The sequence below is a fragment of the Malaya genurostris genome, chromosome 2, assembly GCF_030247185.1.
Source record: "Malaya genurostris strain Urasoe2022 chromosome 2, Malgen_1.1, whole genome shotgun sequence".
NCBI classification, from domain to species: domain Eukaryota; kingdom Metazoa; phylum Arthropoda; class Insecta; order Diptera; family Culicidae; genus Malaya; species Malaya genurostris.
This window is the reverse complement of record NC_080571.1, coordinates 89,913,183-89,985,271: the sequence shown is the minus strand read 5'-3', so window position 1 is coordinate 89,985,271 and position 72,089 is coordinate 89,913,183. Positions and strand designations below refer to the sequence as shown.

At 36.9% G+C, this 72,089-nt stretch overlaps 5 protein-coding genes across 6 annotated transcripts; 2 read left to right on the top strand and 3 right to left on the bottom strand.

Moving 5' to 3' along the window:
- Positions 1 to 19,632: 19,632 nt before the first annotated feature.
- On the bottom strand, positions 19,633 to 20,734 carry LOC131431722 (protein FAM177A1). Its single transcript, XM_058597585.1, has 2 exons — positions 20,386 to 20,734; positions 19,633 to 20,110 (listed from the first exon to the last, which is right to left on the bottom strand). The coding sequence occupies exons 1-2, from the start codon at positions 20,578 to 20,580 to the stop codon at positions 19,790 to 19,792; spliced, it is 516 nt and encodes a 171-aa protein (XP_058453568.1). The 5' UTR covers positions 20,581 to 20,734; the 3' UTR covers positions 19,633 to 19,789.
- A 7,433-nt stretch (positions 20,735 to 28,167) lies between these two features.
- Positions 28,168 to 29,586, top strand: LOC131428178 (ribokinase-like). Its single transcript, XM_058591896.1, has 4 exons — positions 28,168 to 28,486; positions 28,546 to 29,091; positions 29,153 to 29,306; positions 29,378 to 29,586. Exons 1-4 carry the CDS (start codon positions 28,431 to 28,433, stop codon positions 29,582 to 29,584), a joined length of 963 nt encoding a protein of 320 aa, XP_058447879.1. The 5' UTR covers positions 28,168 to 28,430; the 3' UTR covers positions 29,585 to 29,586.
- On the bottom strand, positions 29,580 to 44,241 carry LOC131428177 (serine-rich adhesin for platelets). 2 transcript variants are annotated; one of them, XR_009229349.1, is made up of 5 exons: positions 43,916 to 44,241; positions 42,911 to 43,484; positions 40,890 to 42,840; positions 40,165 to 40,818; positions 29,580 to 29,967 (listed from the first exon to the last, which is right to left on the bottom strand). XR_009229349.1 is itself a non-coding variant. In XM_058591895.1 (4 exons), exons 2-4 carry the CDS (start codon positions 43,428 to 43,430, stop codon positions 40,356 to 40,358), a joined length of 2,934 nt encoding a protein of 977 aa, XP_058447878.1. In that variant the 5' UTR covers positions 43,431 to 43,484; positions 43,916 to 44,241; the 3' UTR covers positions 39,977 to 40,355. The 2 variants fall into 2 exon arrangements, 1 of the variants encoding a protein (XP_058447878.1); XM_058591895.1 differs by lacking the exon at positions 29,580 to 29,967 and having other exon boundaries at positions 39,977 to 40,818.
- A 19,610-nt stretch (positions 44,242 to 63,851) lies between these two features.
- LOC131429717 (26S proteasome non-ATPase regulatory subunit 8) lies at positions 63,852 to 65,041 on the top strand. Its single transcript, XM_058594031.1, has 3 exons — positions 63,852 to 64,121; positions 64,183 to 64,355; positions 64,416 to 65,041. The coding sequence occupies exons 1-3, from the start codon at positions 64,023 to 64,025 to the stop codon at positions 64,927 to 64,929; spliced, it is 786 nt and encodes a 261-aa protein (XP_058450014.1). The 5' UTR covers positions 63,852 to 64,022; the 3' UTR covers positions 64,930 to 65,041.
- On the bottom strand, positions 64,975 to 68,016 carry LOC131429716 (DNA repair protein XRCC1). The gene is made up of 5 exons (XM_058594029.1): positions 67,583 to 68,016; positions 66,133 to 67,527; positions 65,976 to 66,064; positions 65,311 to 65,859; positions 64,975 to 65,245 (listed from the first exon to the last, which is right to left on the bottom strand). Exons 1-5 carry the CDS (start codon positions 67,631 to 67,633, stop codon positions 65,089 to 65,091), a joined length of 2,241 nt encoding a protein of 746 aa, XP_058450012.1. The 5' UTR covers positions 67,634 to 68,016; the 3' UTR covers positions 64,975 to 65,088.
- Positions 68,017 to 72,089: the final 4,073 nt, after the last annotated feature.

The window sequence follows — 72,089 nt, the reverse complement described above, 5'->3', positions numbered from 1 at the left end:
CCAGGTAAAAATAGTGATTTTCAGAAAGTTTTTGTTCATCGGCGAGTTTATTCATCATGTGGTTTGAGATATAACGACTGTAAAAACTTATTTCACAAAAATCTTCTTCTAGAGAATCATATCAGAAATATTCGATGTTCGAATTTTTTCTCAAATATCATCGAGGAGAATGTTCGCTAGTGAACTTTTCACAACTGATTTTTTGCCATGTGAGATCAGTTTCAGTGAGGATCGCATTTGAAAAGAATCAGTAGTGAACTTTTTTTCAGTGAGTTTTCTGATCGATGATTTTACTTTCTGAAATTCACTTGCGAAAAATTTCAGTCGAGATTTTCGAAATTTGTTTTTTTCCCAACACTGGTCTCGAATATACATTATATATGAAGTCAGATTGAAAATCTAGAATGCTAATAGGCATGCAAAATGTTTTCCTCGTGATTCCTCATAATACGATTAATTCCTTAACATGTTGGTTATTCCTGGTCAATTTTTAATTGAACTCAGATATCAATCCGAAGAATATTGAAAGGAGCAAGCATTAGTAATATTTCCTAAAGCTTCAAAAGTATCACATGTAAAGGGTTCGATAGAGCGAATATAATTATTAATTGATTTCGAAAATGGTTCCATTACATGACAAAAAGTTTATTACGCTACTAGGTCTGCTAAGGTGGAGTTTACATCTTAGAGTGACGCAATATTGTTTATGTTAAAAGGTTGATGGAAAAGTTTTCCTAAAAAAATCGTTAATAAATCAATCAAACCACATTGGAATCTATCAACCTTAACTCGCAGATTACGCCGTGCCAACCGTCAGAGGGAAAATAAAAAAAGAACGTAGCACACTTTTCAAGATCATTTCTGAGCCATCGAGTGGCATACATAATTTTTCTCGTGCCACCACCAAACACCGACACATGCAACAGACTACGCTGACATCATTTTCACGCTTCCTATCCCATTCAGATCTTAGAATATGTATGGGAATAAAAACTGTTGCAGCAGGAAAATATTCCCGCGACAACCATATCAACTCGAGACGCGCCGTTTTCGCTACCACGGTTTATGTACTACCCCGGAGAAGCCGGTAACGTAACTTGAATGAATAAAAAACAGGATACTTAATGCAAGAGCCAGCTGGCGGGATCGAGCGCAAAAAAGCACACTCAACACGTCAGCTGATTTTCCTTTTTCAGAGAACAAATTTTTACCTTTATTTTAAGCTATGCTGGAGGTTTTACTTTTATCCGTGCCGTAGTCCCAACGAACCTGCACCGATTCTCGAGGCAAATCGTTTATTGCGAAATGATAAAACGAATAGTCTGCGCTAAACTGTTTTCGACATATCAAACGACGTAGTTATCTATAGTTGTCAAAAAATGTTACTGATTATTTTATAAAATATTGTAACTATTATTTTTTGGTTATCACATTCTCAAAATACTTTGATATTTGGTATTCATGCAAAAACAGCTGTGGAGACAAACTCCACACTTCAGAAATCAATCATTCAATATTATTTTTCAACAGGCAGAAAAGCATATAAATACGAAATAAAATGATTTTAGAATATTTTAATTTGATGAAAATGACGTGTCAAATGGGCCTAAATAAAAAGCAAACGATAGATTCTCTTTTTTGCCTCTCTTTCGATTATAGCTAGTGCGGTAACCTGAACCGAGAATCATTGGATCACAAAGCAAGCCACATAAGCACACATTTGCCTTGTTGACAAATGATACATATAAATTCATGCAGTCAAACATATCCAGAATTTTACGCAAGCACGTAAAATTACATGATTCGTTAAATTTCATGATTAAAAAATATATCAGAATACCTGAATCATATGGTTCAATCAATTGTACAAAAGTCGTATTTTTGACACTCAAATATTTTGGAGTCTGAAACCGTGAGTTATTTCTAAATGTGTATGATAGAGTGAGCTTGAGCCAATGTGTAATCAAATTAAGTGAGATATATAGAAAAAACCATACTCTTCTCTTAGTTTGAAAAAGTCGCACGAAATTTATGAAAAAAAATGTCTGAAAACAATAACTCTGAAACAACCACCTAGGGTAACAGACGCATTTTGGCCCACTTTAGGATTTATTTTATTTTGACCCACTTTGTAAAAATATCTACCAAATGTTGTAATATCTTTGAAAAACCCTTCCGCAATAGGAAATTTTATGTGATTAGCTTCAAATGGATGCAACATGATTCATCGATTAAATCCATAAAGTTTGTTTGGTGGGCCAAAATACCTCTGTTACCGTACATCTTCAAAAGTCTTTTGGCAATTATTTCTCGAACCTTAGGATCTGGGATCTGGAATTTTCGAAGAGATTTCAATCGGGTTTCAGTCTACCAGTTCTGCCAACTGACGAAAAACATTTACCGATTTATTAAGGGTTCTCACCAGAAAAAATGACTCGAGATTCTTCAGATCTGAAAAGATGGGAATAAATTTGTTGATATGATACATGAAAATGCAATAAAAACGTTTCATTTTGACACTTTGAACCTATCCAAATGATTTCGGGATAGATTCCGGAATTCGTTCAGGAACTCTAATGTAAATCTGAATGCATATCGTTGACACACATTGATTCGTAAAATATGTATTGTAGAAAATTATATTCCACCTTATAATTTTGTCCCAAAATATATAAAGATGGCGTTAAGTTTTTATCAGTATCCAGCGAAGAAACACATTAGAGTAAAATACTGACAAAACACCACACAGACGGGACAACTTTCCGGATGCTTATTTTCATTTCAATATCATGTATTTACGTCACATTCGTCGTCGATTTAACACAGCTAAGAACCTGTATTGATTTATATACCCATGATTTTTCCGATTAGGATTCTTAAAATTATTTTATCGGCTTTCCATCTATTTTTCATTCATTTCATGTGGCACTCATTTTACTTATATAACTTCGGAAATCCACATTTAATGCCAAGTATTATCTTTATGTAGAACATTCGACCTTACTCTATCTATAAAGGGCTGGGGTCCACTAGGAGATTGATAGGACCTATTAGCTCTCTCCGGACTGTACCAGCCTAGATGCCGTGTGGAATCCGGCGGAAAAAAATGAACCAAGAATAGATCCACTGGGTTCCTGCTTCCATGTTGTAAAAGGCGACAATTGCAGGAGTTTCTTTTTCCTTTCAGTTATCAGATATTTTCAATGTTTTACTTCTGATTACTCTATTTTACTAAATCATCTCTTTATTCAACCTATCAATTTCCGTCTAGCTTCGGAGAAAAGTTTTATTAGGAATGATTTCTTCTTCCATGTTATTGATTGTCTTTCAGGATTATAAAATGAATGATAAAAATCAACCATTGCGCAAATCCGTTTATATTACAAAGTTAATAACAGAGATAACATATATCGGTATATTGAAAACATAGTAAAAAACACTTGATATTAATATTTCAAACAGTAAATTAATATTTTTCTCGGTAGCCGGCTGCCCAGATCAACTAATATAACCAATTAATAATTTTAATAAACAATTGAAATAATAAAGCGGAAATAATGAAGAATCAAGACGCGTGTGAAATCTGTTGACCTTTGTTTGGTGATTTAAAATGATTTTATAATAACTGTTTAGAATATTTCAATGCAATGAATCAACTTTTTTGTCTAAATCCTATTCGCTCGTTTATTTTATATCACGTAGTTTCATTTATAAAAACATGCTTAATCCACCTAGCAGTGAGATGATACCTTTTTTTATCAATCCGCATGTGTTTTTTTTGCATGACTAAAAAAAACGCGAAAGGTAGATGCATAAACGAGTGACTGCATACTCGACAGCCGGCTGTCCGGAGTTTTGTCAATTTCGGAGATTGACTGTTTCGTGCATTATATTGCCAGCACAAAGTAACACATAAAACGATAATACTTTAAAACATTCTCGGTAGCCGGCTACCCAGAGCAATAAACACATGATAACATTATTAAAACATTTACTAACAAAGTATCCTCTCCTGTGATGCATGTGGGAATGCAGAGGATTCCTCGGTTCTTAGTAGCAACATGCATCGAATTAACAATCCTTTCCCTCCCAAGTAGATCTGCATTCGGACGTGGCCGGCGTCGGTATTGATCAGCATGCATGGTTCAATACAGTTTGCACAGTGTGAAACAATGTGTTATTCCCAAACATGTTACTTCAAAAAATCATTTTGCAATCTCAATTAGTCCAGATCAATAACGGAGTAGCAACACACTGGCGGTCTCTAATGCTAATGCTAATGCTAATGCTAATGCTAATGCTAACATTCGACCTTACTCTATCTATATAAATTTCATCTCAACGGCGTGAAGGGTCTGGTGAACTACTGTCAAAGATACCGAAATTACTTGAATGTTTTCTTGTCTGCAATCGTTCTTTTGAAGGAGAATCCATGCTTGCTACTAAACACAGGCCTGTTAGCATGTTAGTCAATACATTATACATATAACCTCATGTTAGTCAATCATAATTACTGATAAATCATAGTTCTAGTGTAATGGTCATCACTAACAATAACGATTGATTGATATATGATTAGGATATATTCAAAGTGTGAAGGATTCAAAAAGTCTTTCTCACAAGCCATCAAAACGAGTGGTAAGCCCACTGCACTCAATCACTGAAAATATTCCTGGTTTCTATGTGTCGGTTTTTCTTGTTATGCTTTGTGCGACGATTAGGTCAACTCAAGCGGTTAAAATTTTGCGCACCTTTTTTGACACTACATTTCACCTTAATCCATTATAACCCGGGGGGTTTGAAATTTGAATCAAATGAGCTGATATCATCAGTTCCATCATATTATGTTTTGAAGATTATGGGAAACGCGAAACCACTGTTAAAAATCTTTTCTAAACGAAATTATGCCACCGTATGATATATCATACACACCAATGTTAGCATCAAATTTTATATTATTTTGCACATTATTTGGGATTTTTTATAGATATTACCTTTTTAGAGCCTCTGCTAATGTTTTATCACAAGATAAAAGTATTAGCGCATAATTTGACCAAAAAATACAAAGCAATATATAACTTACTTTTGCACTAGCATTTCTAGTCGTTAGTAGGTCAAAGGTCAAGAATCAAAATACAATTAAATTTTGAAAAACAAACAGCAGATTTAACACCCAAAGAAGTTGCGTAGTGTAGTTCATCTGTTTTTGTTAAAAGATTTCAGAGTATACAGTGCTTCTGTCAAGCATATACATATGTATCTTTAGTAAAGTTCTAGCCGCTACTGCTTCATTTATTTCGTAGTAAAGACTTCTAAGCTGATGAAAACTACTTCATCAATTATTTTCAATTTTGCCCACACTTTCTACATATAAAATATCCAACTCCAACGTTTTCCTTTTCTTTTTTTGCTACTTCGGGGTCTAGAAAAATACCTACTGTAACTTTACTTTACTGTAACTGTAACGTTAGTTGGATGTGTTGACTTCTGAAAATTTTGCGCTGAGATACAACGGAAGCCGCAAATCATGATTTCTAAAACGGGTAAACGCTGGAGTAATATCAACATTTCAATATGTAAAATTATCCCGAAAAACATCTCACGAAATCGTGAAGTCATATGGTTTGAAAGCAATCAAGGAAAATCACTTTCCGTATAGGTTTCTGAATTTCAAAAGACTATAATTATGGTATATTAGGAAACATCGAAATAGTTCGGATTACTTAAAAAGAACTCATGAAACAAACGAGTTTTGAATGTCCAATTAAATATCCGAATACAACGCGAGCTGCTGGAAAAGCTGCAAAGTTGTCAAATTATAACACTGCAATCATCGGAAAGATGCTATGATATTCTCAGGAGATCTAGTTTTGAGAAGGTCGTTATATCACAGACTAACAGACAGGACACTCAAATTGGATTCTTCGATCATTTAAACGGTCATTTCGAATATTCCTTCAATTGGGACAGTACTCGCATATGTCATGATGGTGCCACGTTACCCTATCATAAACATCCACTCTGTCATCTGGACTGTGTTTATTTTTTCATTTATGAACAGAGTTGCCATTCATATAGATGTCTGTAATGTACTGATTTGTATACGTCCATGCGGATTTCATGCAGGATACAGATTTAATAAATATTGTCAAAACTAAATACAGAATTGTGCTTACTTCTCATCCTCTAACGCAATACAAAATCGAAACCATGTTTTGTTACGATATTTACTTGCTTCTGTCCTGCTACCACATAATTTCGGATGAAAATTACTAATACAATTAATAATAGCCTAAATGACTACAAGTTCATTTTACGTCGGGCCCGATAACGAACTTTTTAAACAGTTCGTACGAAAAACTAACTAAAAAGTCATTTAGGGGTTATCCTAAGTTTGTGCTTTGGGCACATTACCGTTTTTACTTTTCTTTACGTTTCGTCTTACACTCGTCAGTGCAGAGCAGAGTGCAGAGCAGATCAGTGTTGACAAACGGGGGGGAACCAATTAGTAAAAAAACGTTCACATAACACAAGGGGTGTATCGATAGTAAAAAGTTCGCGCAATTCAATATAGGTGGAGTTAGTGTCCCACGAAAATTTATATTTATAAGAATTTACTCATAGTGTTATGTTTGTTAGTCTGTGGTTATATTGTGATTTTCAGTGGTGGTTAACAAAGATAGCAATGCGACAAGAGAGCGATACAATGCCGCAAAGATAGCGAAGTTGTCATTCGCATCGATTCAACCCCTTCGAGACCACAAACCAGACAAAAAATTTCTTTTAAACTGACCGTTAAATAACAATTTTTTTCTGGTTTTAATAACCAGAATAATTATACAATGATATTTTGTATTATTCGACGTCTTTGTCTTCAAAACCTCGCGATTCACTGAATAAAAACTAGTCATGTGCACTTTAGCACAAAACAGTACACATGAGGTACCAAACCCCTAGATGACTATAAAAATAAACTGCTATAAAAATATTGTAAATCCTTTTCGACAGATACATATTTGTTGATGCTTTTATTGAACAAACAATAATTCTTGTTGCTAGAGAATGTTACCCTCTGACCCTTTCACGACCATAAGATGTCCAGGACGAGATATGTCAGTACAACGCAATATTTTAGATATTGTGGGTGTAAAGTAATAGAGTATCACCAGCAAAAACATAGCAGGATGCATAAGTTTCCTATAATTTGATGGGAAATATTTTTTCTTATGATCCTTAGAAATAAATAAACGAAGAGTTGGGTTTATTATATCGTAATTTAATGTATTGCTTTAATTGCTTCAATTATCAGAATAGTAAAATAAATAGTTAGTTATGCTATTCTAGGAAACGATTGCGTGTACTTGTTTAGCACAAGTGGACGTTGCACATGACACATTTAAAATGTGTTCTATTTTCTATACGTCATTTGGCACAAATTTTTTAATCGTTCAGAAACACATTTGTCGCCTTGGAAATAAGTTTTTTTTTTAAATTCACTAAAAAACACATCGATTTAATAATAATTGAAGAATCGATAGCTCCACCAGACGATTCATTTCCCTATTCTTGTTAAAACAACTGTCCAACTCCTGGGCAGAGATGCCAGGTAAAATTTTCACGTCTGCATACTAGAAATCCTCCAAGCAAACGTTAAATTTTATAAATATGACGAGCAAAACCAAACAAGAAGCCCGACGCAATTTTGAAGGTCTGTAAATTGGGGGACTGTATATAAAAGTTTTAAAACCTGTCTGCAAAATTGCAGAGTCTGCTTACAAAAAAATCGGCAAATTTACATGCAAATCTGCAACCTGGCACCTGTGATTCTGACGCTCATTATTGCACTATTCTGCGGCGATTCCGTCGCATTCTATGCCACGCTGAAAACCACAATATATCGTTCATTATAATGTATGTAGTCTATTATACCAAACAATTCGAATAAGCTACTTTTACACTCGGTCGGTTTCCGGTTTCGAAAATTTCAGAAATTGCAAAGATTTTGAGTCATTCTCTGACATAGCTATTGACAATTTCTGAAAATTGATAAATTCCTAATTTATACTACTTTGTGAGAATCACTCAGAAATCGATTAAAAATCGGAAATCAGACCGCTGGAGTTTTGAAATAAGTTTATTGATGATAACTGAAACTCAAAATGTAAACAATAGGAAGTGATGAATATGAAATCTATTAGAAAATAGGATATAAAGGAGTCTTGTGTTTGCTTATACTGTGCCCAAACGTCGAATTATAATCTACTTTGAAAGTATATTGACAAAGATTTGTAACTAAAGTATTGGATAAATAGTATCGGTAGAGTTTCTTCAATAATCAACGATTTTTTTTAGTCTTGTTGTAGTCTGAACTAACGAAAAAAAAATATTAGGTTGCTGAAGAATTTTCGAGATATAGTAAAAGAGAAAGATTATCTACTGTGAAATGACAATGAATGAACAGAACCAGGAGGTGTTCTGAAAGTTTTGCTTCATATTATGCGCCTTCTATTTATTCTACTGATCTCTGGTATTCTAACGTTACGAATTTCTTCAACTACCTTTAGGCCTTTTCAAGTATCTGAATAAAAATGTTTTATAGTTGTAAATAATTTTGAAATGTGACAATAATCAAGATACTTTTATTAATTAAATAAAAGTGATTTACTTGTTCGATTCTTCAGCATAACGGCTTTCGTAAAAGTTCGCTAAATCTGACCTGAAATCAGTGTGATTGTTGGCAAAACTGTCTTCTTCTAATACTCAATCCGATAACTATTGTCGAAAACAAGCTATCATTAAAATCGATCACCTACCCCTTCACTAGTGGTTAAAATTTATTTCTGTTTTATGAGAAATTAGTACCAAGAATATAACCTAATAAAGAGTTAAAATATATTATTCAAATGAGCTAAACGAACCTTTCACTACGATTCGATTGCAAGAAACCAACCAAAACATAAACCAACGGCCCCGTAGTAAAAATGTTCTGCTCAAACACTCGAGAGATCATGACCTAGCCTTTAGCGACGCGTCACGATGACCTACTTTTCGTCCTATTTCTTTTTTTTTATTTTTACTCAAGACATAAAAGCATTATTTTCCCAACTCCGCAAGCCTCTCGCTGCAGAATTAATGAAAGCGCAATTCTCAAATTAAAAAAAGCTCGGAAACTTTCCATCGGCGAATCATCTAAATGAGACGCTCCTCCAATGTTGAGTAATAATAATAATAATAAAAAAATGAGGAGCAAAAGTGCCCTTCTTTCAAGGCAGCAAAGTGGCAAGTGAAAAAAAAGTCTCAAGGTTACAAGTTTTCACTCGCACTCTCATTTTTCCCCAATCATTTGCCTGTTGGTAGAGCAGCGACCGCGTGATGGCAAGGACCGTGTTTTTTAAATACCTTTGAGAAATTAGAAGAAAAAAAGCTCGCCTTGGTAAATTTTTCTCTCCGGCGAAAGCAAGAATTAAAACAGAAAAGTAAAAATGCGCGTCGATGAAAACCGCTAAAAAAACGCATCCTTCTGTCATTATCACATTATATGTGACATCAAACCTCTTGCCCGTGACAACCTCTTGCAACATCACGCGTTGCAGGAAAATGAGTACCGCTCATCGTATATGTCGTTGACGTTTTGTGTATTGGCACCGAAAATATAAGGGCGTGTCCTTTGTGTTGGACAACGTCGGGGTACTCACCAATACCATGGCAACGGTAACGTATGTACCAGAAAGCAGCGAAAGGGAATCGGTTCGATTCTTATCCCGATCACGTACGGCACAAGTCCACGCCGGTCGTCCCGTCACATACCGCCGAGGGATAACCACAGCTCATGCACACGTATGGATGGAAAATTTATATGTTTTCGCACCCCCTCACATCAGCGCAAACCGTTCCGGTGGGTGGAAACGGAAAGTGATGGAAGGTAGCGAGCGACTCGTTCGGGCATGAATGGTATTTACACCCGAGCAGGACTGATGGCGGTGGACGCTGCGATAGTAGACACAGTGATGTTACGAGTAGTACGAGTTGCGGAAAGTTAGCATTATCCAATATTTGAATGGTATCTGTGAAATATTTCGTATTGTTGACTATAGGATAGATCAATAATCAATAATGGATTTTGTATGGGAGAGTGTTCAGGAATACAAATTTAAACAATTAAGGGGAAAATAATGCTTCAAACAGAACAAACTAATATATCAGGACTCAGCATTGTCCTGAACTATTTAATGATTTTAACTTTCTTGTGAGCTTTTTCATTTTTTATCTATGAAAGGAAGTAAAAATTATGGAAATTGCATTCAAAATTGCATTGAGAAAATATAACTAAATCCTATGTTAGATAACATTAACAATTTAGTATTCTTTGGCACAAGTATATATGAAAAAAGTCCCGGTTGGCGGTTCAATGCGTAAAGTACTGGCCTTGCCAGTCGGCTGTCGTATGTTCGAGCCCCAACCAGGAAATATTTTTAGTTTCAGTAGAACTGTTGCAATGATTCTGTACGCTAAGAATCGATAGTAAAATCTGTTGAAACCGAAAGTTAAACTCCACAGAATTAATGTAATATCAAGTTATTACTTTTATACATGAAAATAACTGAAGTTGATCACCTGCATAGAATGCTTCTAGCCCATGAAAAGCATATAGTTTTGAAAAAGCTTTTAGTTCAGTAAGTTCAGTTTAATCTGTTCTTGAACATTTGTGCTTTCGCGAATACAATTGAAGACCTTTTCCTTTATGTTCCAAGCAAGCCCAGAAACGCATTGAATAATTGATAGCTTTTCAATAACTTCTTAGTTTTTTTAATCATTTTTGTCACTCGTTTATGGAAAATTAACTAACTGCACAGAAACCTTCCATTGGGTTGAAAGTGTTTCATACTAGGGCAGCATTCGAAGCTCTTGTTTTTAATTTTTTATATCCGCATGTAATCGGAAACAATTTCCGATTATTTAATTCACAAGATCAGTTCTTTCACTCCAATGTAGAGAAAATTTAAAACAAAACGCAATTGTTTAACACCTAATAATAGTAATAATCAATAATAAAAGAAATTCACGAGATTTGACAAGTTCTGCTAATTTTTCATCAGTGTGTATTTTAAATTATATAGCCAGAGATGCCAGGTCTGCAGATTTGTCTGCAAATGTACAGATCGCCGAGATTTGCTCAGCCGCCCACTTGTGAGGAATTCTGGCAACCGGCAGAAGGCTGGCTGCATTTAGGCTGCTGTCAAAATTGTCCAGGCGAAATTGCGTCATTATCTCGCCCTACTTGTCTTCTTTATTTCCCTCATCTTTTTATTTTCTTTTTTTTTTATTCGACTTCATTTGATATTCGTCAATCCCGCATGTACGTACAAAAAACGAATCTTGAGACGAGGTAAATGAGATTGAAATATGGGTATGTTTGGTAGTGAGAAAGCAATGTTATTGGCAATAACATTTTCCATGATTAGTATATATGAAGCGCAATATCTTACTGCCTTTCATATGTATCTTTTATTGAAAAAATAAAACTAAGACGCTTAAAATGTAGAACCGCTTCAAAACGGTTCTGCCAATCTTGTATGGCAAGAATCCGACAGAAAAGAACCGTTAATAACCGCTAGGCGAAATTCTCTGCTGGAAACGGTTGTTGCATTGTTGCCAGACATTTGCCGGAACTCTGGCAGAATTCCGGCAAAAATTGCTGGCAGACATAGCCAGCCGTCTGGGGGAAAATCTGCCCGCCGCGTACAAGTGGGCGCGTGCTCTGTAATCGTATCGGCAAAAATTTATAATTATTGAGAATCCAAAATTTGTTAACTGCCGATTATTGCCGAAATTGTCAGCAGAAATTTTGCTGTCAGCTCGGCTTAGGTTATCAGGTTGGAATCATGAATTTCCGAGTCATCAGTAATCGAAAAAAGGAAAGATTTTTCTTTATTATTGTATAAAATTAATATCACAAAAGCATATGTTGGTGAAAGGGGTGATTTATTGATGCTCATTTCAATTCAGCAAACAAGAAAAGCGCAAACACCAAAAAGAAAACATCACGGTTTCTAGTACTCCTTAACGCCTCTACCTGCAAATAAGCGGATATTTATAGATATATACATGCAAAGTAGATAATTTTTAATTTCACTTATTTTTTCACAAAGTATACAAATCTTTTTCTTGCATCCAATTTACATGTTTTCCAGTTTCACAAGTAATGGCGACGTGATGCAAAATCAAAAAGAGACATTAGATGATAAGTGTCTCGCCGAGTCTTAGTAAAAGCTAACTCACTGTTCGAGATCTCGGCACACAGTTTTGCTGATCTCTGTATATTTGTTGTTTACTGACAAGTTCAGTATAATATGGTTTTGTACCGAACTTTGGATTTGCGTTCAAAATAACCTCAACCAAAAAACATAAAATAAATGCTCTTACATTTTAAAACCAACAGTTCTTAAGACATGTACTAAAATTCAACAAAATAATTGAAATTATATGAGTTCTCCGTAGCAGCCTGTGTAAAATTCAATCGTCGTCCCAAGAAAGGTTCGAATAATGAAACTTAGATGGCGCATCAGGTAAAATTAGCTTTGAGTTAGATTGCCAATAAAGTGCAGCAGACATTTTTTGTTGCAAATTTTTGAAAATCAAATTTTTCGCAAATTTTTATCAAAATTCACCGACTTTTCAATTAGCCGCACTTTGTTTTACTCGCCAAAGCAGTTCTGTATTGGAAATTTTTAATTGGCATCTTTTACAGCTTTCCATAGAATTCCCAGAACAGATCGATGAACGGTATTTTGAGATAACAAATTCAGAGCAAGTTTAATCACGCCTATAAAAAAAATCAAAATATTAACTAAGGAAAACATCAAAAGAAGTACTTATCCATAAATAACATACGGTTAGAGTGACCATTCGTTTCTAACCTACATTCAAGAAATAAAATGATTCTCATCTGATATGAAAAATCATAAAATCTCATGACCTTTAGGAGTCCGGTGTCACATTCGCTAGAACTATCAGTGTGATATCGCATATAAAACCGATATCGCAAAACGAAAGTGTTTTTAATGCAATGAGGGACCATTCTAAAATGCTCATTTCTGAACATTGCCCGTCAAGTTCCGAAACAACCGACGTGAATGTGGCCACTTTCATACGCGGCAGAACACGCACCATACGAGTTCCACGTTTGTGTGCTAGAGCAGGACAACCGGTTCGCCGACGTTCACGGACGTACTAAATAACTGGAACTCACCCCACCCTACATGTATTGAATACACATAAATATAAAAGGATCAAAATATCCTTTCAGTTTCGGCTTATGTACTGGTTCGTGGCTCAGGGTGCCACCACACATATTTTATTATGTGTCAAACATTCGTTAGTAGCGGGTGCCAGAGCGGGACAGAGCTAGATGTGTGTGGCTTATATGGGAACCGAAGCTCTAGTTGCCAGTCGGTCATGAAAATATTTGGGGTTTGCCAAAGGGCTACGATGTGTTTTGTTTCCTTGGCCACCCACTTCTGGCGAACCATGGTTGCATTGTTCCTTCGTCAGTGCCGTTTTCATGTTATATATGAGCGATTCTGCCGAACAGGGTCAGTTTTTATTTATAATTGCCTGACGTAAACATTTTTCAATAAAAATAACAAACAATTCTTACGAAAATATATACGTTTTAAATTATTTATCCAGTACTTCTCAATCTATTGAAACAAATTCGAAGTTTTGTTTATTAATTACCATTGCGACTTTTAAAAATGTTAGATCAACGGTTTTTATTTTCCTTTGCTATAAAATATCAGAAAATAGTTCTTGGAATTGATATTCTCGAAGAATGCATAGCTCTTTTCTCAAATGGACCGAGAGATTCTAAGTGCAGTGCGTACAAAATTGTAAAATTTAATAACGGTTGTGCGTGCCTAGGAAAGGGCCAGACAACTAGCTTCTTTTTTCAAGTAAAATGCTTCCTCCTGTTTTCGTGTTTCCCTGTTATTAATTTAAAGAAAAAACTAATGAACTCGAATCAAACTCGACGATCGAGTTTGAACCGAGAGCCATATTTCAAAATATGGTCGATTCGATGCATTACAAAACCCTGGCTTGATTCAATAGATGATTTTTCCTACGCAAACACCTTTATTATGGAAACTATCGATCTATTTTAAGGCTGTGAACCATTTCGCGGTTAATTTTAACACTTGGTTAAAATCTGGCACTCGAGTGATTAATTTTTGATGTTGTCAGAAATAACCCTGCTCGAGAGCATTGTTATTTTTGACAGATCGATAGTTATTTTCCGACACTGAAAAAAATCTTGCAATGAAAATTCTAATATTAATTCTTTAGTTGAAATTATTTCCAGTGGAAAATAAACCCAAATAACTTTCCGTCCGTCAAATTTTGAAATGGGCCACAGTTTTAGTCAAATTTAACTACTCGACACCAAATAACCACTCAAGTGTCAGATTTTAACCAAAAGTTAAAATTACCCGCGAAATGGTTCACAGCCCAAAATACTGCGTTACTGATTTAAATCTACGATATCTTGATTTGAAATAACCACATTGCGGATTGAAACTATTGAACATTAGTTTGAACAACTATTCTTTTGTATGATTGGCAACTAATCATTTTTGTTGCATTGAACAAACGAAAATTTTGTTTGGAGTTCTGGCAGCCGACAAAAACCTGGCTGAATTCCGACAGCTGTCAAAACAGTGCAGACTGAATTGTATCATTCTCTTGTTGCACATGTACAGCAAATTCAACATTCCTTCATTTCTTCGGTTTTCATGGATGGATGTTTTATTACCGGTTCATGTGTGAACATAAATAGACACAAAAGAACATAAATAGAGACAACTAATACTCTATTTTAAGTTTTAATATCCTATCAACAACTTCTAAAATATAAGTTGTAGAGCGAATTTATTGTAATATTTTTGTAATATCCAAGATCCAAATGTGAGTATTTTGATTTTAAGAGATGAACATATTTATTTTCTGCTTGGTTGTGAAAAAGCAGTACTCTAATTATCCTCTTCAAAATGACTTCTAATGAAAAACAACAAAGAACTGCAGGTGAATGCCGTGGCGACCAAATACAGAGAAGCATACTTCGGTACTAACATGTGATTAGGGCATATCGTGCGGTATGCCCTCTTGAAAGTTACGAAAAATAATGCTCATTACTCAAGTTTTAAACATGAAATTCAAGCAAATTGCGCACAATTTCGTAGATTGGGCTTCTATCTACGAGATTATATCCATTATTGTGTTAATGAAGGTTGTAGAGCCGAGCAATGAGGGTTATATTTTGTAACATTCGCAAGGGCTATCGTGCGATATGCCCTAATTACATGTTACTTCCGACTTGGTTTCCTCTAAACAATTGAGCTATCTCTTCACGTGTTTTAATATGCAGGGTACTTTAATTTGTAAAATAATTTCCCGGATAGGAGTTAACTTTGGGTTCGAGTCCCGTCTCTGCGGTAGCAAGACGTTTTTCCCGTTAGACAATCTGTTTTTCCCGTTAGACACTAAACCAAGTTCATGATGGCTCTACGTCTTAACAAAAATTAAAACACAAATCGTTGAACAAAACCCGGTTTTGCGGGGTTGTTCGAACTGATAATGTGTAACAAATCAATTAAAGTTTCAAATAGTTTATGATTGACTTTCTCTAGCTAAATAGTAATAGTCTGTAGTGTAAAATATTCAGTTACACATGGACTGAAAAGTCCCGGACCTAACAAAGAGAACACGATTTTTTTGGTTCAAAATTAACTTTATTCATCAACGTAATCCCCATCAAGAGCAACGCAATCATTTCTGCGCCGCTCTAACATTTCAATACCACTTTTGTATAACGATTTATCTAGGCCTAGTTTAAGCGATAACCTCTTCATTCGTGCGAAATTTCTTACCGGCGAGCATTTGTTTCAGGTCTGCGAACAGCCAGTAATCGTTGGGAGCCAAATCTGCCAAATACGGTGGATGTGAGAGCAATTCGAAGTTAAACAAACACTGCTCAGAATCATCAACACGTTCTCGTTTTTGGTTAACAGTGAACAAACGTGCAGTGGCGTATTTAGGGGGCGGAGGTCGCCACAAAACCGACCCGCCAGTGGTGAAATGGTTTTTTTTATTCCGATTTTTTCATGATTCCGAAGATGGAGTTAAGCAGTTTTTGCTCACTTATCCAACGATGAGGGCGGCAAATCTTATTTTGCCCCGAGCGCCAAATTTCCTCGGTACGCCACTGATCTCCCTGTTCGATAGGGACGGCAAATCATGTTTTGCCCCGGGCGCTGATTATCCTAGGTATGCCAGAAGAACACGATAGATTTTAAAACACCTCCAAACGGTTCTGTCAGTATAGCAAGAATCTGGCTGAAAAGTGCCGTTCAGTTTTTTCTCAGGCATCTGACACCGGTATGTTAGCACCAGCCATTTAGGCTGTGAACCATTTCGCGGTTGATTTTAACTTTTGGTTAAAATCTGACACTCGAGCGGTTAATTTGATGTTGTCAAAAATAACCCTGCTCGAGAGCGTGGTTATTTTTGACAGATCGATGCTTATTTTCCGGCACTGAAAAAATCTTGCAATGAAAATTCTAATATTAATTCCTTAGCTGAAATTATTTCCAGTGGAAAATAAACCCAAATAACTTTCCGTCCGTCAAATTTTTAAAAGGGCCGCAGTTTTAGTGAAATTTAACTACTCGACACAAAATAACCGCTCAAGTGTCAGATATAAAAAAAAATAACCGCGAAATGGTTCACAGCCTTAAAAGTGCAATATTTTGATACTCATCACGACCTTCAAATTTTGAAAATTACTTTTTTTTTGAAATTCCAACACAATATCTGCTGTATTTTTAGGTAAACCGGAAAATTATTGTGAGAGAATTGAGCCAAAAATCTCAAATTTTCGTGAAATAAACATGGTAAAACCGGTAAAACTGTTGCATTACTAATTATTTGTTTACGTTGCAATCAGCTGATTTAGAAGTTCCGATTTTACTCTCATCACGATGGTGTCGTGACAGGGCGACGTTAGATACCCGTACAAATTCACGTACGTCGTTGAAAAAACATTTTTGTGGTCATCTTTCTTTATCCATTTTTTATAATGGCGACGTTGAGATTATGGCTAAAGAAAGGTAAAAATTTCTCAAATATTTTCAGGTAGGGTTGAAAAAGTTAAAAGTTTATTACAGACTTAATCTTCTTTTCACTTGAACAACAGTCTGCGGATTCAAGTTCTCTATTAAGCACGAAATTGATTGACCGATCAAAAATATAGAATACGGTGATTTTCAAAGATTTCAATTTGTGTAAGAAATTTAACGGTTGTTTGAAAAAGCAATCACCAAGTAACAATTCTCCTTTGAGCTTTGAGCAACCCAGGAATCCCTTATGGGCACTTGCGTTCGAACTTTCATACAATTGTTATTCATGCGTGCAAAGTCGTGCGCAACGGTGATTGTAAACGAATTTTTACTTGTATGCTTTATACAACTTTTTTGAAAAAGTTTGTACTAGTTTGGATGTCTATTCCTGGTGCTGGTGGTTAACAAAGATTGTGATGCGACAAGATAGCGACAAAATGCCGCAAAGATAGCGAAACTGTCATTCGCATCGATTCAACCTCTTCGAAACCACAAACCAGGAAAATATATTTTTAAATCGCCCGTCAATGACAATCGTTTTTATAATCCGAATAATTATACAATGATACTTTGTATTCATCGACGTTTTTGTCTTCAAGACCACGTGCTTCACTCGAAACATTAACAATATTAACTATACTATACTCGTCTACTCTAAAAATTCAGTCGTCTGACAGATACATACTCGTTGATGCTTTTATTGAACAAACAAATAATTCTTATTTCTATAGAATATTGCCTTTCAAATCTGCAATTGTCTTTAATCCACCAGACGATTTATTTCTCTATTCGCTCTAATTCTTGATATAAAAAATCTGCAAACTTCAGTACAACAGGCAGCGAAGGGGTTAAAACTAGAGATGGGCAATTCGCTCCTGAGCCGTTCCAGTGAATCGAATCTTTAAAGTGAGCTGACAGCTCACAGCTCTTTTTAAAAGATCCGCAGCTCACCAGTTCACCGCACTGGTAAGGTGGAAACAAGCTATGAGCTGAACGGATCTTCGGCTCTTGAATAGCGAGTTCTAAATGAGAAGAAATGTGTGCTTTCATTTGTTCTACCAAATGTGCATTTATCCTTCTTTAACAGATTGAATGTGCCATTGTCAATAAGAAATCTTACCTCTCACTCAGTAGGCTAAGGTACATTTAGTGATGCCAACAAATGTGACATAATAATGATTCGCACACAAATTAGTTCGCATAGCATTGTTCTTTGTGCATTAATGATTTCGATCATGCATATGAAAGAAAAACGGAGTAAGAGAAACGGCACAAGAAAAACGGTGCGCTCAAAACGAACCTTCAGTTCAATCTAAATGAGCTGATGAGCTGATGCATTGAATCGATTCACTTTAGTGAGCTGATCGGATCGGAGCTGCTCACCGGTATGAGCTGTTTCGCAAATCTCTAGTTAAAACAACTGCCCAACTTTTGGGCAGAGATGCCAGGTAAACTTTTCAAGTTTACACTTCAATGCAAGCGTTAAATTTCATAAGTATGGTGAGAAAAACCAAACAAGAAGCCTGATGCAATTTTAAAAGTCTGTAAATTTGACGACTATATACAAAAGTTTCAAAAACCTGTAAAAAGTCTGCAAAATTGCAGAGTCTGCTTACAAAAGAAATCACAAATCTGCAACCTGGCACCTGTGATTCAGACGCTCATTATTTCGCTATTCTGTGGAGATTCCGTCGCATTATATGCCACGCTGAAAATCATAATATATGAGCTTACACTGAAAATCATTTCTACATTTTTTTTTAGGCGAAATCACTCATTGTCAAGCTTTCTATAAACAACCCAAAATTAGATCGTTATTCTCTCAAACTTTGAGTTGATGGGTAGCGTGCTTTGTTATGGCATAACATTTGTACTAAACTTACAGTTAACTAAATATTGAGGTCAATTTTGATTTTCGGTAGGTTTTGACTCAAAATTGCTGTGTATAGTGCTGCTTACATATTTTGTGCAGACTTTCGCACTTTTGTAAGTCGAGTTTCTCGCCAAAATTTACAGACTTTTGAAATTGCCGCGACCGGTTTCAATATCAAGGGAAACGTGCAATTTGAGCCAATTTGTTCTGATCATACCTTATAGAGCAATTGCTGCCACCAAGACATACTTGCTGACTGCAGATTTTTTTCGGATTTACTGACTTTTACAACACACAGATATTTGAAATTTTTACCTGGCATCTCTGCTTGTCAGTTTTTTTCGTATTCGCCTCATGCAGTTATGTCTCTGACATTACTCACCCGCTTTTTTGTCATACTATTTAACGAAAAATTGTGCGTCATTGCTTTGTGGAGAAATTTTATATTCTGAACACTAAATTCTTAACGGAACAGATAATAAGTTTAGAAAATTGTGTAACTGGGAAATTGAAAATCGGAAAGCTTTTCGTTTTAGACGTTGTAACATCAATTAATTATTTAATTATTATATATTATCAATCAAATTTATAATATATATCATATCTTTGGAAATTGCACTGTCATTTCATTATTTTTCAATAAATATATAACTATACATTAAACTTAGCTTAGTATCTAAAAAATTTACAGATTAATGAATTCGAGTTTGAATGTTTTCAATATGCTGTGAAACGAACGCTTCGATTAATATTTATCAATGTCACTCGTCGCCGCTTCATGCAACATGGTCGTCGCTGATTGTGCTGAAGCCAGCTTCGAAACTTCCGCTGATTCATGGTTACTGCTAGTTGGACGGTTCTGTTCTACAAAATTTTGAATAGCACGATCTTCTTCTTGCTGTTCTGCTTGCATCCGTTTGAACTCTTCAATTTCCAAACTATATTTTGGTGTAGTGATGCCAAGCATTGAAGCAAGCCCTTCGCCAACGTAGTCACAGCCGGCCAAAACAGAGCTCCCTAGTCGACAGGTCTTGTGCAGCATCCAGTTACCCCAATTCATTTTGGACTGTGGAAAAAATTCAACATGTTACATTAATATCTTACGTTAATAACATATTTTTAAATTAGAGCGAACTCTAACAGAAAGAAAAATTAGATCCAATCAGCATTTGAAGCTCCATCTACAGTCGAGCATCTTTTTTAGAACGCTCTGGCGGAAAAGATTTAAAGCTTTTTTCACACACTCGACGTAAACGTAATAAACAACCTTCGTTGCCATGAATCATTGAAAAAATTATTCTATGTAGCAGCACATAAAAAAAATCCTAATTTTTATTTTACCTCATCCAAATTTGTTTCGGTCCGCGGCACAGAATCGACTTGATCTTCATCGTCACTGAATTCCTCCATCGTTCCATCACTAAAGTGCAATACCCTTTTTGGAGCTCGCACCTGAACCTCGACGTCGTTCTCATGCTGTATAAAGTTTGCCGTCGTTTCTATCTTATTTTTCATTGGGATGTCCATCTTTGTCATATTTCGTAACAACTTTCGTTGACAAATCACTTCAAATTGAATTGAATTATATGCAACTATAGATATGATAGATAAAAACACTAATGACTAGATATCCAAGCAGCTCGATTAATGAAGCTGTTGTTTTTGTTTGGAAACTATGGTGCAATCTGACTCACCTAGGTTAACTGTCAAACTCAGTCTGTTCCCGTACTACAGTTATTATTAATTTACTGCATCGCCCATCGATATTTTCATATTCCATTTTGCATCAAAAATAATTATTGCCACATTTTGAGGGTCAATGAAAGAATATCATAACTTTTTAAAATACTAGATTTATTCAGCTAGATTATATACATTTCAGTAAATCGTTTCTACTTCGAGGAAGGCTGTGGCAACCGGAATTTTTCCATTTCGACCTCAGCCTCGAAATAACTACCTTTGTCATAACAGAAGTATTCTGGGACCTTGTATTCGCCATCTCGGGATGCTCCCGGTCCAATCGGACCAGACTTACTGTGAACGCATTTACCGCTTAGTCCAGGAACATCTCCACTAGCAGATTTAGGAGGAACGGGTTGAGCACTAGCCGCTGATTTGGGTTTACCAGTTGCAGAGCTACACAAAGCCCGTGCGAGCACCAGCCGAGCAGAAACATCGGTTTTTACCAAAGCTTGGCGTAACATCGTATTTCCCTTTACAACCGCGAAGTAAATTCAGAATCAAATTCACAGCTGAGAAATAAAACCGATTATCCAATCGTATACCGCAATATGTCAAACACTGTCAAAGACTGAATGATTTTTCACCAGAGATGCCAGCATGGTTTCCACATTAAAAATTGTATTTTTTTTTTTTTTTTGGGAAAAAAAACCTTTAAATCTGTATAAATGGATAAAAATCTGTATATCAAGATGATAAGAACGTAAGAAAACGGCGATCGAACCCGAATTTAAAGAAACCAGAACATTTCTTCGTCTGACTTTTAGAATACGCTGGAAGCAGACCCTGTCAGCTTGGAGCGAAATCAATCTTCAGTTCAGCAACGCCATCGCACGGCATCACATTCAATATATCATGTCAATTGTATGGGTGCGCAGTGCTGCTATTTTGGCGCGCACGAATTTGACATTTCTCTCCCCTGCTTCTATGTACGAGATTCGATGCGGACTCGCCTGAGGGCACCATGTTCGCAAAAAAGGATGTTGCCAATGATTTGTTCGGGAAATGTGAGAGCTGGCTATCTTGTTAATATGGTGTCTTTGCTGGAAGTGAATTTGGAATTGGAGCGTTTTGCAATAATGTTTTGATATAAAATATTGTAAATCCAACCTGAAAGTGACAACTTCTTGTAGAATATTTTCACTTTGGTATATTAATACGTAATTGTCAATCTTTCCAATTAAACTACCTCACATAATGACGAAGGCCTACACTACTACATAATATTTGCAAGAAAGAGTAAACAGAAAAACCGTTATTAACAGATGGGATTAGTAGTTGTGTCTACCGTCCTAAGTGTGAATATTTTACTATCCACCAAAAGGGAATCTACAAGAGTGATACCAAAACATTTCTTCCCTGTATTGATGCCCGTATCTTCTAATAATTCGTAATGCTTCTGTACCCACACAGTAGGTAATTCTCTTTTATTGGATTTTTTTTCTCTTTTCAGTACTAGAATAACAATTTTGCTACGTCTTAGAACTGGACTATTATTGAATTTATTTTAACTCAATCGTTTTCTATAATCTTCATATACAAAATTTAGTTTGCAAATTCGCCTGAAAATCTGTAAAATAGAGATAAATCTATATATGAGGCCACCCTGGATGCCAGTAAAAAATTTCAACTAGACACTCTGTTATAATCAGAGACGCGCGGAGAGGAAGCCAATAGGATTTAAACGAATCGTTAAACGTTCAACCAAACGAGCAAAGTAAATAAACATTGATTGTTGCTGAAAAATTTAAAAGAAGTATTGTTATACAAGCTAAAAAAAAATTGCCAAGAAATTTAATTAATAGCTGCCCTTACACGAGGCAATAAGTGGCCCTTACACGTGACAATATTATTGTCAATCCAAAGTATTGTCAATACCGTCAATCCAATTGACTTGGTAACTTGAGTCCGCATTTTTCGAAATAATCAAGCGTTTGAAGCTTCAAATATTGCAACTGAACATTGAAACATTGAGAGAAGAGTTCATTGTACATATTTGACAGTTTCCTCTCTGGAGAAAAAGTATTGTCGGATTAATGAGCAGTTTTGATTTTTTGACAATATTTTCATCAATCCAATGAAGTTACCATTACACGATCAAAAGTATTGTCAATACTCCTTGTATTGACAATAATATTGTCTCGTGTAAGGGCTGCTAAAACTGCTAATCAATCCTACAATACTTTCTCTTCAGAGAGGAAACAGTTAAATATGTACAATGACCTTTTCTCTCAATGTTTCGATATTCAGTTGCAATATTTAAAACTCCAAACGCTTGATTTTTTCGAAAAACGCGGACTCAAGTTACCAAACCAATTGGATTGACGGTATTGACAATACTTTGGATTGACAATAATATTGTCACGTGTAAGGGCCGCTAATGAAATGTAAAAGAAATGATATTGTTGGAATGAAGGGGAAAATCAATTGAATTTTTTTGTTTTAACAATCGAATAACATTGATGAAGATACGTAGATACTGAACTAAAAACGTGATTAAAATTATTCCTATAGTGGTAAGCTTAAACTAGGATTGATTTTTAATACTGGCCTTAGCTGGAGAGTTTAACAAACGTTTATTTAAGTTTGCTTTGAAACCCGATGTGAAATCAGCTTGAAACGGGTATGGAGTCATATCTGCATTACTAGTGAACAAAATGCGATCTTCACATCTTCATCGTATAAACAGACCTATCGAGATTGTTTTCTATAACGCTTAAATCCGGAACAGATTTGTAAACACGAACCAACATTGCTTTTCCTCCTTCGGAAACATAATTCACGTTCACAATTGAATGTGCAATGTTGCACATATTCTTCGTGTAACTAATTCATTCATCCATCTTCAGTGCGCACTTTATATATTAGGTACACCTGTCTCGAATAACGTTGACCTATTCACCACACAACATAGAGAAGGGTGAAAATGAATAAGCAATAATCGTAGAGAACCCTAATGTTTAGTCAGGACTGGTGAGCAAAAACAAAAGGTCGCTCCACCCGATTTTACCCTATGGAACCAAAAACAAAAACTGAGAATCGAAAATTGAATATCGGTATTTTAAAAGAGCATATCTGTATTTATTGATCGAGTACAAAAATTGGTATAAATACCGATAAATCGGTATAGTTGACAGCGCTGATCGACTTGGCAAGTGAAATAAAGCAACGGAGATTTTGAAAGTCCAAAAATTTTAAAATTTTGCGAAAACGCCATATCACCAATATTTCAAACATTGACATTACCCACCCACCTTTTATCGATAATGACGCAATAAAAAGTTTCCATACATTGTCAAACGAAGAAGGTTTTTCTCAAAGTTCATCTTACATACTCTGTATTGCAATTATTATACCACTTGATATCATTTTATTTTAGCTACAAAATTAACAACAAATAATTTTCCATACGTGAAACTCTGATATGGCCCGTTAAATTTCACCTAAAAATTTAAATATCGGCCAGTGTAAGCCGAAAACAATGTTTTCGTTCGGCACGTTAGTAAAGACGTGTTACATCGGTGTTAAAATAAAAAGTATTTTGCAAATAGCATTACCTTCACGTCTGCTTGGCGGATCAACTTGAACTGTTTAAGTTTGCATTAAGCAGTTCAGTCTAAGACGAAACGTAAAGAAAAGTGAAAACGGTTATGTGCCCTAAACACAAACACAGAATAACCCCTAAATGATTAAATATATTATCAACGTAATCCCATAATTTGTTGCGATGATTCGTTTTCAAATATTATACAAAGCCTGATGAAAGCAGGCATCCCTGCAAACAGCTGATATATCTCGGTTAATTTTTCAAAAGGGCGTATAAGCAAGTGACAGTTTCTCTTTGTTTACTTTCTCTTCTATTAATTACCTAGTGGTTTCCACGTTTATCACTCAACCGACGACTCAACTCTTTGCATGAAATGATACCCGAAACGTTCGACTTTCAAACAGAATAGTGATATCAAAGAAAATTTTGTAATCACATCACAATAATCTAAAGAGAGAGTGATTAAAGAGAAACTGTCACTTGCTTATACGCCCTAATGAAAAATCAACCGAGATATGATGGAAAACGGAGAGGGAAACCAACTAGTAAGAAAAAACTTTTACATAACACAAGGGGTGCATCGGTAGTAAATAGTTCGAGCATTTCAATATAGGTGGAACTAATGGGGCATTATTTTTAAAAAAATTTGCTCATAGTGTCATGTCTGTTACGATGTGACTATAACTCCGAAAATTGAACTTCGAAATCGATCTATAATATAAGTCTCGAGCGAGCCTAAATTTATCAAACGGTTCATTTACATCCGAGAAATTGAGCGGTAATGAGTTTGGTCGTTTACTCTTCAAACTTGATCAATGGCTTAATAGTAGCTCTCAAACGAGCCAAAGCTTGTTTTAATGCCGTTTCCGAGAAACTTGAGCGGTAAAAAATTCATTGAAATGAGCACACACAGGCATTTCCCGATCTCATCTCATCTCCGAAGATTCGATCAAAAGACGGTTTTCCACGCCCCCTGTCACGACGCCATCTTGATGAGATCTAAATCGGAATTTTAAAACCAGCTGATTGAAATGTAAATAATGTGTAATCAGCAATGCAATCATTTTATGATTTACCTTGTTTATTGCACGAAAATTTGAGATTTTTGGATCGATTCGACTGAATCAAATATACTGAATCTTAACTTCAAATTCATGGGTGTTGATTAAAATTTTTCGTCCTTGAATCAAATGCCAGAGATTATTGATTCTAAAACATTTTCATTGAATCAAACATAGGTACTAGCTGGTTTTGTAATATTTAACACAACTTTTGCAAAGATTTCATTTTGTTACATCATTTAAATGGAAAATGTACGGAAGTAATAACTTTCCAAGCAGTTGACGAATTTAAACTATCTGCACTATTTAAATCGTTCGAATTGTGCGATACCATTGTGAGTGATTTCATAGGATAGGTAGGTCATGAATTATGTATGTAAAGCGAAATTAGATTTGTATTCTTTCCAGAGAACGGTTTCACAGTAGAGCTTTTGTAAATTAATGAACGAAAGGAAGAAGAGGAGTCAATACCACAACCGTACTCAGCTGAGCGAACAAAATACATTTAATAATAAATAAAAAAATAGTCAAAAATTCTTTTCAAACAACAATTAATTGAATTTAAAAAAAATCCATCATTGAATTAGAAATAAAACTAATTTGCTTTGAATCAAATAAAAATTGCGTTTGATTCCAAGTGAAATGAAATTCAGATGGAAATGAAATATTTTTGAATTCAAAGCACAATATATTTGAATTAAAAGTTTCTTTTATTTATTTCTAATAATAATTTGCTTTGATGTAAATATCAAATGTATTTGCAAAGATAAACTCAAAATGGAATAGTCAATGATTTTTCATATACCATTCATATAGGAAGTGAAGTCGATTCACCATCAGTCGCAGTTTAATGATTAGTTGAACCGAAACAATAAACGTCCAGTTGCTTTATGCGCCGTAACTATGATAATGTTTGTTTTCATATTAGTATCGAATCGTATTCAAATATGCATGATGATTGTTCGATATCATGCATATTTGAATACGATTTGATACTAATATGAAAACAAACATTATCATAGTTACGGCGCATAGAGCAACTGGACGTTTATTGTTTCGCAGCATTTTCCGCGGTTCTTTGCATTCGAATGTAGAAACAATTTAATATATTCAACTAGCCTAATATTTAATTAGAAACAATATCAAAAAATCTTTTACACAAAAATCGCAAAATCAAATTTATTTTCTTTCGATGTTGTACCGTAACTATGGTATTTCTGCGACACTTTTTTGTTTATCGACGCTTTTAACAAGGGGCTAATAAAAGTATACTATTACAGGATTCTCGTTTTCATGATTTCTGAACAAGGTTTTTTCTTTCAATTATATGGGAGTGCGTAATCTTGAGTTTATCCTTGGTACTTGAATCAAAGGAAAATGAAAATAAGAACTTATTCAAAATAAATTATCTTTGAATTCAAAGGGTAATGTATTAAAATTTGAAAATAAATTTTTCTGCGTGTTGGAGGTAATTTTCACAATTTGAGAATCGCGATGAGTATCAAAACATCGCTGTATTTGGGGCCCGAAACGCGAGGGGTAATCAATGTACTTTCAAATGGCTGATGCTAACATACCGGTGTCAGATAGCTAGTTTTCCAGCAATTCTTTTGCCTTTCTATAAAGAAATGCAAAATCTGTGCTGCATAAAAATACAACATAGGGTAGCTGAGGTATCTTGGTCTCTTTAATATACTACCTTGGTCAAGAAGTTCCCGGAATTTATTCAGAAAATTACAAATACAATTATTCATCAATTTTTTTAGATAATTTTTTGTCAAATGTTAACGGAATACGATGGCATTAACATATGTGACGGTGCGTTATCGTGGTGCAATATTCACGAGTTGTTTGCCTACAAATCTGGTCTTTTTCGGTGAATTGCTTCCTGCAAAAGTCTCATAACGCCCAAATAATACTCCTTGTTGTCGTTCTTGTCCTGTGGAAGGAATTCATGATACACAACACTCTTGTAATCAATGAAAACTGTGAGCAATTGAAAACGACGACACTTCTGAAAGGTCCGTGCCACTGATAAACGACTGTTTTCTTCATAGTATCGTTGCCGAAAACTTTTTGATCGAGGTAGTATTTTGACCGGACGCTCATATTTTTGTTTGTAATTAAAACGCAGTTCATATGCGTATCTAATAAGTTAAAGAATGGAGTAATCTTCAACACTTTGGGATACGAAGTACTTCATGTTGATTATATCCATAAATATGTACGTCGGAACGAAATATTTCAGAGTGCCAAAAATACCTCCGTTATCCTAGTAGTCAGGCTTTTGCAAGTTATTTTTAATAGATGTTTCCGTATTGACAAAGTGCGCCCATAAATAAAAAGGGCCTAATCCTACGTCAAATCAACAAATTCAAAAGTCAACAATTACAATTACAGGCAAAATCCATTTATCTGTCTAATATACCAAAATCACCACCCTCGTCGTTTCGGAACGACATGATTCACTTTCCATTTTGTCGTATGGCATTTCAAATTTCAATGTCGAACGATTGGAGTTAATTTTCGTCACGGTCTGTAATGAAAACTCTGAACTTTTTCTGTAAGCATTCGTAATACAGCTCTACTTTTTTTGTGTGTAACTTTCGTTGTCGAAAACAATTTGTAATAAAAAATATGACAAGCATAGTTCTTCAATGCTATCTTCTCATAAAAAGAAAAGTGAAAATAAATATGATTCGTTAATTATTTAGATCGATTATGAACGGTGTGCTTCTTAATGTATTGGTTGTTTGACTTTAATGCCCCGAAACCAGAACGAAATATACTGATTCTTTTCTAAATATCTATAAACCAGCTTATATGTACTAAAAACAAATTTATTTGTAAGACGAACACGTAAATGTGTGTGGCACGGAACGTCTGCTCCAGTCTTATCGCTGTTTATTTGAGCTATTTATAACGAAATCATGCCATCAGTATCACTCTAAACATTACAAATTTATCAACAACTTTTGTGTTAGTGATATATTTTAAGCATTCGAAATCACGAATTGCGATTGCATGTTTTAGAAACGATGTCTGAAAAGTTTGATGTAGTGATATTTGGTTCGTGTATTGTAGATTTTATTAGGTAAAGTTCGATCAGCTACCTAAAATTGATTTCCTTATTTACCTTTGCCATATCGATAGCTATGTGCCGCGGCTTCCGAAAGTCGGTGAAACTTTACATGGCACCAAGTTCGTAACCGGTTTCGGTGGAAAAGGTGCAAACCAATGCATTGCAGCAGCACGCTTGGGAAGCCGGACAGCGATTATTGGGAAACTAGGGAATGATCCGTGGGGTAAAAGTTATCGAGATGCTCTCCGTCAGGAAGGCGTTAACGTTGATCGTGTTGACCTGATTGAAGGGGAAAGTACTGGAATAGCTCAAATCAATGTGGCCAACAATGGCGACAATCAGATCGTGATTGTGGTCGGTGCGAATAATTGCCTAAAACCTGTTGATGTACAGGCAAGTTCTCAGTTGCTAGGAACTGCAAAAGTTTTGATTTGTCAGCTAGAAACTCCTTTGGAAGCAACTATTGAAGCATTGAAAAGCTTTTCTGGTATATCCATCATGAACGCCGCCCCGGCTCTGGAGAATATTCCACAAGATCTCCTAAAGTATGCTACGATATTTTGCGTGAACGAAACGGAAGCGGCTCTTATCACCGATTTACAGGTTGAAACAATAATGTAAAAAATCCTATCCTTTCGTTATTTTGTTTGCACTCTATTTCACCGTTGAATTTATTAGGCAAGCTAAAGCGGCTCTTCTGAAACTACAAAATATGGGTTGTGGAACTGTCATAATCACACTAGGGGAGAAGGGTGCGATTTTCGCAACGAAATCCGAAGCAAAAATAATTCACGTGAAACCTTGTCAAGTAGAGCGTGTTGTGGATACAACGGTAATTATATTGAGATACATGGGAGTTTTCAGGCGTACGCATTCTGAAACATCGAAAAACTTTTTTTGCAGGGTGCCGGAGATGCATTCATTGGAGCTCTGGCACATTTTATTGCTGGTAATCCGTCTGCTGAATTGCTACAGTGTATTGCAGCGGCAAACAAAGTGGCGGCGATGTCAGTACAGAAACCTGGGACCCAGACCAGTTTTCCCCGATTCCAAGAAACGGGTCTTCCTAGGGATGTGTCATTATACCAAAGTGAATGGGAATATATTTGAACGCAATAGCGATATTTATTTCACACCACATGTTTGCATTTTGAAATGAATAAATTTTTATTTGACGTTACAATTTTATCTGTAGTAATTTGCTGCATATAACCTTTGAAGCTTACAATCTACTACTCTAGATTTTAGTATGCAAAAACATTAACAGCTTTGTGTAGTGCTAATCAAATGTGAAGAAAAAGTTGTCAGGGCTTAAACACACCGTATTTACAAAATAAGTTTTAGCGGCTGTTATCATTTTTGAAACTTCAAAATTTACATAACATTGGTTACAAAAAAAAGTATAAGCATAGGTTTACATTTATTTTCAAAATGTAACAGTTTTGAAATGGTCCGTGCGATTGAAAATTCTCGTGCTCAGTGAATGCAGTATCCTGTAAAAAGAAAGAAAATATGTTACAAATTGATAAACAACAACAAAAAATCATCTCTTTTCGAAATGATTGACTAGTCGTATTTCGGAAACTTCGTAATCGATTCATTCCGAAACACCCTCTTGCATTGAACCCAAGGATTCGAACTGAAATGCCGACAAGTAATTATACCGCCTCACGCGAGTTTCTGCACCATTTATTCAGGGTAGGTAGGTAGTTTATACCCTCCAAGTAGGTTGTCTCGACCAAACGAGGGGATACCTTTATAATGTGCGAGTAGCGAGGGGTACGGAAAAATTCATCTAACATATCAAAAGTGTCGGTCATGATGGGATCCGACAACGTAAATTCAATCATTCCAAACAAACAAACCACCCACATAACCAAATATGAAGCTTAGGAAATACAAGTAAATTCTATCGACGTCCAATCGATTAATATTTCAAAATAATAAAAAAAACATTCATTTGCCATAGTATATTGGGAGTATTTTTACTGCATTATGCTTGCTACCAAGAGAGATTTTTTTTAGAAACACAAGCATTTATTCGCCTAGTGCCCTGGTTTGATATATTGTTAACATGTTTTATACATATTTTAATAAAAATGAGTTTCGAATTCAGTAATATTCATGAATGATACACCCCTCGTCAGTCTTAAACTTACACACTCAGAAGAAAATACTACATTCACAGATGTAAATATGACCCAAAAAGTCCTAATTCCGTATTCGGTGAAATTTCGAACCGAAATGAATAAAATTGAAAACAAATTTATCAACACTTAGACAAAACAAATCAACTTATTTAAAGAAACCTACCGAGAAGAAAACACAAAAATCATGACAGGCTTTATATAAAAACTTTCAGCTGATATTATATTCCTCAGAAAGTGAGAAACCTTAGTGATCCGCACTTACGTTGCATGAAGTGACGCTGAAAAATTAAAGAAAATAAACGTTTCCCAAGTATTCAAGTCAAGCACTTTATTTTAATGGCGCCACTGCTGATGATGAAACCACGAAATTTTAATTGTCATCTTGTGAACGTAGTACTCGAATAAAATAAGGAAGTTACGTGGGTGACCAAAAATAATTTTTAAAAAATTTCTTTTAATCGGATAATCAACTGAATTTCACGAAGTGGTGCGATGAATGCGATAGTAATTATTAATTTGGCTTAAACTGAATCCAATCAGCCTCGTGTGTAAAAGTTTTGTTTATTGATGAATTTGCCAAGTACTGTTACATTGAGCATACGTAGAATAAAGCGTATGTTCGCCTCATTTATGTCCCATTACCAAGTATAAAATTAGTTGGTGAGAACCAACAGAAAAATTCTCTTGTACGACCTATACAGAGACTAACATACACCCAAAATACAAGGTGTTGTGATAAAATGGCCACATTCCAGATTGTGCTTGAGTAACTGAAACACTGAACCGAGTTAGGAAGTAAGTACATCAATTTATTATTTCGGATAATTACGAATCTCTTTCGATGACGATGACGACGACTGCTTAAGAACGAGGTATCTGAAAGCAAATTGCCTTTTTAGCACCATTTTTCCAACTGTAGTAGCACGTTTAGTTGAGTGTACGAAATCTAATCCCAAACTATCAAATTAGGATTAGAGTGTGTGATATTTTATGGCAAGCAGAGATGCCAAATATTTTCATCGAAAATCTGAATTGGGCTATAAAAAAATTGAAATGATATTGAAAGATGTTATTCCAACATATTATCACAGGGAACAGACATCCAAGCTAGTATTTTTTTTTTCAAAAAAGCTGTGTAAAGCATACAAGTAAAGATCCGTTAAAAATCACCGTTGCGCACGACTTTGCATGCATGAATTATCATTATATGAAAACTCCAACGCAAGAGCTCATAAGGGATTCCTGGGTTGCTCGAAGTGCCTCTACAGGAGAATTGCTACTTGGTGATTGCTTTTTAAAGCAAACGTTAAATTTCTTAAACAAATTTAAATCTCTACTTGGATGTCTTTCTCTGTGATATTATGATTACAGAATTAGAGTTTCAATTAGCATTCATTCTTCATATCTTCGTTTTCCACTACCGCGCTCACACAGCTTCTAAATTTCAGAGAATTTTTTTATCAACAAATGCATTTCAATTCTATATCTATCTAGTATGAAAATGTTGTCTTCATAAATTGACATGGAATTCCAATGCCTTATAAATAACCTCACGTCAGATCATACAACTCTCAGTCTGACAAAAAAAAGTTCCGCGACGCTATGACTTCCTGAAATATCAGTTCGAATTGGTTTTAAATTATAATATAAATGTATTTCAGTGTTGATAATCAAATATCTGTCCAAAAGATATAAATGATCAGAACAACCCAGTGGTAAAGAAACAATACCACGTCGCAAATGGATCCCGATGCCTGGCCGCAAAATTTCGTCGTGATAGTGACAAAACAAAATTCTAATTTCTGCTTTTGCAATTATTGAGTGGAAAAATATATTGAGAAAGTAAATGAATCAAAACTTACAGAAAAGATAATTTTTTGGAAAAAGATACACCCAGAGACAGGACTCGAACCTGAGTTCTTCGTACAACCGCATTTAACATATCTTTGAGCTAGACACAGTTCTACAACGGAACCGAGTTGGTACAGCGAACCTTGAACGAGTTCTGAACCTAGCCGTCTCACGGCCGGCATCTTCTATCCGAGCATCTCATCTGTTTATCACACACACCAGTCTTATCGATCTATCCCTACATTCCACTCACGCACTGGGTAGGAGAATCGTCTGTTGACTTGTCTCATTTGATTAAACCTATGTTTTAAAACAACCAACATATGTTTGAAGCAAACAAACTGTATTTCAAAAAAATAAAACACTTGTTCGAATGCATATTTGGTTTCAAACAATCACATTGCGGTTTGAAACATACATGTTTGGTTTGGAAAAGTAAAACCTAAGACAAGACAAGACAGCTCGCGTTATGGTTTTTGGTTTTGTACTGTTTTCGTTACCACAGGGTTATTTTCATCGAATTTCGCAGTGTTTGCAGCAAGATTAGTGAAAATGTCTAAAGGAAATTTAAACTCAAAATAAACTAAATTCAACAATGCAATAATTGTTTTCGTATTCTGAAATATTCAATACAGCATGCAAATCAGCCTCAACAGTCAACATACTACAAGAAACCAATAAGTTATAGATGCTTTTATTGCTCTCGGTTATAAAGTTTTTTTTTGCGATTGTTGTAGGTACTCTAAACAAATATTTATAAAATCCTCAAATGTTGGATAGCATATTCTGTACGTCGATCGATTCGAAATATTCCGTTCGAATTTGCAATTTCCTTTCTGCATTCCGTTCGAGTTGGGTACGAACTCGAATATCATTCGTTCAAGTTGTAAAATTTTCGAACATTACTCGATCGACTTGCGTACGTATCACTTCTGTTCGGTTTAGAATCGTTCTAATTTGTTTATACAAGTGTGACAGTTTCGTTTACTAAGAAAGGAATAATATAAATAATATAGAACGTGTAAGTAGTGTTGACAGCTTCGATGGTTAGTGTTCGAAATTTCAAGTGTTCTCGAACGAGAGTCGATTGAATCATACAAGTCGAACGAAATAAAGAATGCAAAATTCGAACTCGAACGAAAGTGTAGATTCGTTCGTATCACAAATCCGTCGGATTGCAGAATCGGGGTGATTATTTGAATAATTGAATGTAACTAACATGCATGCAGAAATTGGCTGCACTGCCAATGTCGCCAGTCACATACAGTCAACTATCAATAATAATTCAGCAGGGCCCATGGAAAGCAAACAAAATAAGAGTAAGAAGCCAGCTGTCTCGTCTTGTCTTAGAGTAAAACATAAGCAAACCAAATATACACGCTCGAAAATAATTACGCAGAGAATGAGTACGACATTACTCAATTTACTCTTTCTCTGGATGAGTAGAATCCTACTCAATTGTGATTAATTCCTTGTTAGCATGTGTGTTATTTTTTCACCTGCGGACTTTTTACCGATTTCCGAGTATTTTTGCAGATAGTATTTCAAACAGCTAAAAAAAATGGCAAATTTGTAAAACAGAAGCTGTCAAATCAGTAGGAAAATTCTCGGTTGATTTTTCATTAGGGCGTATAAGCAAGTGACAGTTTCTCTTTAATCACTCTCTCTTTCGATTATTGTGATGTGATTGAAAAGATTTTCTTTGATATCACTATTCTGTTTGAAAGTCGAAAGTTTCGGTTATCATTTCATGCAGAGTTGAGTGATAAACGTGGAAACCGCTTGGTAATTAATAGAAGAGAAAGTAAACAAAGAGAAACCGTCACTTGCTTATACGCCCTTTTGAAAAATTAACCCAGAATTTTGAGTGAGTTTATTGGTACAATGATGCTAAAATGAAATATAGAGGCGCTGCTTGTTTAGAGATAATACTTTTAGCAAGAGCTGTTAAATCGGTAGGAAAATCAACTTTTAAACGATTTCTGATAAAAACGGGCACTTCCGGTGAAACTCTCAACGAGTGAACACGTTGTATCGTGTTAGTGCGGAGAAAATTTGAGTATTTCGCGAGAAAGAAATGATTTTCATCTGTACTTTGGCAACTCTACGTTGTCACGCAGCGAGTTTCTTACTTGTAGTCCAGTGAAAAGAGCTTGAGCTTGAGCGACCACCCCTGGTTGCTACTCCGTTACTGATCGGGATTAGCTGAAATTGTACAGGGAATTTCTAGATGATCTGACCTGGGACTGGTAAATCATCCTTCAATGTACATCTTCTGGTAATCCCAGAATTCATCAATCAGTACCGGCGCCGGCAAGTCCCGAACGTAGATCGTCTAAGGAATGGAGAGGGATGTTAGTCCAACACTTGTTGTTACTAGAGGCTGTATATACTACTGCGCACTCCACAAGTGTCACGGGAGAAGGATATTTGTTAGTAAAAATATCAGTATTGGCATTATTTGCGCGCGACTCAGTATGTTCCGGTTTCAAGATGCTCGGATGCACCACTAAACTCACTGACCTCCCAAGTTAACGTTTCAACAACATCCTATATTGAAGTCCCGGCAAGTCTTGATTCACAGCTCGTTTTCGAAATTTCACAGCTCTTTACAAATGAAATTACGTGATACAAAATAAACGAGTGAATAGGATTTAGATAAAATAGTTGATTCATTGCATTGACATATTCTAAACAGTTGTTCCACTTCATTATTATTTATTAAAATTATTAATTGGTTATATTGGTTGATCTGGGCAGCCGGCTACCGAGAAAAATATTGATATCATGTGTTTTTATTATGTATCCAATATACCGATATATGTTATCTATGTTATTAACTTTGTAATGTCAACGGAGTTGGCAAAAGTTGATTTTTATCATTCAATTTATAATCCTGAAAGACAATCAATAACATGGAAGAAGAAAACATTCCAAATAAAATTTTTCTTCGAAGCTAGACGGAAATTGATAGGTTGAATGAAGAGATAATTTAGTAAAATAGAGTAATCAGAAGTGAAACATTGAAAATATCTGATAACTGAAAGGAAAAAGAAACTCCTGCAATTGTCGCCTTTTACGACATGGAAGCAGGAACCCAGTGGATCTATTCTTGGTTCATTTTTTTCCGCCGGATTCCACACGGCATCTAGGCTGGTACTGTCCGGAGAGAGCTAATTGGTATAATCAATCGCACCGTTTATCTCGTAGTTAGTGCGGCGTAAAGGAAGTCGAAGAAAAGCGTTGCTGCGGAGAGCTCGAGGACGAACATTAATGTTGACTTCACGGAGCAAAGTGGGGCAGTCGTTCAAAACATCGGCTATCGTTAAAACACGCGATAGCTCCCGTCTTACTTGCAGTGTGTCTAGACCGATTAGCTATGAACGCGACTTTCATAGCTCGGTAATTGATGAGGATTGGTCCAACGTAAACGGCGAAGAGCGATTCAAACGAATCTACGTTGAATCGACTCGATTCTATTATTCCAGAGTAGAGCGAACGAAAGAACAGAATAGGAATTTCAAGCAGTAAACATCCGTAAAATACTTAGCCGTTCGCATTCATGAATCAAAGGCAACGAGAAGCTTTAACCACAATGTAGTTGGTGTGTTGCTTGAATGTTAACTGCTCGTCAAGCAAAACGCCGAGGTCCTTTATGCACGTCGATCTACCAATCATGAATCGCTCAATAAAGTATTCGAATGTCAAGTGCCTTTTTTTCTTGTTTTGCCTTTTTTGGTCATGTGATTCAATTTGCCTTAATCCGAAAAGATTGTCATTTGTCGTTGAAGAAACGTTCTCTGAGTTGCAAATAACACGGTAGATCTTGAGGTCATCTGCAAAAGATATGCGCGGTCCTTCCAGAGAAAAATTACCGTCGTTAAAGTAAAGCAAGAAGATCAAAGGGCCGAGATGGCTCCCCTGCGGAATTCCAGGTGTTGCAAAAAAAATCGTCCGAAACACAATCGTCAATTTTAACCACAAGATGACGATTCCTGAGATATGATTGTATTCATCGAACGACGTTTGTACCAAAACCAAGTCGATCCAATTTTGCTATTGTGATGTCATGGTTAATTTTATCGAAGGCGAGGGAAAGATCGGTATAGATTACGTCCGTCTGAAAACATTATACTTGGTTCAATACCATTCTTCAAATTCCCTATTTTCGGGAATACCAATAAAGTATCCAAAATAAATGGTACTCGATTTCTAAACACTCTTGTCGAGAAACCAACATTACACTGGTTTCTGTTTAAAAAAAATATTGGCTAAAAAGTAGTAGTAATCACTTTGAAATCGATTTTCTTCTACTCCGTGTTTACTTTTATTGCTATTATTTATTTGTAACCCTCCTTTTATTGATTGCATTTTTCATTGGCAGGTGTCGCTACCGATAATTCAGTTTGGCAGCCCATCGCAGCCTTCCGTACGATGGGGGTGCTCCTAACATCTGTTGCAATTTGTGGTTCATACGCCGTCTCCACGTTCCGTCTTCCAACTGTACTACGCCATTGATGATCCGCAGCATTGATCCTCTACCAACATAGTCCAGGTCGTTTAGAATGTTTTGTAGATAATTTACGTACGTACGCACGATTGCCTGCTAAAATACGCCTCCGTATATTTCTGCTAATATCATTGTGGACAGTCACCAGAGAACCCAAGTACACGAATTCGTCAATCACATCGATATCGTCAGCGTCTTTAATATTCGTGTAGTAGTTTGCTAAAGCCTCTTCCTCCCATGTGAAAATGACATTTCGTATGAGACTTGCGAAAATTATAAAAGGAATAATGCTTATTACTCGGGTTTTAAGCATTCAAATTCAAGTATATTGTGCTTAATTTCGTAGATTGGGATTCCATCTACGAGATCGCATCGACTATTGTGAACATGAATGCATTATATTTTACAACATTCGCATTAAAACAGTTTTTCCAACGCTATAATACTTGCATATCATTTTCGACAAAGAGTGGCAAAAATTCGTTGTGATAAAGCAACAGGATACTGGAATGGGCACACACGGAGACAGCTGGCAATATCGGGCTTTTGATAAGAAAAAAAGGCGGGTGGGTAATGTCAGAGACATAACTGGATGTCGTAATACGAAAACAACTGACATGTTCCTTAACACTTCCGAATATCAATTGTATGAATTATGTACGCATTCCCCTTTTTCACATTTTTCGCAAAAACAAAGAACGCTTCACTTGATCTCGATTACTGTGAATTTCACACAGCGAAAAGTGCACAAATCTAAGCAAACTGTTCTTGATTTGCCGTAAACTGAGGATATTTCCCTACGATTTTCGAACAACAAATCCTAATAGTTCTTTAGAAAACTTTTAGAGCCATTAGAACGGCTGATATTGTACAATGCTCTCCACCGTTGTTTTTTTCCCAATGCTAATGACTGACAGCTGTGACGTAATCGCTCTTGTCGAAAGCGAAACTAGCTGTGCAGACGACACAAAACACATCTGCTCGCAGTGGCGATTGAATCCAAACTGATTGAATTTTTGTTAAGAGATTTCCTTTTATGTGATTTCGTTTGTAGCTTTTTCACTAATGGGCGGTCCTAACGGCTATAAAAATAGCCGCATACAGAATTTTATTGTCGATTATTTCATTTCGGATTTGCATAATTTATTGAAAGAAACTATCAATATGCTGTAGGCATTCGTTTCTAGCATTCACAAGGACCAAATTGAGGAACTCACTGTGATATTCACCACTTTTCGGAACATTTTTCCCGGACGATTTGTTGTACAGCAGCAGATATTTTGTTCTCTTCCTTAGAACGCGTTCTGATTGGCTGGTGTTGACATGGAGCAAATGAGACAGGTTTTTCAATAGTGTACTATTGAAATACTTCATTGCTTTTGCTATACACGTTTAAATTGAAAAATTTCGATTCTATTGGTAGTTAGATTATATAAATCCTTTCACAGATCACTGAGCTATGAGCTTTAAAAATACGAGAAAGGCAAACGCGCCTTATGAATTATCCTCTTTGATACTCGTTTATACCAAACATTTCAGAAAAGTTTAATTTTGAATTATTTGAGACTATGTCTCAAAACTGAAAATTTTATCATAAAATTGTGATCATATTTCCATGTCGGCATGTCGCAAGTATTATGTTGATTCATTAGATACAACGATAGATATTCACGATCAGAAACTTATCACTCTCTCAGAGGGTAAATTTTGAAAAGGCACCCCATAGTAAAGTAAGTCGTATTCACGACAAAAATGGGTTGTATAGAGGTACAGTAAAGTAAATTCCGCATAATTCTTTAGGAGTATTATTATGGTTTTAAGAAGAACCGAATAGAAGTCTGGAATAGAGAACTGGACCCTGAGTTCAAGACCTAAATTTAGATCCAATAACAGACTCAGAATCCAGTTTCAGTCGCTGCTGGTTCTCGCCTTGATGGCGAGCAAGCGAATGAGAGATGCGACCTGAGCGTTTGAGGTTTTTAACCACGCAGAAGGTGCATTCTCTCTCGCTGCTGGTTAATAGTTTAACTCCCGCTGCTGCTGCTGGCTGGTCCTCTCGCCTCGATGGCCAGCAAGCGAATGAGAGATGCGACCTGAGCGTTTGAGGTTTTTATTAACCACGCAGAAGGTGCATTCTCTCTCGCTGCTGGTGGAAAGTTTAACTCCCGCTGCTGCTGCTGGCTGGTCCTCTCGCCTCGATGGCCAGCAAGCGAATGAGAGATGCGACCTGAGCGTTTGAGGTTTTTATTAACCACGCAGAAGGTGCATTCTCTCTCGCTGCTGGTGGAAAGTTTAACTCCCGCTGCTGCTGCTGGCTGGTCCTCGCGCCTCGATGGCCAGCAAGCGAATGAGAGATGCGACCTGAGCGTTTGAGGTTTTTATTAACCACGCAGAAGGTGCATTCTCTCTCGCTGCTGGTGGAAAGTTGAACTCCCGCTGCTGCTGCTGGCTGGTCCTCGCGCCTCGATGGCCAGCAAGCGAATGAGAGATGCGACCTGAGCGTTTGAGGTTTTTATTAACCACGCAGAAGGTGCATTCTCTCTCGCTGCTGGTTGATGATTCCACTCCCACGACGTCTGCTTCCATCGAACGCACAAGAAGAAATGATCGATTTTCGACCACGGTTCCCCTTTTATACGCATTCAGTTGAAGATATGTGCCTGACTATCTCAAAATCGTCGTCCTTGCGCGAAAAACCCAAGCGAAAGTAAAAAGTTTTCCGCGTTGTTTTCAAATTTTAAGAAAACTTAATTTTTGAGTTGTTTGTGGTTATCGCACACTGTTCAAAATATTATCCTGAATTCCTGATCATATTTTTGATGAAATGGTGAAAGAATTATGTTGCTACCATTAATACAAGTCGAGATATTCGCGATTAAGTTCTGCCCATTCTTCCATATGGCTAATTTTGAAAAGGCGCCCCATAGTAAAGTAAGTCGTATTCACGACAAAAAGCGAATCGTTGTTTATGAAGAACAACAATGCACCAGATATTATACCTAAACTTTATTCTCGGATAAAAGGTCAGTTTGATAAACGATATCACTTAGTAATAGTAATGTATGCTAATAAATAACGAGCACAGTGCCAGTGTTTTACCATTGCTCCAACCGAGCAAAAACCGAATGGAAAGTTAAGGTCCCAAAACAAAACAACTAAAATACTCGAACAATATTTACCTCTCAATAGATACTCTTTCGAGCACAAACCATAACTAGTCACGATAAATCAGTTCGGTTTATCCGCTGTCTACGTACGGCTCTGTACTGTCGATGAGGGGTTATTCTGCTTGCTGGGAAAAGCTATTTACAGGAGAGACGGAGGCCGTTGATGACCAGGAGCGTGCACGTCGTCAGCATCACCGTTCGACTTAAGCCGTCGAGAGCTCTACGCAAGTGTTCTTCAGATTGACAAAATCCACCAGCGAAAGCAACGTTTCGATGTCGTCGGTACCGTTCAGCTTTGAAGGTGCCCCAACGAGCTGGCAGTTTTTGCCGTCCACGTTGATGAAGAAGGTATCGTTCTTGAAGATGACCGCCCTGTCGTACTGCAGATTGAACTTGCCCGGGATGGCCGTTTTTCGTCGGAACATGATATTGCAGGGTTCGTAGTTTCGCTTTTCATCTTCGCTGATGGCGCGGTCTTCGACATCGCCGTTGAATACTTCGTCGCCCTCCACTGGGGTTACTTTCCGCTTAGTCAGAATGATCTTGTGGGACCACTCGGACGAAGGTAGGTGGACCTGGGCAGCCACATTACCCAGCCCAATCATCGACATGGCAAATGACGGTCGTTCCGGTTTGTTCTCGTTGTTCGGGATGTTGATGACGTACCTGTTATGGGATAGAACCGAATCGAAAGAGAATTAATATATTTTTGTTTGCAGGGTATGTTTGAAACATACCAAGTTTCGTAGCAGGTGATCTTCTTCATCTTGGGACTACTGCCGGCGGAACTTGTCAGCGAGGAGATCGACCGTTGCACGGCACCTCCGACTGGTTTGTTCAGCGCGTTGGAGGCGTTACGCAGTCCAGTCGAGGCTACGATCGGTCGGGGAACTATCTTATTCGGTGAACGCCTGGCCGGTGAATGCGGCGGCGAATCGTGGGATGCAATCAGTTTCACGTTGTTATCGGGATCGGTCAAATCGATCGAATAGTGCTTGTTGCCACTGTTCGAAACCAGCTTAGCGAACGGTCGAGCGTCACCCAGTTTCATCGTGGAGTTGAGAATTCGCGGTGGATTCTTTTGCGGGCTTATCGAGCCCGATCGGTTGAGCGAACTCTGAGAACCGAACCGACCGTTGTTGTTTGCTTTGTACACGTTGTTATTATTGTTGGAAGCGCTCACAGATTTCCTCGATGGCACCGTTCGAGATGCGGTTGTTTTGGCAGAATTTTCATCATCTACCGATGATTGCGATTGCCTCCGACGATTGGTAGTAACATTAGGAGTAGCTCCTTTCTGAACGGTATTAGCCGTGACAATGTTGGTCTGCAGCATATCTTCGAAATCAATCTCATCATCATCCGTTAGATTGACGTACGGTTTACGAATGACCTTGGGAGTAGATTTATTCAACAGTGCTTGCTTTGCACTGCCGGGAGGTCGTCCACGTTTGATAATTTTGTTCGCTCGCAAATGATCCAAGTTCATTGGCCGCTTGCGTTCCAGAATTGACGCCACCAGCTGGTCGTTGGTCTTTGGCTTATCTGACGAGTTTTCCTCGGAATCAACGGAGTCTTCGCTGTCATCCGAATAGTCATTAAATGAAGCATTCTTTTCGTCGATGTCACCTTTGTGAATGTCCGTGCTGCTGGCAGATTTCTTCTTCATTATATCCCCGATATCAACGATCCTGATGGTGGCACTTTTCACTTTGTTCCGATCAGCGTCCTTCAGTCCCTTTCCGCCCGACCGAATCGGATCAACGAGATTCATTTCTGATTTGCTCTTTTTCTCCGCCAGAGTTCCACTGAATGTGAGCTTTGGAGTAGACTGAGCAGCCGGTTTCGAAAGGTTGATCGTCCTAGCAGCGATCGCCTGTCCTAATTTCGAAGCGATAGCTTTGTTCCGGTCTAATGCTGGCATACTCAAAGTTCGGCTCAAATTCGTTTTGATTCCTTCGATACTCCGGTTCACTTTTCCACCAGCTGATGCCGGTGATTCCTTAGCTCTCAAAGAGCCTGCCGATGTATTCTGAGGCGTTGAACTTGTCGAACCCTTTTCCGAGGGTAAACTGGATCGCATGGATCTTCGAATAGGTTCGTCCGTAGTATCCTCCTCATCGTTATCGTCATCCGAATCAAGAGTGATGGATAGTTTGGCTGCCTTCAAGGGTCGCTTCTTCTGAACGATTTTGACAGATTTGTCATTCTGCTTTTCCTCGTCAGTTTCATTCAGTTTTCTTTTCTGTGGTATTCCACTTCCACCGGATGAAGGTGGAGTTGCTTTACTCGGGACGCTCGGTCGGCCGGATTTCAAACCAGCCGGGAAAATTGGTTTGGTTACAAGAGGACTCTTTCTAATTGATTTTCTACCCAGGAAAGGTGCCGTTTCGCGACCAATTCCTACAATCTGAACTTCGTCATCACTCTCGTCGCTAGAATGTTCTGGCTCCTGTCGACGTCCACGATTGTCCAGAATCAATTTTTCAACCTGTCGTTTTTTCAAAGCGACCGGATTTATTACTTTGCTTGGTGGTTCCGAGGATTTTGGCTGTAAAACAGGACTGTTATCTTGTTTCTTTCGGGCAGCACCACGACCATCCAATTTCAATTTTTCCCTTTCATCGCTTGGCTTGGTGACGGAAGCCCTCTCTTTCTCCAATTCTTTTGCTTTGTTTTGCTGTTTACCTACCGAAACACAAATATGGCGGGTTATTATCACATTATGAAACAAAACATTCTAACAATTCGAACTTACCCTTTTCCAGCGACTGATCTAAATCCAACTTTCGTTTAATTTCCTGCTTGTTCATCGGAGTCAGTACCACCCGTGCCTTGCTCATGTTCAGCGTTGTCAAGTCCATTTTCTTCAAAACTTCTTTTCGCAAATTTTTGATCGGTTCCGTTTTCGATGAACTTTTCACCACTCCATGCTTCGGTGGTCTTCCGCGGGGTCTACCCTTGCTTGTCGGTGTACCGCTGCTTGGACCAGTAACGGAGCTGGCTGATTTTTTCCCCATAACCAATGACTTTCGTCCGGCGGCCGATTTTGGCATGGTCTCTTCCAACTCCTCCCGTTGCTGTTGGTACTCATCCTCACTGTTATCACTATCCGGACTGCTCGAACGGGATGAATTTTTGGAAGCGGTCGCCAACACAACACTGTCGTTAAGATATTTACGATTGGGTTTTATTGTACGCCTGGAACGGCCAGCCGTCAGTGTTTGCACTGATTCGGCTGACGGCGAAGGTTCACCCTTTTTCTTCAGCCGGGGCATGATTTCGATTCAGTTTTTAGGATGCAGTATTTCAACAAAACTCCCGGGAATTAGCTAAAAGTGAAACAATATATTTATTCACTATTTCTCAACACATAAATCTCATTGACATCAAGCTTGACAAACGAAAATAAAACGTCACTTGGAGAAAGCAAATGCTCACAGCATTGTAAAAATGTTCACCGTAACACTTTCTGCACTTTTCAGTAACACTCGGAAAACCAAGCCAAACTCCAGCACAACAGACGACGAAACGCAAATTCTAGATTATTGTTTTTATTTAGTTTGTTACAGAGTTCAATTGTTTGCTAATGTTATTGTTTCGTAAAGCAGGCATATATTCCCGCGCTCGAAACCATTACCACTGCTACCACCGTTGTCGCATCAATCGCATCACTTGCCAAGCGCTTGGTAAACGTTTCTGGGTTTTCGTTCGGAAATTAAGAAATCACTATTTCTACCACTGATAGATCATTCAAATTTACCTTTCTTCACTTTTTACACACTCCAACTGTACTTTAGCGACGCTTCCACTTTAACGATTATCCGACAAATTGCATCAGTATCAGAAATTATAAAATTCACACAAGCTAACGCGTCCCAAGTTGACACTGCAGCACAACACACAGCCGTATACTCAAGCTGATGCCGAGTCTGATTAGTCCCTTTTCTGAACGATTAGACCGAAGCGAGCAGCAGGTAAAGTCAACGGGAAGCATCGAATCGGTACTGTACTGGCTTCACTCTGACGTCACGAATAAATTTTCCAAAGGAAACTGTAACCCATACGTCATATAACTCACAAACACTTTGGCACACGGTTCCAGTGTCGATGCCTGCTAACGAAACTGTTCACGTCTTAAAACGATTTAAAATTTTAAGATGGCGGCCTCAGTCGAGGCGGCAACTAATGCCACTGGCGCTCCCGTACGGTGATGGAGAGAAAAATGTCTAGACGACTGTCAAAGCACTGGAAAACCAGCGGTACTGCATTGGTACCGCTGTATCAAAATTCAACTTTTCAGAATTTTGCAGAGACCTAAGCCGGCGTTGACAATTCGCTTTAATGTCAACAAATTTAGTTTTTCATATTTTTCGAAATCATATGTTATTTTTATTAAATCTGATAGTTTTCGTGCAACAGTTTAGTGCAATGGCGTTTAAAAAAATGCGACTCTTCAAATTCGACTTCACCAGGTATTTTTTTTAAACGTACTGAGTTGTCCCAAAAAAGGTTTTCTATTCTTGGTACGCGTTCTTTGATAACACACATAGCCTCACCGGTAGCGTTAACATATTTGGTAATTTTTCATCTTAATATGAGCAATAGTTTGACTGTTATTGAGGAAGATGACAAGGTTTTTTTAACGTTTTTAAAAATATAAAAAAGGATAGAATTCGCTCTCATATACGAATCGATTCAGCTCGACAAACTGAACTAATGTTCACATGTGTGTGTATGTGGGGTTATACTCCATTTCGCTGACGGTCATGTGACATACGATCAATAGACAGAAACGTCATTCGGCATAAATTCGTTTGGCAGAATAGCCGTATGGCATCAGGTTTTATGGCATAAGACAGTAAGTACAAAGGCACCTTATTCTCGCTGTGTTATGCTCAATTACCTGTATCATGCCGTTGTCTTCGCTGTGTATAGCTTCGCCGCTAATATTTGCTATATGTATATAGTACAACAAATTGATAAAAAATACAAAAATAATTCAGAGTTCCCCACCCACATATCACTTCACATGATTTTACCTATTCCCAGTATCACGCAAATTTAAGTGATCACTGTAGTGAAAAAATATCATTTTTCCAACGAAATGTTAGTGACGCGATTTTCATAATAACATTAAGGTCATCCAAGTAATTGATTATTTCTCTCAAGTGTACCGGTAATAAGGGCCATATTTTGTCGTGAATACGATTTACTTTACTATCGGGTGCCTTTTCAAAATTTACCCTCTGAGAGAGTGAAAAGTTTTTGATCGTGAATATCTATTGTTGTATCTAACGAATCAACATAATTTGTGCTACAGGCCGGAAATATGATCACAATCTTATTATTTATTTATTATTATTAGGACAATGCTCATCTGACAACAAGTCTTAATGAACTAGACTATAAACTAATAAAACTAATTAAAAATGGTAATAATTAAACTTATACTATAGCAACCGATGATGAAACTGTAAAGAGGTCATATTGAAGTCAAACACATAGCTGAATTCGTTGAAACGGCGAGTCATTGCCAAAATCGGGCTGTTGTTAGCATAGTTGGTATTCCGCAGATCAGTGTGCAGTAATGATCGAGGCCGAAGAACACGTGCTGGAGCATACAGATTAATCTGTGATAGAAGATCCGGAACATCATATTCAGCCAGTAATAGCTTAGATACAAAAGTGGCTTGTGAAGCACGTCGACGATCAGCTAAAGCTTTAATCCCCAATAGTTGACAACGATCTTCATACGGTGGAAGGCTCAACGGGTTACTCCATGGTAGTTCCCGTAAAGCATAACGCACGAATTTACGTTGCACAGCTCCTATCCTTTGAATCCATAAAGCGTGGTATGGACACCAAACAACATTCGCAAATTCCAGCTGTGAACGAACCAATGAGCAATATAGCGATTTTAAACAAAGTGGGTCACGAAATTCACTCGAGATTTTAAATATGAATCCAAGTAAACGGTTTGCTTTGTCAATCGTTGCTGAAAGATGGCGGGTGTACGTTAGTTTTTCATCCAGAATAACACCTAGATCTTTGACGTGATCAACGCATTGCAGTTGAGTGCCAGCGACGGTGTAATTAAAATTAAACATGCTTCTCGTACGATGATAGCTTATGACGGAACATTTAGAAACACAGAGATCCATTTTGTTTCTTACACACCATTCGTAAAACATATTAACCAGATGTTGCAACTCACGGCAATCAGCTTCTTTGCGAATAACGAGAAATATTTTCAAATCGTCAGCAAAAATTAATTTGCCACCATGTCTTAAGACAAATACAGCATCGTTCACAAACAACGAAAAAAGAAGTGATCCTAGAGTACTTCCCTGAGGAACTCCTGAGATACTTGCAAATGGTTCAGACACAGTATTTCCAATTTGTACGACAACTTTACGGTTAACGAGATATGTTCGGAGCCATTGACAAAATCTGGTCGTAAATCCTAGTGTGCCCAGCTTGGTTAACAAAATTTCGTGATTCACAGAGTCAAAAGCAGCTTTAAGGTCAGTGTAGACCGTGTCTATCTGGAATTTGTTGGACATTTGCTCGGTGCAAAACGATGTGAAACAAACGAGATTTGTCTCAACCGACCGACCAGGGAAGAATCCATGTTGGCAACTGCTAATATAATGGCGACAAGCTGATAATAGAGTAGTATTGATGATTGATTCGAAGATCTTAGATTCAACACCCAGCGACGTGATTCCTCGGTAATTAACGACGTTACACTTGTCACCTTTTTTATAAACCGGGAACATTATAGACCGTTTCCAATCAGTTGGAAATGATTGCTGCTGGAGCGACATGATTGCGCTAGTGGCACTGCTAAAATGTCCGAACATTTTTTCAAAATAGCGGATGGCATGGCGCTGATACCTGGAGCATACAATGACTTGATTTTCTTAACGGCTGAAATAACCATTTGCTTGGAGTTATGAAAAATGTCCATATCAATTACATCAGCGGGAACATTATGATAAAATTATCAGTTGTGTGACATAATCTGAAATAATTCAAAGTTAAACTTTTCTGAAACGTTTGGTATAAACGAGTATCAAAGGGAATAATCCATGAGGCGCGTTTGCCTTGCTCGTATTTTTAAAGCTCATAGCTCAGTGATCTGTGAAACAACACCAGCCAATCAGAACGCGTTCTGAGGAAGAGAATAATAAATCTGCTGCTGAACAACAAATCATTCGAGAAAAATGTTCCGAAAAGTGTTGAATATAGTGAGTTCCTCAATTTGGTCCTTCTGAATGCTAGAAACGAATCCCTACAGCGAATTGATAGTTTCTTTCAATAAAGTATGCAAATCCGATATGAAATAATCAACATTAAAATTCTGTATGCGGCTATTTTTATAGACGTTAGGACCGCCCATTAGTGAAAAAGCTACAAACGAAATCACGCCAAAAGAAAGCTGCTAACAAAAATGGAATCAGTTTGGATTCTATCGCCACTGCGAGCAGATGTATTTTGTGTCGTTTGCAAAGCTAGTTTCGTTTCCGACAAGAGCGATTACGTCACAGTTGCAAGTCATTTGCATTGATAAAAAAAGTACGCGTGTGTAATGTCAGAGACATAACTGGATGTCGTGAATACGAATATGACACGCTTTATTTATGCTTCCGTATTCGAATTAGTAGTTGATCGATTGTTTGAATTGTACAACTTTCCCCTATTTCATTACTAGAAATTCAAGAACAGTTAGAACAGTTAGAACTAGAAACAGATTAGTTACATTCAACATTCTGAAACGCAATTAAATATTATGAAATAAGCAGTATAGTTCTTTACAATAAAAAAAGGTGGCTCTGAAAAGAACTTTTTATGAAAGCGTTCGTGATGAAGAGTGACGAGTTGAGTTAGTTCAGCACGCAGACTCTGAATTCTAAACCCATATTCCGGAACTAAGCTCTGAAACTTGAAGACGATTTTTCGCCATGACTACCAGAATGAGTTGTATAGAGTACAGTAAAGTAAATTTCCGCATAATTCTTTAGGAGTATTATTATGGTTCTAAAAAGAACCGAATAGAAGAAGTCTGAGTTCAAGAACTAAATTTAGAACCAATAACAGACTCAGAATCCAGTTTGAATTCTAGAACTGCAATTTCGAAACTGAAATTAGTTCCGGAATACAGTTACAGCATTTAGTTTCAGCACGCAGGCTCTGAATACTAATCCTATATTGCGGAACTAATATCTGAAATTTGAACTTCTCGTTACGACTACCGAAAAGCAAATGAGAGTTGCGCCTTGATGGCTAGCAAGCGAATGAGAGTTGCAACCTGAGCGTTTGAGGTTTTAACCACGCAGAAGGTGCACTCTCCCTCGCTGCTGGTTGAAGGTTTATCTCCCACGACGTCTGCTACCATCGAACGCACGAAAAGAAATGATCGATTTTCACCACGGTTCCCCTTTTATACGCATTCAGTTGAAGATATGTGCCTCACTACCTCAAAATCGTCGTCCTTGCGCGAAAAACCCAAACGAAAGTAAAGAGTTTTCCGCACTATTTTCAAATTTTGAGAAAACTTAATTTTTGAGTTTTTTGTGGTTATCTCACATTGTTCAAAATATTATCCTAAATTCCTGATCATATTTTTGATGAAATGGTGAAAGAATTATGTTGCTAACATTAATACAAGTCGAGATATTCACGATTAAGTTCTGCCCATTCTTCAATATGGCTAATTTTGAAAAGGCACCCCATAGTAAAGTAAGTCGTATTCACGACAAAAACAACGGTGGAGAACATTACACAAAATCAGCCGTTCTAATGGCTCAAAAGTTTTCTAAAGAACTATTAGGATTTGTTGTTCGCAAATCGAAGGTAAATATCCTCAGTTTAGTGCAAATCTAGAACAGCTTGGTTAGATTTGTGCACTTTTCTCTGTGTGAAGTTCACAGTAATCGAGATCAAGTTAAGCCTTCTTTGTTTTTGCGAAAAATGTTCCAGAGTTTAATGTCGTAGAGAATTACGCAATTTGACCCTCCTGAATGCTAGAAACGAATCCCTATAGCGTATTGATAGTTTCGTTCAATAAATTAGGCCTATTGTATCATTGATCAACCCAGCGAATTAATGTTTTCTTTATTGGAAGATTATAATCGGTTGTAAACGCTACACCTACACCAACCATATTAGTATCGCACCCACGTACAACAGTTCAGCCTGGAATTAGATGACGGAAGTCAGCGGCATCCATCGGAATTCGAATTCAACTCATCACTCTTCATCACAAACGCTTTCATAAAAGGTTCTTTTCAGAGCCACCATTATTTTATTATAAAGAACTTTACTGGTTATTTCATAATGTTTGTGCTTCAGAATGTTAAATGTAACTAATCTATACTTTAGTTTAGGTGCATCGTTTCAAATTCTACATACAATTTCATACAATTGATCAACTAATTGATATTCAGAAGTGTTAAGAAACATGTCAGTTGTTTTCGTATTCACGACATCCAGTTATGTCTCTGACATTACCCACCCGCATTTTTTACATATAAAATACCCACTCCCAACGGTTTCCTTTTCGTTTTTATTACTTTGGAAAGATTCGAGAAAAGCATCTCCTACAACTATGTTATCTGGTTTTTTGACTTCTGATAATTTCGAGCTAAGATACAGTGGACACTGCAAATCATGATTTCTAAGGCGCGTTTTGGAAAGTACTTCCTCACCGACTTACTTCTCAATATTCTTTTTCACGCAAAAATTTTTTTATAGATTGAGAGGTAAAATGCAGGAGGTAGTATAGCCGAATTGACTTTTTTAATAGCAAATCATCGATTTTTTTTTAGAATTTAGGAACAAATTTCATAAGACTCACGCCATCCAAGATTCATACGGTCTTGTTTGAAAATGACCACACTCATACGGGCTCTAAAATACCTTGAGACCAAACCAAAGGAATATAAGATAATTCCACAAAAGGAATATAATGTCAATATTTTGCTTTCTTTGAAAATACAAGAAAACCGGATTTTTTATACCTTTCTCATATCTCTCATATCCACATATATAAATGTGTGGATTTTTGCAAAATAATTTAGCTTGATTCTTGAAAACAAAATCTCTGTGAAAACGAAGTGAGTTCCACTATTGCAGTTACTTTCGAAACCGCAGCTGAAACAATTTACAGATATATTCGAAATTTCAAGTTCTCGTTGAAAGATAATCTGGACGCCATTTTTGTACGATGAACGGTTTCCGAATCACAACGAGAAGAACTTGATCATTTGCATGCACCCGTAAATTGTTTTAGCTGTAACTTCTTCATTTTTCAAAAGGCACGGATGGGATAGCCATCAATATGTAGGTTTTAATAACAGCTTTAAAATAAAAATTATCAAAAAAATATAGCGTATATTTTTTTAGAGTGCCCAATCCATTCTCTACAACTTCTTCCTGAACGCCATTTTGAAAAAGGCAATTTTTGTGAAATGCAAAAATACATACGCCCTTTTTAAAAATCAGTCGTGAATCGGATTGACCTCTCCATTGGTTCAAAACTTATGGTTTGCCATACTGAAGCCATGTGCAAAGTTTCATATACATCGGAGAAGGTCAATTCTGATTTTGTCACTTTTTCGTCTACTCATTCCTGGAATTGCTCTGCTCGCTTCATTCCAAAAGCTTGAGGTTTTCGATGTTGCTCTCCCGTATGTCTTACTTCGACAACCGTTACACACATTCAGTAATAGCCGTTCAACCGAGAAGGTTGTGTATAGAAGCGTACAGTTTAATAACGCTGGTTAGTTTACACGCGTTAAATACGACAACGGTTGAACTACAGGTAGAGACCTGTTGGCAGCAGCCGTTAAAACGTAAAATCGTGCTGCATAAGAGAGCCCTAGTGCTGGGCCAAGCTGGTGAAGGAAACAACAAAGGGCGTTTCCCAAGCTCTACCCAGGCCACAATATACAGCCACAAGTGCTGAGCAGGAGAGTGCAAAGGCACATTGAAGAAGAAGAGTGCAAAGGCACACAGAAGCAGGAGAGTGCAAAGGCACACCGGTGCGAAGGCACTTCGGTGAAGAAGCATATCGGTGCGGAGCACAAGGAAGAAGGAGAGAAGACAACTCGGTCTTTCCACTGCCATACAACACGCAGGTATACACCGGTGACCTGCGCTGGTTGCAGCTGGCGAAGACAAAAGTAAATCGGAAATCGAGTGGTGCTGGATGTCAGGTAGCAGTAGCATCACATCCAACAATCAGCATCCAACAAGAACATCTAGAGCAACGAGGATCTACACGGCAGTGCAACGGAGATAGACAACAATTTCAAGGTAGAAGTTTTTTCCTTTCCTTTTGATTGAGTACTGTGTAGTGTTGGTTTCATTTTTTACTTTAAAGTTTGATTAAAAATTTTAATGTGATGGATGAATCCATGGACCTAAATCCTAGCATGAATCCTATACCCCCACGAACGAAAAAATATCAGGAGGGCTCTTCTGGGCCTTGGATAGTCTTTTTTAGACGTATATCAAAGCCATTAAACATTTACCAAATTTCTAAAGGTTTGACATCACGATTCTCTTCAATCAAAGAGATCATAAAAGTAAATAACGATAAAATTCGTGTTGTGGTAAATAATTTGAAACACGCGAATGATATTGTCTCTTCGGAACATTTCAATAAAGAGTATAAAGTTTACATACCCTCCAAAGATGTCGAAATTGACGGTGTTGTTACCGAAGCGAGTCTTTCGGTAGATGATTTACTCAAGCATGGTGTTGGTCGTTTCAAGAACTCTATGCTTGAGGGTGTGAAAATACTGGAGTGCAATCAACTGTACTCAGTAGTTTATGAAGAGGGAAAAAAAGTTTATCGCCCATCAGACTCGTTTCGAGTGACATTTGCCGGATCTGCGTTGCCGTCCCATGTCTATGTCGATAAAATTCGCCTCCTTGTTCGGCTTTTTGTTCCAAATGTAATGAATTGTACGAACTGCAAAAAATTCGGACACACAGCTACTTACTGTAGCAATAAACCAAAATGTATTAAGTGTGAAGGACCTCATAAAGATAATGATTGCAACAAGGAAATTGAAAAATGTATTTATTGTGGGGAAAGTCCTCATGAGGATATTTCAGTATGCACTGCATTTAAAGTGCACAAAGACAAAATTAAGCTTTCTTTAAAAGCACGGTCTAAGCGCACATATGCAGAAATGCTTAAAACGGTCATTGATGTCCCCCCTTTGGAAACCGAAAACGGGTTTTCAAATCTAGAGGAACCAGAGGACTCTGACTCTGACGAAAATAGTGAAGGTAATTCGTTTATCACTACCCAATAGAGATGGGCAATTCGCTCCTGAGCTGTTCCAGTGAATCGAATCATTGAAGTGAGCTGACAGCTCACAGCTCTTTTCAAAAGATCCGCAGCTCATCAGCTCACTCATTTGCTACCCAGTTCACTGCGTTATGACGAAGGGAACACGCTACGAGCTGATCGGATCTTCGGCTCTTTAAGAGATTCAATTTAGTCGACATCAGTCAAAAATAAATTAATTTGCATTGCACTTATTGCATCATTGCAAATCAATGATTCAATTTCGATCATGCATATGAAAGAAAACCGGTGCATAAGAAAAACGGCGCACAAAATGAACCTTAAGTTCAAACTAAAAGAGCTGATGAGCTGATACATCGAATCGATTCCCTTTGGTGAGCTGATCGGTTCGGAGCTGTTCACCAAAATGAGCTGTTATGCGCACCTCTACTACCCAAGGGTCAGTTAAGAGAAAGAAGTCTTCTTCCAAATTACCAAAAAAGACACCTAAAGTTTCATCTTCAAAAAAGGCGGGTGGGTAATGTCAGAGACATAACTGGATGTCGTGAATACGAAAACAAATGACATGTTCCTTAACACTTCCGAATATCAAATAGTTGATCAATTGTATGAATTATGCAAGCATTCCCCTTTTCCACATTTTTCGCAAAAACAAAGAAGGCTTCACTTGATCTCGATTACTGTGAATTTCACACAGCGAAAAGTGCAAGAATCTAACCAAACTGTTCTACATTTGCACTAAACTGAGGATATTTTCTTTCGATTTGCGAACAACACATCCTAATAGTTCTTCAGAAAACTTTTAGAGCCATTAGAACGGCTGATTTTTTATAATGCTTTCCAACGATGCTTATTCATCCATCGAAATGACTGGCAGCTGTGACGTAATCACTCTTATCGGAAGCGAAACTAGCTTTGCAAACGGCACAAAATACATCTGCTCGCATTGGCGATAGAATCCAAACTGATTAGATTTTTGTTAGGAGCTTTCTTTTACGTGATTTCGTTTGTAGCATTTTCACTAATGGGCGGTCCTAACGGCTATAAAAATAGTCGCATACAGAATATTAATGTCGATTATTTTATTTCGCATTTGCAAATTTATTGAAAAAAAAAACTATCAATATGCTGTAGGGATTCATTTCCAGCATTCAGAAGGGACAAATTGCGTAATTCTCTACGATATTAAACTCGGAACATTTTTCGCAAAAAAAAGCTTCACTTGATCTCGATTACTGTGAATTTCACACAGCGAAAAGTGCACAAATCTAACCAAATTGTTCTTGATTTGCACTAAACTGAGGATAATTACCTGCGGTTTGCGAAAAACAAATCCTAATAGTTCTTTAGTAAAATTTTAGAGCCATTGGAACGGCTGATTTTTTATAATGCTCTCCAACGTTGCTTTTTCATCCATCGAAATGACTGGCAGCTGTGACGTAATCGCTCTTGTCGAAAGCGAAACTAGCTGTGCAGACGACACAAAACACATCTGCTCGCAGTGGCGATAGAATCCAAACTGATTCAATTTTTGTTAAGAGTTTCCTTTATGTGATTTCGTTTGTAGCTTTTTCACTAATGGGCGGTCCTAACGGCTATAAAAATAGCCGCATACAGAATTTTTATGTCGATTATTTCATTTCGGATTTGCATAATTTATTGAAAAAAAACTATCAATATGCTGTAGGGATTCATTTCCAGCATTCAGAAGGGTCAAATTGCGTAATTCTCTACGATATTAAACTCGGAACATTTTTCGCAAAAAAAGGCTTCACTTGATCTCGATTACTGTGAATTTCACACAGCGAAAAGTGCACAAATCTAACCAAATTGTTCTTGATTTGCACTAAACTGAGGATAATTACCTGCGATTTGCGAAAAACAAATCCTAATAGTTCTTTAGAAAAATTTTAGAGCCATTAGAACGGCTGATTTTTTATAATGCTCTCCAACGTTGCTTTTTCATCCATCGAAATGACTGGCAGCTGTGACGTAATCGCTCTTGTCGAAAGCGAAACTAGCTGTGCAGACGGCACAAAACACATCTGCTCGCAGTGGCGATAGAATCCAAACTGATTCAATTTTTGTTAAGAGATTTCCTTTTATTTGATTTCGTTTGTAGCTTTTCCACTAATGGGCGGTCCTAACGGCTATAAAAATAGCCGCATACAGAATTTTTATGTCGATTATTTCATTTCGGATTTGCAAAATTTTTTGAAAAAAACTATCAATATGCTGTAGGGATTAATTTCCAGCATTCAGAAGGGTCAAATTGCGGAATTCTCTACGATATTAAACTCGGAACATTTTTCTCAAAAAAAGGCTTCACTTGATCTCGATTACTGTGAATTTCACACAGCGAAAAGTGCACAAATCTAACCAAATTGTTCTTGATTTGCACTAAACTGAGGATAATTACCTGCGATTTGCGAAAAACAAATCCTAATAGTTCTTTAGAAAAATTTTAGAGCCATTAGAACGGCTGATTTTTTATAATGCTCTCCAACGTTGCTTTTTCATCCATCGAAATGACTGGCAGCTGTGACGTAATCGCTCTTGTCGAAAGCGAAACTAGCTGTGCAGACGACACAAAACACATCTGCTCGCAGTGGCGATAGAATCCAAACTGATTCAATTTTTGTTAAGAGATTTCCTTTTGTGTGATTTCGTTTGTAGCTTTTTCACTAATGGGCGGTCCTAACGGCTATAAAAATAGCCGCATATAGAATTTCAATGTCGATTATTTCATTTCGGATTTGCATAATTTATTGAAAAAAAACTATCAATATGCTGTAGGGATTCATTTCCAACATTCAGAAGGGTCAAATTGCGTAATTCTCTACGATATTAAACTCGGAACATTTTTCGCAAAAAAAGGCTTCACTTGATCTCGATTACTGTGAATTTCACACAGCGAAAAGTGCACAAATCTAACCAAATTGTTCTTGATTTGCACTAAACTGAGGATAATTACCTGCGATTTGCGAAAAACAAATCCTAATAGTTCTTTAGAAAAATTTTAGAGCCATTAGAACGGCTGATTTTTTATAATGCTCTCCAACGTTGCTTTTTCATCCATCGAAATGACTGGCAGCTGTGACGTAATCGCTCTTGTCGAAAGCGAAACTAGCTGTGCAGACGACACAAAACACATCTGCTCGCAGTGGCGATAGAATCCAAACTGATTCAATTTTTGTTAAGAGATTTCCTTTTATGTGATTTCGTTTGTAGCTTTTTCACTAATGGGCGGTCCTAACGGCTATAAAAATAGCCGCATATAGAATTTCAATGTCGATTATTTCATTTCGGATTTGCATAATTTATTGAAAGAGACTATCAATATGCTGTAGGGATTCGTTTCTAGCATTCAGAAGGACCAAATTGAGGAACTCACTACGATATTCACCACTTTTGGAAACATTTTTCTTGAACGATTTGTTGTACAGCAGCAGCTATTTTCTTCTCTTCCTCAGAACGCGTTCTGATTGGCTGGTGTTGACATGGGTCAAATGAGATAGGTTTTTCAATAGTGTACTATTGAAATACTTCAATGCTCTTGCTATACACGTTTAAGTTGAAAAATTTCGATTCTATTGGTAGTTAGATTATATAAATCCTTCCACAGATCACTGAGCTATGAGCTTTCAAAATACGAGAAAGGCAAACGCGCCATATGAATTATCCTCTTTGATACTCGTTTATACCAAACATTTCAGAAAAGTTTAATTTTGAACTATTTGAGATTATGTCACACAACTGAAAATTTTATCATAAAATTGTGATCATATTTCCGATGGCATGTAGCAAAAATTATGTTGATTCGTTAGATACAACAAGAGATATTCACGATCAAAAACTTATCACTCTCTCAGAGGGTAAATTTTGAAAAGGCACCCCATAGTAAAGTAAGTCGTATTCACGACAAAAAGATCCCCGTGTTAAACAAAAAAAGTCAAAACCAAAGACTGTGCCTCCTGGTTTGTCAAATTCACAAACCAATCCAGGATCTAGCACAGAAAAAGGTAATAATCCTGTGGGCTCCATTTCACAGCCACCAACAGGATTACTGAAGTTTTCGGAAATTGTTGAATGGATTTTCTCAGCATTCAATATATCTGAACCCTTAAAGACCCTCATAATGGCATTCCTTCCAATAGCTAGAAATTTTTTGAAGCAGTTATCAGCTCAATGGCCAATTGTCTCAGGTTTTGTATCTTTTGATGGATAATTTATCACCCGCCGCAAATGATACAATCACTGTCCTGCAGTGGAATTGTCGAAGCATCATGCCAAAACTTGATTCATTTAAAATTTTATTGCATAGTCAAAAATGTGATGTATTTGCTTTATGCGAAACATGGCTTACTTCAAACATAGCTTTAAATTTTAATGATTTTAACATTATACCACAGACTAACAGACAGGACACTCAAATTAGATTCTTCAATCATTTTAACGGTCATTTCGAATATTCCTTTATTTGGGACAGTACTCACATGTGTCATGATGGCGCCACGTTACCCTATCAAAAACATCCTGTCTGTCATCTAGACTGTGTTTATTTTTTCATTTACCAACAGAGTTGCCATTCATACAGAATTACCTATAATGTATTGATTTGTATACGTCCATGCGAATTTCATGCAGGATACAGATTTAATACATATTGCCAAAACTATATACATAATTGTGCCTACTTCTCATCCTCCAACGCAAGACAAAATCGAACCCGTTTTGTTACAATATTTACTTGCTTCTGGTCTGCCGCCACTTAATTTCGGGTGATAACTACCAACACAATAAAAAATAGTCTAGATGAACAACGTTGAGTCAAATAAATGGTTACCTTCCAACATCGCGAAAAAGTTAAATATATTATCAACGTAATCCAATAATTTATTGTAACGATTCATTTTCAAATATTTTGATTAAATCAGGCATCACTGCAAGCAGCTGATCGGTGTTGACAAACGAGGGGAAACCAACTAGTAAAAAAACTTTTACATAACACAAGGGGTGTACAAATAGTAAATAGTTCGCGCAGTACAATATAGGTGGAGCTAGTGCATAACGAAAAATTTTTTTTATAAGAATTTACTCATACTGTCATGTCTGTTAGTCTGTGATTATACGTCTCGATAGAGACTCTCCGTATGGTGGAGTGCTTTTGGGAATTAAGAAATGCTATTCCTTTTATAGATTAAACATCCCTTCAACTTCTAGTATAGAAGTTGTTGCTTGCCAAATAAACATTAAAGGCAAAGATATCTGCATAGCTTCGGTTTATATTCCTCCAAAAGCACAAGTTGGACAGCGACAGCTTAATGAAATGGTTGAAGCCCTTCCTGCTCCACGATTGATTCTGGGGGATTTAAATTCGCACGGAATGATGTGGGGTTCCGTTTACAATGATAGCAGATCATCTTTAATACAAAACATTTGTGACAATTTTAGCATGACGGTATTAAATATGGGTAGCATGACACGGATCCCAAGACCTCCTGCACGCCCAAGTGCATTAGATCTATCTCTTTGCTCAACATCAATTCGACTAGATTGCACCTGGAAAATATTGCCTGATTTACACGGTAGCGATCATTTACCAATCATCATCTCAATTAGCAATAGCAATTGCATTGCTACTTCAGCTAGTATTCCATATGATTTGACAAAAAATATCGACTGGATTAAATACCAAAGTAGTATCTCTAGTATTTTGAATTCAATGGAAGAGCTCCCTCCACTTGAAGAATATGACTTCCTCGTTTGTTCGATTCTGGAGGCCGCAGAACAATCCCAAACTAAACGCTTTCCTGGGCCAACGACTAACAGAAGGCCTCCCAACCCCTGGTGGGACAAAGAGTGCTCAGAGGCTAAACTCGCAAAACAAAATGCTTGCAAGACGTTTCTAAAACGGGGAAGAGGAACTCCTCAGAATTTTGAAAAACTTATGGTTTTAGAAACCAAGTACAAGAGCATACTTCGAGCCAAAAAATGTAGCTATTGGAGACATTTTGTCGAAGGTTTGTCAAGAGAAACCTCAATGAGCACTCTTTGGAATACGGCCAGACGAATGAGGAATCGTAACGTGGGCAATGAGAGTGATGAATACTCGAACCGATGGATATTTGACTTTGCTAGGAAAGTTTGCCCAGATTCTGTTCCTACGCAGAGCATTATACGGGAATCTCCTCCAAATAATGGTTTTATTAATAACCCATTTTCAATGATGGAATTTTCTATAGCACTCTTGTCTTGTAACAATAACGCCCCTGGGTTGGACAGAATTAAATTCAACTTGGTGAAGAATCTGCCCGACCTCGCAAAAAGACGTTTGTTGGAATTGTTCAACAAGTTTTTTGAGCAAAATATTGTTCCACCTGACTGGAGACAAGTGAAAGTTATCGCCATTCAAAAGCCGGGGAAACCAGCTTCCAATCACAACTCATATAGACCCATTGCGATGTTGTCCTGCATCAGAAAATTGTTCGAAAAAATTATTCTACGACGTCTCGACACTTGGGTCGAGACGAACGGTTTGTTGTCAGATACTCAGTTTGGCTTCCGTAGAAATAAAGGGACGAATGATTGCCTTGCATTACTTTCGTCTGACATCCAAATTGCCTTCGCTCAAAAGCAACAAATGGCATCTGTATTTTTAGACATTAAAGGAGCATTTGATTCAGTTTCCATTGATGTTCTTTCAGACAAGCTCCACCAACATGGACTCCCAGCGGTTATAAATAATTATTTGCACAACCTTTTGTCAGAGAAACGCATGCATTTTTCACATGGCGATTTGGCAACATTCAGAATTAGCTACATGGGTCTCCCGCAAGGCTCATGCCTCAGTCCGCTCCTCTATAATTTTTACGTGAATGACATTGACAGCTGTCTAGTAACCCCATGTACACTAAGACAATTGGCAGATGATGGCGTGGTTTCAGTTACTGGGCCCAAAGCTATTGATCTGCATAAACCATTGCAAGATACCTTAGATAACTTGTCCGTTTGGGCTGTTCATCTTGGTATCGAATTCTCTGCGGAGAAAACAGAGTTAGTCGTCTTTTCAAGAAAGCATGATCCCGCGCAGCTTCAGCTCCATATGATGGGAAGAATGATCCAACAGGTTTTAACTTTTAAATACCTCGGGGTGTGGTTCGATTCCAAATGCACGTGGGGAGGACACATTAGGTATCTGATAACGAAATGCCAACAAAGAGTAAATTTTCTTCGAACAATAACAGGATCTTGGTGGGGTTCTCATCCGCAAGATCTAATAAAATTGTATCAAACAACGATACTTTCAGTGATGGAATATGGATGCGTTTGTTTTCGTTCCGCTGCAAACTCTCATATTATCAAACTTGAGCGAATTCAGTACCGTTGTTTGCGAATTGCCTTAGGCTGCATGCATTCGACACATACAATGAGTCTTGAAGTTCTGGCGGGAGTTCTTCCATTAAAAGATCGATTTTGGGAGCTTTCATCACGCCTGCTAATAAGATGTGAGGTGCTGAATCCCATGGTAATTAATAATTTCGAACGACTAGTCGAGCTTCGATCTCAAACAAAATTTATGACAGTATATTTTAACCATATGTCACAGGAAATCAACCCTTCAAGATATATTCCTATCCGTGTCAGCATCCTAAGTGCCCCTGACTCAACTTTATTTTTCGATACATCCATGCAGCGTGAAGTGCATGGAATCCCGGATCATCTACGCTCGACGGAAATCCCAAAAATATTTTCAAGTAAGTTCAGGCATATTGACTCTGAGAAAATGTTTTATACGGACGGATCGCGAATTGAAGAAGCGACAGGGTTTGGTATGTTCAACAATAATGTTTCGGCCTCATTTAGGCTTCAAGAACCTGCATCTGTTTATATAGCAGAGCTAGCAGCAGTTCATTATAGTTTGAGTGTAATCGTCACATTATCTCCAAACCATTATTTCCTCTTCACAGATAGTCTGAGTGCAATTGAAGCCATTCGCTCAAACGCTGCTGGCAAAAATGAGCCGTTTTTCCTGGGCAAAATAAAACAGTGCCTGAACGACATATTGAACAATAATTATCTAATCACTATAGTCTGGGTCCCGGCTCATTGCTCCATTCCTGGCAATGAAAGAGCCGATATTTTAGCCAAACGTGGTGCTATTGAGGGTAAAATTTATGAGCGACCGATTGCTTTCAACGAATTCTATAGCTCGTCTCGCCAAAGAACACTTGCCAGCTGGCAAGCATCTTGGGATAGAGATGATCTGGGTCGGTGGATGCACTCAATTATTCCGAAAATATCGACAAAGGCATGGTTCAGGGGACTGGATGTGAGTAGGGATTTCATTCGTGTGATGTCCAGACTCATGTCCAATCACTACACGTTAGATGCACATCTCTTTCGAATTGGGCTCTCCGAGACTAATCATTGTGCTTGCGGAGAAGGTTATCGGGATATTGATCATGTCGTTTGGACATGCGTGGAGTATCGTGATGTCAGATCTCAACTAATAAATTCTTTGCGTACCCAAGGTAGACTATCCAATATCCCAGTTCGAGACATTCTTGCTTGTCGTGACCTTTCATACATGAAACTTATTTATCATTTCATAAAGAAAATTGGAGTTTCAATTTAATAAAGGCCCCTTTTAAGACTTAGTTCTGATCCCAGCTGCGTCCATGAGTTCAACCAATAGCTAAATTAGAATAAAAATTATGTAATGATACAAACAAACTCGAAACAGTTTATGAAATTATCAACAAAATGTCTGAAAATAACAGCTTTTTTTTATAATTTATAGAAATTAATCGTTTGGTTCAAATAATATTTCCGAGTAGATTTCATAATTAATGACGAGTTACCTAAGATGATATTTAAGCTATAAGAGAATATGTTTTAATAAATTCAAAACGTTGTGACTATGTTAGAATTAAATTAGGATAAGAATATTATGTAAAAGTGATGCTACGGCGAAGAAAAACTTATGTAAACTGCCTTAAGAAATAAACGTATTTATGGAAAAAAAAACCGTTACACAGAAAATAATGAGAAAAGTTAAATATTCATCTTTTATGTCCATACACACTAAGATTTAATTTCTTTGTTCGGTTATATTTTTGACGAGATCTTTCGGTAATCTATAGAAATAACCGATATTTCGGTACATGGGTTTTATTTTACAACAATTATGCAAATTTTCACCGAACGATCAGTTTAACGTAAATTTTCATTACAGAATTCTGTATTAGATATACAATTGATACGGTAAACCTGAATAGTCGCCGAATACGGTTTAAATCGTACTGTCCGTTTGGTAAAGTTATCTTCCAATAACCGAACTTCTGTGAAAACTGATTGTCTTGAAACCAACAGTCAAACAGTTATTAAAATATTCAGGGTTTTTTTTTATTAACCAAACGAGAAAAATGTTGAAGGGTTGATCGAATGGATTGAGGTACAGGTGATAAAAGTTTTTAAGACATTAGAGCCACTAACAGCTTTTTGTTTACTTATAGGCAGAAAAAAAAATTTGTATCACTTGTCCACTTGCTGCCAACACAAATCGTTCAAGGGTAATTTTTGTTGAACTCGACGGATTGTGCAGTGTTTTGGAAGGCGCTCATAATTCCGGTCAGTCGGAACATCTAACACTTTTTAAATTTCAAGTGGAATAAAACCATTTTATCCATTCGTTTTTGTGAATATGTGTTGTTTTTTGAAATCCAAAAATCCAGAATTTAACCAAAGGAAAACAAACAAGCAAAAATTACCGAACAATCTGTTAGATCCATTTGGTTTACAGTTTACGGTAGTTGTTTGACAGTTCAACAATTACCGAACGTATTTATTTAAAGATATTTTATTCAGGCCTATTTGCGTACAAGCAAACGTGGCCGATTGAGCTGAGTTTTTAGATAATTTTTTTGTATTGGATCTCGTTGTCACCCTTTTTCTAGGGGGAGAGGAGCTTCCATTTCCCTCCTGCGAGGATTGAGGGGCAGTTTGTTCGCGGTTCGTCTCGTCATCCATTGCCGCATCAGTGGTATTGTTATTAATTTTGTTGCTAGTTGCTGTAGATGTGTCTTGTTGTACATTGTTTGCAGTTGCTAATTTGTTGGATGGTAAGTTGTTAACTGCAGCTGGTGTACTTTGTTCTATAGGGGATACGTTGGATGGTTTCGTTCAAGGGGATGCTTCACTGTTGTTGGTGGCTTACCGTAGTGAACAGCTTTTTGGCAATATTGACATGTGGCCATCTGATTGTCATAGGTAACAAGTGATTTGCACGGAATTCTTGTATCTTGACCGAAAATCACATAAGAGGGTATAGCCTTCTTCAAGTGTATGTGTAATCACTGATCACAGAGCTATGAGTTTCCATAATTATGACTGAAAATCTAAAGCAGAAATGAAATATCGCTGACAAAATAAAATTTTGGTTCCTTTTAATTTCGGTTCTAAAGACTTTTTCATTTCATTGTGCTTCGATTTCTTATCACTTTAATACGCAGATTTTCAATATTTACCCGATCTGAGAACTGTTTCATTCTGTAGGTTATACTAACTAATGTACGAACAATCTCTTTGGTTTCTTTCAAGAATCGAAGAGAAACATTTTTAATAGAATACCGTACAAGTTTTTACTACTAATTCCGGTGTTTCTGAGTTTATATCGTCAACTAGCAGGATGCTGCTAGAAAAATTTACACCCTATTGCACGTTATCTATGAAACGGTTGAAAATGGAACTATTAGCCCCAGGGATGTCAGGTTCACAGATTAATCTGTGTTTCACAGATTTTGAGTTTTGTGCACAGATTTTCACAGATTTCTGAAAATGATCACAGATTTTCACAGATTCTTGAAGAAATCACAGATTTTCACAGATTTTGGAAATCGAGTACAGTTCAGCACCAAAAAGTACAGAGCGTGTTGGTAGTGAGACCTTTTTTTTTTTTTGCTCACTAAATTGAATTCGATCACCTGAAATGGTCCGGAAAACGGGTGGTGAGACCTTTTTTTTGCTATTGGAGTACGGAAAACGATCACAGATTTTCACAGACAGGTTTTGGGTTCAATCACAGATTTTTGAAAAAATAACCCGTAAAAAAACTAAATGACAATTTAAAATTTTATTTTCCTTTTAACGCTGTGATTCTGGAACCGAAAATCAGATCCAAATAAATTAGCAAAGAGGATGTGATGTTTAGTTACAATTAAACAACAATTTTCAAATATTGTTGTTTGGGCGTGTTTGATTAGCATAAGCGATTTTCATAATCATCGCTCGATAGCGGCACAAGCTTCTTTTGTTGTAGCGGTACGAAGTGGTGAATGAAAACGAAACAGAAAATTTTGACGTTTGTCTATAATGCTCAAAATATAGTTCGACAGCGCAAGCTGCATGACATTTCATTTTTGTGAAGTTTTCTTTCAGTTGGTTAATCACATTTTAAAACTGGATATTTTGTAGTTGGTTCCGCAAATCTGAAACAATTGTATCGAATACAGAAGCAAACTATCCCATTAATTCATCAGCCATGGACAACGTGTTGGGTCTGTATAAACAGCTGAAAACAGAGTGGACAAAGAGTCCTATAAACCTTAAGCTATGTGGATCGCTGCTTGATAAACTAAAAGTAATTACTTTTTTGTGGATAAAATCATTCGATGATATGATAATCATTTATATTTATTTAGATCGCACTTACTGAACTGTCATACCTACCTAGCAATTGTCCGGCATCGCAACAGGAGCTACTGATTGCACGCGACGTTTTGGAAATAGGAGTCGAGTACAGTGTGGCGACGAAGAACATCCTGTCATTCGAAAGATATATTTCGCAACTCAAATGTTACTATTACGATTATAAGTAGGTTTTTTTTAAATTCGATAATTTGAAATACTAGTGAATGTCATTAATTTGTTTTAGGAATGAAATAGGTGAATCAAAAAACAAGTATCAACTTCTGGGGTTGAATCTACTGTTCCTCCTATCACAGAACCGTGTGGCTGAATTTCATACCGAGTTGGAACTTCTTCCAGCCGATATCATTCAGGCAAACGAGTACATCCGTCACCCGCTAGCTCTAGAGCAGTATTTCATGGAAGGACGGTACAACAAAATTTTCCAAGCCAAGGGTAATGCACCTGCAGAAAGCTACAATTTCTTCATAGACATTTTGCTGCAAACAGTGCGGGATGAGATCGGTGCCTGTTTGGAGAGTTCATATGAGAAGGTTTCTCTCCAGGAAGCAGCCAAGAGACTGAATTTGAAAACTAAGGAAGAAGTCAAACAATTTGGCGAAAAGAAAGGTTGGAAGCTTAATCCCGATGGGTTTTATCATTTTGTTAGTGAGCTTGTTAAACCCAAAGAACCGATCCCTTCGAGGGAACTGGCAGAGCAAGCTATTTTCTACGCTCGTGAGCTAGAGATGATTGTCTAACTTGGGAAATTTCTCTACTATGTCTAACCCCAATAAGCCAGCAAGTTCAGTTTTGAAAAGATCTTTGTATTGATTAAAATCGGACAAATAACGAATAAATATGGAACCATAACGGTCGGGTTGTAATACATGAAGCAATAATTAAGTTTTAATTCCATTTCATAGTCTGTATCGCTCGGAAGGTATGAGACATTCCATATCGTGGCACTCGTAGATCCAGAGGGGTTTGATCAGTTCTCCCGTAAAACTAGCTGCCATTGATTTTTTGTTTCGCGTTACCAAATAATGAGCTTCGGAAACATTTTCGGTAATGGTACTGCAAAGTAAATTCAGAAGTAGTATATTCAACTTTATTCAAATTCAAGAGCGATGTATTCTTACCCTCTGTACATCTTTACGTAGCGCTCTAACTTGATAACATCGACAGCACCGACTTCAGGGTCCAAGTAAAAAATTTTGCCCTTGAAGAAATTCAGTTCCGTTGAAACGTCGGCGGGAGAATTCGGACCTTCATCCTCTGTACTTTTGTCGTACAACTTGTCAATGTTCTCATTTTTAAAACTTTGTTTCTTCTTAACACGCTCTATTTCTTCCTCTGTGTCAGATCCGGATATCTCGAATGTGTCTACTGCTTGTTGCTCAACCATAACCACATCGTCCAGGTCATAGTGTGCCAATGCTTCTTCATCCGTTTCTGCGGGAGCTTTGTCTTCACTGGCTTTCGTTTTTTGACTGTCACCCGATGCTTTGTTACTGATGTCAATAATTTCACCTTCCGAATCGGATTGCTCAGCATCAACCGAATCCAATGCAAACTTGCGCCACGAAATTCGTTTCCTCAATGAATGACACCGTTCGATCCACTCTTTTTTAACGATTTTACCTTGACCGTGCACCTGGTTGTATTTCGGAGTGTTCTTGAATGCACATCTGAAAAACAAACCAAAAAGAAATGGCCGCAATTGTGATTGAATTTTTTTTTATGTCTACGAATTAGATACACGTTTCTAGTTACCACAAGATCATGACAATCTTATCAAACTTACATCAGATGTGTGCAACTGGAGTCCCAATCCGATTTGTATTTAGCTCCCATGGACAACGCTTGGCTGCGAAGACTTGCTCGATCCGGATTCTGAAGGACAGTACAGACAATAGACACATATCAATTTATGTCATCACAAATCTTGAACTTATTCCAACCTGAATTCCACTGATTACCAACACGACATTTTCTAGCAGTTTGTTGAACGGCTTGTACGTTGGGAAAAGTCGTTTGTGTACGTTGTTCGCCTCTTCATCGGTGTTCGTTTGTAATTTCAACTTCTTTTTTTTCGATTCCTCATCGTGACGAAATTTGTCTTTCGGTGATTCTGAAGGACGCTTTTTCCGTTCGTCTCGTCTCTTAATATCATTAGACTCGCGTGGTGTCTTATCATCACTTCCCTTCGAGAAAATATTCGGATCATTGCGGGGTTTAGTCGGCGCAGAGGATGTTGCAATCTTTTCAGATTCTATGATTTTTGTGTCTTGTTTACCGGAGGAAGTTGAGGGCTTTTCTGAAAGGAAATCTTTAAACTTTGAAGATGAAGTATCGTGCAATTTCTCTTTTTTCTCAGATAACGAGCGATCCCGTTTTAAAAAATTCTCTTTGGAAGCTTTTTCACGCTGCTGCCGAGCTCGATCTTCCGCCAGCTTCTTTTCCATTTTGTCGTCAGACTTTTCGTCTTCCTTATCATACAACAAAGCATCTCGATTTCGGTTTAATGGTTTCATGTCCTCATCTTCGCTATCGTCATCAAACAGTTGTGGTTTTGCTCTAGGGGTTATAACGTTTTTCTTCACCAAAGATTTAGACTGGTTTTCCTTGATGGCCAAAGGAGTTGACGCATTGCGAATGGCAGCGGCGGTTGAAATTGTTGCCCCCCTACTGACTTCTTTGTTTACCTTAGGTGTTCCTAAATCTCCACGTGATTCTTTCCATCTTGTAAAAAGCGTGGTCGTTGAAGTACTCCCTCCGTCCGAATCCGGTGAATCTTCTCGTAAGATAAATCGGCCCAACTTTACAACTTTCGGTAATTCTGGCTTTTGTACTTCTGTTCGCTTTTGTACGTGGTTTTTGTCAGATTCACTGTTAGCTTCCGACACTATTTGCTGTTGAAATTTTTCGGGTACTAATGATTTATCCTTCTTTTCCGTAAAGGATGTGTGCAGCTTAATGAAAGTAACACCATACTGCACTCGGCTGTTGAACGGCTGCGTGCAAATGATTTTCACTAAATCCCATTTTCCACGAGAAACTGGCTCTACGAGAGCATTCTGCGTAAAACATCGAACACGATTCACATTAGTAGAATTTCGACTTTCAATTGGAGTCATGAAAGAAGATGTTAGCAGAATTTCTTTAAACTCCGGATTAGTTGGGCCGCTCTTTGCAACCAACACTTCTATGAATGCAGAATGATCATTTCCGATATCGATTCCATTTATAACTAAAGGTTTTTCTAAACGTAATACAACGTAGACAGTTTTCTCACCCGGATCACGACATTTCCATTTGCGCGCGTCTTTCGATAGAAGGTTTAAAGCAGGATAGTTCTGAAAGGTGATTCATTTCTAATGATTTGCATTCTGAATAAACAAATAGTAATACCGTATCTTCACTGCTGAAACTCTCGATTGATTGAATTACTATACTAGGCATTTCAACAAATTTATGGAATATGTATTGAAAACACAAGGTTATATGCACGTATCATCAAACCAAAACAAATACTTTATTTTCTGGTAAAAAACATCAAAACTTTGAAATTGCAAAAAAATATACATGGAAAATCAGGAAAACGTTGCACACCGGTGTTTTTGTTATGTGTCAGGGATGCCAACTAATAAAAGGATTCAAAATAAATTTTAATATTATTTTCTCGAGTTTTCTAAAGATGGTCAATTAGATTCAGAGATGCCGTTTATACAGACTTATCTTTATTATACAGATTTTTACATTCGCATACAGATTTAATTCAATTAAATACTAATTTCTATTAGTATTTAATTTCAGTGACGAGATAAAAAATGTTTAATCAACGGACAAATCACGAATCATTTATGCAGCTTTTTGATGATGAACACTGAAATATATTTATAATTTAAAACCAATTTGAACTGATATTCAAGTAAGTCATGGCATCATGAAACTTTATTGTCAGACTGCCCGAATAAAAAATATTGTAGAAAAACAATACGATTTGTTGTTACAAAACCTTCCAAAATTTTGCTTTGACCATTGAAAAATATTTTAATGTATTGTTATACACTATTCAATTAATTGTGAACATGCTTTTTACAATAGAATGTATAGGTTGTTAAGTATCGTAACAATTCAAATCATGAAATTTTCTCATGCATTTTTTCTTGGGAAACAATTAAACGTACAGTTTGCATATTGTTTGAAACACCACGTGTACAATAAATTCAATTGCAGAATCGGAGAAACAATATATTGAATGGTTGGAAATGAAAACTATCTTGCCAAGATACAATAAAATGTATTGTAACCAATAGATCTAATTGTGAATCAGTTGTTTTTGATGTAAAATCAATGGTTTATTTTTTACGGGTGAGAGTTGTATGAAGTAAACATTTTCAAACTAATCAAGAAAACTATGAAATTTCGTCGATGAACATTCTAGTGAGCGCGACAATGACCTACGAAGATATGAAGAATGAATGCTCATTAAATCTGTTATTCTTCAACCACAATCTATTGGAATGGCATCTTTGAGCATTATTTTATTGCAGAAATTTCATTTTATTAGCGATTACAGATAAATACAGATCTTTTATACAAAGCAATACAGATTTTCTTTGAAAATATCTGGTATCTCTGATTAGATTAGTTCGATAGCTACAAATATCTATACGAAACAATTCGACTATTTGAAATCGGAAGAAAAATAATCAGCTCACGCGTTCTTTTTTTTTTGAGAACGAGCTATGAAAGTTAGAGTAATATATTTAACACCAGACGAAAGAGAAAACTTTTCTCTACCGTTTACTATTATGACTTACTATCAGCGATTGCCGAGTCATTCGAAATTACTCTTCAAAGTGAATGTTGATGGCTTATTGGCCGTTCTAAAAAAAAAAACGCGTGAGTTAAAATATTTACAGTTGAATCCGCATAATTGGCACCTTTCGCAAGGATGCCAGGTCCTTTTTTTTCAAAAATCTGTGATCGAACCAAAAACCCGGCCATCACGACGCCATTTTGATAAGATCAAAACCGGAACTTCAAAATCAGCTGATTGCAACGTAAATAAGCAATTAGTAATACAATTGTTTTAGGTTTACCTTGTTTATTGGACGAAAATTGAGAATTTTGGGACGATTCTCATTAACTTGTCGGATTACCTTAAATGCAGCAGATAGTGTTTTGGGACATCAAGTGGAAGAAATTCTAATGTGGAACTGCGAAAAATAGTACAGAAGTAATCTAGTATTTGATTAAATTTACTGGAAAATACGAGCAAAACATCATCTTCTTAATCTAATTAACTGGTTAAACAGTATCTCAATAATGTACCTAGACTTTGAGCTCAAGCTCTTTTATATGATCTTGGGTGCATTCTACTAAGGCTGTGAACTATTTCGCGGTTAATTTTAACTTTTGGTTGAAATCTGACACACGAGCAGAGATGCCAGGTAAAAATTTCAAGTATCTGCAAACAGGGTCTGTAAATCTGAAAAAAAATCTGCAGTCAGCAATTTCTCTATAAAGTATGAACCGCAAAACTGACTTGGGTTTATTTTCCACTGAAAATAATTGCAACTAAAGAATTAATAATTAATAAATTATTATAGAATTTTCATTGCAAGATTTTTTTCAGTGTCGGAAAATAATCATGGATCCCCGCCCACTAGTACGCGGCGGGCAGATTTCCCCCCAGACGGCAGGCTATGTCTGCCAGACATTCCGACAATCCGACAGACACAGAACCGTTAATAACCACTAGGCGAAATTCTCTGCCAGAAACGGTCGTTGCATTGTTGCCAGACTTTTACCAGAATTCTGGCAGAATTCCGGCAAAAATATCTGGCAGACATAGCCAGCCGACTGACTGGAAATCTGCCCGCCGCGCCCAAGGTGGTCTGTGTAAACTCAAGTGTCAGATTTTAACCAAAAGTTAAAATTAACCACGAACTGGTTCACAGCCTAAGAATCCAAAAAAATGCACAAAGGCAGAATCTAGGTAAGTTATTGAGATACTTTTTAACCAGATATGGGAAGAAGGTTATTTGCTTTTATTTTCCAGTAAACTTCACCAAATAATTGATAATTTTTCTATTAACTTTCTGAGTAATTCAGAAGTATTCATTTCTAGGTGCATCTCGTTTACCATTTATGTGTATCTTACGGTAAACCAAGTTTCCTTGAGAGCATCTAAATGGTACAGCTAACTGTCAAATAAATTTAGATTTACAGTGACGGTAGAAAACCTAATAAGCCAATGGTAATTGAACTACATTCAAACTAAAATTGAGTCAGTACGACTCATACGATGAGTAAATATATCTTACTATTGAGTAGATATAACTAATTTTTCACAGACCATGTCAGCTTAAAGCGAAATTAATCTTTATTTCAGTAACGCCATCGCACGGCATCACATTCAACATATCATGTCGATTGTATGGGTATGCGGTGCTGCTATCTGACAGAGGGATAGTTATTTAGGTTTATTTTGCCCTGAAAATAAAATGATATCAAGTGATTGCACTACAGAGGACGTAAGAAGAACTTCAAGAAAAGCTTGACTACATTTGACAATGTCTTGAAACTTTGTATTTGGTTATTGATTGAAAGTATAAAAAGAAATTACATAGAAGAATTTTATTTTAGAGATCTGAAATTGAAATTTCTTTTCATGATTTTTCTCAGTGTTCTCAGTGGAAAATAACTATCAAATAGTCAAAAATATTTTTTTTGATGACAGAATAATTGCTCAACTGTCAAATTTGATTAAAAGCTAAAATCAGCTGTTTTTCAAAGTAGGGCGAATCTTACAAAAGTAAACAAATCGAGTTTCTCTCACCTACCAATAAATGCTTCTAAATGCAACAATTTTGCCTAAAAATTCGGATTATATAAAAATCTCAATCTTAGTAACTCAAAGAACTATAAAGGGCGAAACTGTCATTCAATTTGTTTACGTGAGTTTCGCCCTCCGTGTTCCATGCCAACAAATAGGGTGATACTTCAATTGTTAGAAAGGAAGGGCGAAACTATTTATTTTCTTTATTTTAGATGATTCATGAACCTTTTAATACTGGAATTAGTAAATGAGACGACAAAATTACCCGCAGTTTTATCTTAGTTGCAAAAACCAACCAATTTCACGAAAATGCGCAAGGGCGGAACTTCATAATTCACACAGGAAGCATAAAAGTAAACAAATCGAAAAAAGGCGAAACTCTTTTTATGTTCATTTATTCAGTAGATATAGAAGGAAAGTGGTAAAATTTGCATGTCTTTTAAAAATTTCATCGACTAATCAAAAATTGATCTGAGAATATACGATAATTTCCAAATAGGATTTGAAACCATAGTCGAAACATTCATCGTTGTTTTGCTCTATTTGCTGTCAATGTAAGATTCGCCTTTCTTTGAAAAACAGCTGAAATAATTCGTGAGTTGGTGGCAGAGATGCCAGATATTTTCATACACGCTCTTTGAACATAACTCATGGTTTGAGTTGCGATTACTCAAATTCATAAACTGGAACAATATGTCAAAATTTGAGTATGAGTTTGAGTAAAGTAAACTCATTGTCATGAGTTCTTTCGCATTTATTCATACATTAGAGTAAGCGTTGAGTTTTTAAACATTTGAGTGAAAAAAATACTTCTTGCAGTTCAGAGCGTTTTCATTCTCGGAATATTTTTATCGACATAAAGAATGCAAGAATACGTCGTTTTCCATTGCCGTTTCTAAATCCGATTTTGGAAACATGAATCAACGTCAATCATCGTTGTTTTGTGGTTTCAATTATGCTTAGTGAAAAGCCCAACATAAGGGTATTAAAATAATTTAATTTTGACTCCAAACCGTTCAAAAGGAAACGGTTTTGAATCACTATTTTGCCCATTCAAACGAAAGAAGA

Coding starts and splice junctions, on each gene's coding strand:
- LOC131431722 (XM_058597585.1), bottom strand. CDS start 20,580: ATGACAAAGATGGACATCCCAATGAAAAATAAGATAGAAACGACGGCA. Junction 20,111..20,385: donor CCGAAACAAATTTGGATGAG/GTAAAATAAAAA, acceptor TTTTTTCCACAG/TCCAAAATGAATTGGGGTAA.
- LOC131428178 (XM_058591896.1), top strand. CDS start 28,431: ATGTCTGAAAAGTTTGATGTAGTGATATTTGGTTCGTGTATTGTAGAT. Junction 29,092..29,152: donor TTACAGGTTGAAACAATAAT/GTAAAAAATCCT, acceptor TGAATTTATTAG/GCAAGCTAAAGCGGCTCTTC. Junction 29,307..29,377: donor AGCGTGTTGTGGATACAACG/GTAATTATATTG, acceptor CTTTTTTTGCAG/GGTGCCGGAGATGCATTCAT.
- LOC131428177 (XM_058591895.1), bottom strand. CDS start 43,430: ATGCCCCGGCTGAAGAAAAAGGGTGAACCTTCGCCGTCAGCCGAATCA. Junction 42,841..42,910: donor AGATCAGTCGCTGGAAAAGG/GTAAGTTCGAAT, acceptor GTGTTTCGGTAG/GTAAACAGCAAAACAAAGCA. Junction 40,819..40,889: donor ATCACCTGCTACGAAACTTG/GTATGTTTCAAA, acceptor ATCCCATAACAG/GTACGTCATCAACATCCCGA.
- LOC131429717 (XM_058594031.1), top strand. CDS start 64,023: ATGGACAACGTGTTGGGTCTGTATAAACAGCTGAAAACAGAGTGGACA. Junction 64,122..64,182: donor CGCTGCTTGATAAACTAAAA/GTAATTACTTTT, acceptor ATATTTATTTAG/ATCGCACTTACTGAACTGTC. Junction 64,356..64,415: donor TGTTACTATTACGATTATAA/GTAGGTTTTTTT, acceptor AATTTGTTTTAG/GAATGAAATAGGTGAATCAA.
- LOC131429716 (XM_058594029.1), bottom strand. CDS start 67,633: ATGCCTAGTATAGTAATTCAATCAATCGAGAGTTTCAGCAGTGAAGAT. Junction 67,528..67,582: donor GTTTCAGCAGTGAAGATACG/GTATTACTATTT, acceptor ATCACCTTTCAG/AACTATCCTGCTTTAAACCT. Junction 65,246..65,310: donor TACGTAAAGATGTACAGAGG/GTAAGAATACAT, acceptor TTTACTTTGCAG/TACCATTACCGAAAATGTTT.